This window comes from Bidens hawaiensis, unplaced genomic scaffold (genome assembly GCF_021521415.1).
Source record: "Bidens hawaiensis isolate Kalapana, Puna unplaced genomic scaffold, B.hawaiensis_p1.1 tig00013629_1, whole genome shotgun sequence".
Taxonomy (NCBI): domain Eukaryota; kingdom Viridiplantae; phylum Streptophyta; class Magnoliopsida; order Asterales; family Asteraceae; genus Bidens; species Bidens hawaiensis.
The window spans coordinates 541,537-613,625 of NW_027492158.1; the positions used below are offsets into that span (position 1 = coordinate 541,537).

General features: G+C 36.0%; 3 protein-coding genes and 3 pseudogenes across 4 annotated transcripts; 3 read left to right on the forward strand and 3 right to left on the reverse strand.

Annotated features, from left to right (window-relative positions):
- Positions 1–22,268: 22,268 nt before the first annotated feature.
- Positions 22,269–23,896, forward strand: LOC143544599 (amino acid transporter AVT6E pseudogene; annotated as a pseudogene).
- A 399-nt stretch (positions 23,897–24,295) lies between these two features.
- Positions 24,296–24,895, forward strand: LOC143544570 (uncharacterized). The gene has a single exon (XM_077036649.1). It carries the CDS (start codon positions 24,296–24,298, stop codon positions 24,893–24,895), a length of 600 nt encoding a protein of 199 aa, XP_076892764.1.
- A 1,224-nt stretch (positions 24,896–26,119) lies between these two features.
- LOC143544622 (protein NUCLEAR FUSION DEFECTIVE 4-like) lies at positions 26,120–29,591 on the reverse strand. Its single transcript, XM_077036683.1, has 3 exons — positions 29,264–29,591; positions 27,250–28,118; positions 26,120–26,869 (listed from the first exon to the last, which is right to left on the reverse strand). The coding sequence occupies exons 1-3, from the start codon at positions 29,585–29,587 to the stop codon at positions 26,404–26,406; spliced, it is 1,659 nt and encodes a 552-aa protein (XP_076892798.1). The 5' UTR covers positions 29,588–29,591; the 3' UTR covers positions 26,120–26,403.
- Positions 29,592–37,070: 7,479 nt separating this feature from the next.
- LOC143544571 (uncharacterized) lies at positions 37,071–37,436 on the reverse strand. The gene has a single exon (XM_077036650.1). The coding sequence runs from the start codon at positions 37,434–37,436 to the stop codon at positions 37,071–37,073; it is 366 nt and encodes a 121-aa protein (XP_076892765.1).
- Positions 37,437–42,293: 4,857 nt separating this feature from the next.
- LOC143544600 (uncharacterized) lies at positions 42,294–50,263 on the reverse strand (annotated as a pseudogene). Its single transcript, XR_013137277.1, has 7 exons — positions 50,126–50,263; positions 46,605–46,889; positions 45,915–45,973; positions 45,800–45,836; positions 45,654–45,725; positions 43,490–43,817; positions 42,294–42,736 (listed from the first exon to the last, which is right to left on the reverse strand). The product of XR_013137277.1 is annotated as an uncharacterized LOC143544600 (transcript).
- A 7,470-nt stretch (positions 50,264–57,733) lies between these two features.
- LOC143544572 (protein FAR1-RELATED SEQUENCE 5-like) lies at positions 57,734–61,292 on the forward strand (annotated as a pseudogene).
- Positions 61,293–72,089: the final 10,797 nt, after the last annotated feature.

Genomic DNA, 72,089 nt, shown 5'->3' on the forward strand with positions numbered 1-72,089 from the left:
ATTTAATAAAATAATTATCAGTTGGTAAAAGCAAAGTCATAAAAGTACGGTCCTAAACAATAAACATATACAATGTATATAAAAGTGTGAGAAACAATCGCTGCTTTTAGGCACGGTTGATTCCGTACTTTGAATTCTTTTAATGATTAACGAATAAAGCCCGGTTATTCGGGATAATTTAATGGTAAAAGGCGAACACATATGTCTGTAATTGCAAATAACCCTAGATCCTGGTAGCCCAAACCCACTATCTTCTGTTTCAAATAAAACAGCCCGTTGCAATAAAACTCGGTAATGATAGAATTCAAACTTGAGACCTTACGGTCTCTGACCCAAATCTTCACTTTCCAATAAATATTATTTATTAGTCACAAAAAATAGTTAAGTTTTTCAATCATGCTTATTAATGTTTCTTTAGTTATTAAAAGGAAGACTTTCCGAGAAAAGACATAAATTGATGCAAGGTAGACGTTCTTTTGTCTTTTCCCTTTTGTTGGATGTTACTTTCATTTCTTTTTCTTCTCACTTTCTTTTTTTTCTTTTTGGAACGACCAACTAAGTAACGTCGGGTACTCCGTACGCGATCTCCATTGGCTAAAGGTAGCCCGAGCTGGCTACGAGTCCGGACGGACGGAGCCCCTAGCAGTCCACCTATTGAGGGATTCCCCGGATAAAACCCGACCCCCACGCCCGCCAAACGACACGACAGCGAGGAGCCGGTAAAAACAGGGTGAGATCAGGACTCGAACCCTGGCAAGCGAGGGTCATCCCTCATATCTCCCATATAATTGAGGATAGTGAGGTTTGATCCCCTACCTTTCACTAATAAAGTGAGTGCTCTACTATTAAGCCACAACCAACTTATTCTTTTCACTTTCTATCATAGATAGATAGAGTTAGGATTTCGTCATTTATAATTTAAAAAAACTAATAATAATGATAAAGAAAGAACTATGTCTAAGGTTGTGTTCTATGATAATTATATATTATGCTTCAATTTATGATTTAATGTGAAATCCATGATCTTTAAGTCTTGAGCCAAGATCTTAAAGTTTAGGAATTCTGCTACGTGTAGTGGTTTTAGTATATGGTGTATGTTAAAGTGTCATGTCATAGTTAATAAGGCCTTGACTAGCCGTCATGTTACTTTGCCATAGTGGTTGTAACTAAAAATTAAATTAAACTTTTTTTTTCTTAAAAGAAAATATGTGATTTGTTGATTGGGGATGAACCTAGCTACCTTTCACACCATTCGCCTTTATTAGAGCTTTGGTGTTATGATGTTGGCGCCCCTCCTTGATGCCTGCATACTCGTTTTGGCGCTCCATCTAGAACTGTTCAAAGGGTAAGACCCGACCCTTTAACCTAATACCCTACCCGGACCCTTTACTATTTTAGGAAGAAATGTGGACCAGATACCCTATTCTCTAAGCAATAAAATGGTCGGGTATAAATAAGGGTTTTAAGGGTCCAACCTTTAACCCTTTAAGGCAGTAATCAAATCTCATTTTCTACATTTACTAGTTGCGTGTCTCATACATGACTTTAATATATGAATCCTAGAACAATTATACTTTAATTTAATAACATAGTAAAGTCTAACTTCGAAAGTTTATTAACCCGTAAATAATATTCACATTCACAAATTACATGTAGAGAACAATTCAGTGATTCCCATATATATGTTTCCAATCATTAGTATGGCCATTTATTTTTATTTTTCTTAGTAGTTGGGAAATTTCGTATAAATCATATATGAAATACAAATTTCTCTTAAATTTCAGATTAATCGTGAATCGGATGTATATCTATATAGAACTAGTAAAAAGGGCGGACCCTTGAAACCCTTTTACCCTTTAAGGTGAAATTTAAATACCATTAACCCGATCCATATTATATATTCGAGTCTAATTAAAAGTTTTACGAGTCGGGTAACAGAGTTTTAAGAGTCTAACCCTTATCTTGCTCACCCCTAACTCTATCTGGCTGATGTGGCCACCCGTTGGCCCCACAAATGTTCACCACCCATAGGATTTTATGGGTCGAACCAAGTGGGTGTGAAGGGTCTCCTGATCTCCGATCACTTGAACTTCTGATTTAAAATAAATAAATAAATAAATAAAATTCAATATTTGTTCTTGTAGTTGCACTAATATCCAATAACTATATGTGACGCATTGAAGGCCGGCAATAAATTATGGTTCCCCTAGTAGTTAGCCCTACATTTTAGATCGACAACCGCTCGTCTTTAAAAGTTTTAATTTCGGCATTTAATTGTTTCATAAATAATATTACATATTTATCATCTCAATGTATAAAGTTAAGGGAAAATCACTAAAATAGTCCATCTAGAAAATGAGATTCTAGTTTTGTTCCCTAAACTTAATATTTTTAAAAATGGCTCTCTCTAACTCCTCTTTGACCATGTATTAGAAAATCTAACACGTTTTTGACGACATGTTAGCATAACACGTCGTCAAAGACGCGTTGAATTTCTTATCACATGGTTAAAGACGCTAACACGTCGTCAAATACACGTTAGATTTCCTAACACATGGTTAAAAATGAGTTAGGCTTCCAAACACGTAGTCAAAGATATGTTAGCGTCAAACGCGTAATCGAAGATATGCTAGCTTTTTTGTTTGTTTGTTTTTAATATTATATTTTTATAACTAGTTTAAGTTATATTTGTTTTTCTTTTATAACTTTTAATATATAAAAGTTTTATATTATTTCGAATATACCGATGAAACATACTTACTTTTACCTACTGACCGACATAAACTAACTCAAACTCGAGCCGTGCCAAATCAATATCGAAATATTCAATAAAATTTGACCCCGCTCGGTTTTAAATAAAACTTACGTCGGTCCGTAGATAAAAGTAAACATTTCTCGTCGGTATATTCGAAATAATATAAAATTTTATACATTAAAAGTTATAAAAGAAAAACAAAATAAGTAAAACTAGTTATAAAAATATAATATTAAAAAAACAAACAAAAAAGCTAACATATCTTCGACTACGCGGTTGATGCTAACATATCTTTGACTACGTGTTTGGAGGCCTAACTCATCTTTAACCATGTGTTATAAAATCTAACGCGTCTTTGACGACGTGTTAACGTTTTTAACACTGTATTTTTGAGTTTTTTATTTAAGGGTTTAGAAAGGAAAAGATAAGAAAATTTTTCTTTTTTCATTATTGAGTTTTTTCATTAAAAGAAAAGAAAGAGAATAGAAAGAAAAGTTAGTGTTTTTTTTCTCCAAAACTTTCCAGCCAAATATGACCGGATTCGGAAGGAAAGATTATGGTCATGTATAATATTACTAATTTACCCCATATTTTCCATCATATCTAACTCAATAATAAGGACATGATTGTAAAGTTACAATTTTTTTCCTATATTTTTATTCTTATCTAACTTAAGAATGTAATTAACACTTTCTTTTACATTCTTTAATTTTAACTCAAGAATGTCTTGTAAATATATAATTTCTTTTCTTTTCTTTCCCTATCAAATATTATTATTTCTTTTTCTTGTATTTTAAACTCGAGAATGCAGTGTAACCATGTGTTAGGAAATTCCAACGCGTCTTTAACGACGTGTTATGCTAACATGTCGTCAAAGACGCGTTAGATTTTCTAATACATGGTCAAAAATGAGTTAGAGAGAGACATTTTTGAAAATATTAGATTTAGAGGACAAAATTTAAAACTTATTTTGTAGATGAGCTATTTTGAGGATTTTCCCTAAAATTAATGGTTATCCTTATTAAAATCTCTGCTCCAAATATTTCAACATTGGATGCTTTTACTCATCATTGCAACCCTAGAAGCGGACGAATAAAGCTTAATTGTACTTTCCTTGTGTTTGGACCACAGTTTTTTAACATGAATTTATAGAGTATTTATATACGGAACATTACTTTTCGAACGGCCTTTTATATATGAAAATAGTATTTTACCGGGCGCGTTGCACCGGGCAGATTGGTAAAACTCGGGCGTTGGTAAAACCCAAACATTGTATGTCTCTACTTTGAGGGGGTAAGTCGACACAAATTCGGTCAATTTTGGTTATATGTGTTATGGCATTAGAACTAAAATGAAAATTATTTAAAAATTGAGGTGGACCAATGAGGTGTCATCGGTCAGTAAAGCTCGGGATTTGGTAAAACCCGAGTGTTGTCGATCTCGGGCGATGAGTCTACACAAATTTAGTCGGTCTCTGTCACGTTCGTTACGATACCGAACTAAAAAAACAAAAATAAAAACAAAATTGGTATCGTGTCAGTTTTCGTTACTGTACCGATGCTAAAACAAAATGCAGTGATTGTACACAAACTCGGTCGATTTCACTTAACACAACTATCTGGTCCACGTTAAAGTAAATGTTGAAAGACAAACCATTCTATCATGCACAAAAACATAAATAACACAATAAAAAAAACAAAAAAAAAACGACCTGCTACAACTGGGTTTCGAACTGGCATAAAGTGTTTCACTTACCAACACAACCACCCAGCCAACACCAACATATGTGCTATATTTCAAAACCATTAATACATCTAAAAAAAAAGAACCCACTTTTATGACACCAAAGTTCTCATTTATTCTAATTAGATAATGTGTAGATTTTTATTTTTTTTTAAATAAACTGAATTGAAATATCCTTATAAGTGCATCCCTTGTCTATAATGAGACATAAAAACCTTTTTAAAAAAGTTTGTCTAGTGTTCTATAATTAACATTACTTTGAAAGAGAGGGAGCTTTAAAACGTGTCATGATCTATTAAATGTGCCAAGTGGACATGTTATATTTAAAGGGGTTGGTTACTTGGTTTAATCCGGGCAGTACACATTTAGCTAAGCACGTCCTTAATAACACATTAGCCCATATATGGTCAATAAGGAGGCTGCATGACATAGTCAACAATACGAGCCTATATTATAATGTATGTGCTATATAATATAAATAATCAAACATTTAATATTTTTAATAATGCTAGGGTGTTGCCTAATAATTGGTGAATAAAATCCAACTTAGAGGGCCCGATGAAGAAAGATTTTGGAAGTGGTATGGGTGGTTTAATGAAAGAAGACTGAGATTTTGGTGATCTCCAGTTTGATCCTGATGGCGTATGGGTTTTACCATCAACGGCCATTCGGGCGGGTGTGTTTTCCCGAAACAGAAGATAACTTGGAGGCACCTAAGGGCTCTGTACGACTCTGTTGGGCCAGCTGACGGTGGCTTTTGCCATTGAGTCACCCCGTACGAAAAAAAAGAGGGCCCACAAAAGTGGCTCATTCATAGGTAATGCTTAGACTAACTTTATTCACAACTAAACCTAACTTTTTAATATAAAATTAATTTCTCTTTCTTTCCTTTACACAACCCAACCTAACCCAGTTTTTCACTTTTATTTACAAACAACCCAAACCAATTATTTAAATGCATATATCTTAATAGGTTTTAATTTATTCTATAAAATTTATTAAAACTAATAAAAATGTTATTTTTCTAAACAATATTATTTTAAGTATAAAAAATTATTAAAAAATATAATATCATAATTCTATAAAAAAAACTTTGAATTTTACAAGTATTAACAAAACAAAATTTTACATATACATACTTTTAAAAGTATTATGTTTTTAATAAAATTTGTATCAAAATATTCATAAAAATAAACTAAACAAAACTGTTTTTTTAGACTTTTAAATTATTATAAATAATATAAATTATTAAATAAAAATCAAATTATATAAAAAACAAATTGTTTGAAAGAAAAGAAAAGAAAAAGAATGTTTAATTAAAAGTGTGTTCTGACTTAAGTTGGGTTGCAACCCGAGTTGTAGGGTGCAAAAGAATTAATTTTTTTTTATTTCTTGAATAGTGTCATGACTCTTATGTGATCATAAATAAATTTAGTGTTATAAGTGTTATTTGTTTAAGTGAAATTTTAATCACTAACGGTTCGTCTCACCCAATAAATATGAGGTACGAAGCATCTGTATACGACTTTTATTTTGAAAAATAGATGATGATGGATTTGATATATGAATTCTTCATTTAATAATAAATAATAAATTAGGATATTTTAGATGATTGAGTATGACAAATACTTAAATTGAAATGTCAAAATGCCCTGTGAGGAGCAATCAAACATGAAAAATATGAGAACCTTACATTGCCAACTCAGCAAGTAACAAGGACAGAATCATTTTCATTACTCAAACTTCTCGTATGCGATACGATTCTTTGTTAATTTATCTTCCATGTAATGTAACCCGATACATTCAATTTTCAAAAGTGGTCACCTCAACTAACCCCACTTTTCAATTTTTCAATTTTTCAATTTTTCCATGGTCACAGATGTGGAATATTTCCACCAAGGAATTTTATATACCACACTCTTTGTTCATTACAAAAATCAACGTTTGCTTACTATGAACCGTTGCTATTATATTAAATTTAAAATCATTTATTACGTTCTCTAGTAAACAGTCCGAATCAGTAAAACAACCGGTTCATTGTTCCCAATCATACCACACTTCCCACGTATGAACCTTTTAAATACGAGGCTTCATCAACGTAGAGTTAGCTCACTCAAGTCCCGGTCAATAATCAAATGCAAATTAAACGAATAATTCTCATTTATATTAATCAGAAAAAGAAAAAAAAATGTAACTAAAAAAATGATTGCAATCTCTAAAACCCTAACTCGGTTTGACTCTTGATGAACCCTAATTCGGCTGCATCTCGTGTTCCTAGCATTGTCTAACCATACCTTGGTTCATACTAGCCTAACTTTATAGCCAAAACATTACCTAATATAATTAAAAACAATTATGAAATATATTGTAATTAATAAGCATAACCAACTATGATTGATTTGTCAATGATCCATTAGTTCACCGACTTATGACTTGGAGTCTGAAATTACGTCCAACACTAACTTAGCATAGGCTCTAGATTTTTAATGAAGGTCATGGTTTATATTCCAGGCAGGCAATGTAAACTACTCTTAGCCGTTCATAGGGCTGTAAACGAACCGAACGAACACGAACAAGGCCTTGTTCATGTTCGTTCGTTAAGTAAATAACGCGTTCATGAACGGTTCACGAACATTTACGAACGAGATTTTATGTTCTTGTTCGTTTATTAAGGAAATCAATGTGTTCACGAACACAAACGAACATAAATAAAATCGGCAAAGCCTAGAGATTGAGACCGATGTATTCATCAATTTGAACAATGAAAGCCTGTAAACGAATCGAATGAACACGAACAAGGGCATGTTCGTGTTCGTTCATTTAATTTTAAAAGAACACGGACACTTAATCGAACAAATATTTATGTTCATGTTCGTTTATTTAAAAATGGACATTTGTGTTCGTTTGTTTAAAATCTAAATTAACATAACTGAATAAATATAAACGAACATGTATGAACAAACGTAAATGAACACAAATATAAACGAACTTAACTGAAAACACTTCAATAAACACAAATTAACAAATATAAAACCTTTAAGCATATGACATATCCAGATAATATTTAATTATTTTCTATTAATATTAATACATAAATAAACAGACATAAACGAACGTTCATGAACATAAATGAACGAACGGAACATGTGTTCATGTTCGTTCGTTTAATTAAACGAACACAAATTTTTTGTGCATGTTCGTTCGTTTATTAAATAAACGAACATAAACGAACTTCCCACCGAACGGTTCACGATAGTTCACTGAACTTTCAGTTCGTTTACAGGCCCGTTCAAAATAAAACATGGAGTTTCAGCATGACGGGATAAAAGTTCGGCCCCATCCAATAGTGACTTCTTTTATTTAAAGTTCAAAGAATAATTGCAAGTTCATTTTTCTTTATAAAAAGTTTCCAAAGTTAATAAAATATATCACATTTTGTAAACTATCATTCTCCTTTTGATAACACATAAACTGTAATTAGCTCTCGGTAAATTGGCTATCTGTGTCTAGGGGTATTATGTAGGGCTGATGGCCCAGGTATATCAAGGTTTCTGTTCTAGATCGTCGGGCTGAATTGTGTGGTTGTTGATTGGTATTAATAGGTGGTAGTTGGTCATTATTGGGTGGATTTTGGTTGTTGGGTGGATTTGGATTCGGTTGAAAGGCATTGTTATCGGGTGGTGGGTTTTGGTTCTGATTCTGACCTTCCATATCTGACTCTCTGATCTGAGCTCGGTTCTGTCGGGCTACACGTGCGATTCCTAGCTCGTAAATCAGTGGTGAGTTTCTTCCTGAATAGCGGGTGTGCATAAACCTGTTACCTGCACAAACAACACACCCTGCGTAAAATGGGGAAATAAAACTAAAAATAAAATAACAACTAAATTAAACTAAGAAATCAATTAATCATGAAAACACTAAGCGCACTAACTCCCCGGCAACGGCGCTATTTTGATGCTAGACTGTCGCTATATAATAAAAAACGATAATAATCAGTATCCTAATCACCTTAAACTAGTAAGGGTAAGTAGGGTGTCGAACCACGAGAAGTATGTGGTCAGTGTAATGTGAAACCAATTTCTAACATTATGAAGTAAACTATCAACAGTGCTCATCACACTAGCAATTGATTTGGTTTAATAGTAAACAAGTAATTAAGCAAAGATTCAATCAATAAACAAAACAAATCACACCCGGGAATCCAAGTAAGCAATTAACAGTATTCTCATGCAATCTAACAAGTTAATTATCCTAAGTCAACTAAAGATTGATTAACGAGCTAAACCTTAGGCATCCACAATCGTTAATACACAGCACTGGTTGTCAAACAATCCCTGCCAGTGTGACTCAACTAAGGGCAATCATATGTTTTCTTGCAATTAACTAGTCAACAAACCTATGAGCAATTATTATAGCAACTGACAAACTAATCGTTCTGATCTACAAAAACCTAAACTGACTGAATACATGGACATACTAAACATCAATACTCATAGATTAACAAAAAGATGATGACAATTAGTTGTTATAATACATGAGAAAAATACTGAAAGATTACAAACTATACATCCCGGGTATGACTTGAAGGAACTAGCCGCGTTTCGTCATCTATCGGTCTTCGATTTTGATGATATAGATCATGGATATGGCATAGAGATGAATGGGAATGATGGTTTTCTCCTCTTGCTGCTTTGAAAACTGCTTAATGACGATCAGGTCGTCAAAACGTATTATAATTAATACCCTAGCATTTCCCGTATGTGGGACACGATGGACCAAGAGTCAACGAATTTAATTTATTTTAATGGCATCGCGTATCGCGATGCCATGTCTTTACATCCCATCGTGATACGCGATGAGTGGCTTCACCAGCCGAACCATTTTTCCATCTCGTTTTGCGTGTTGGACATCCCGGGTATTCATCCCATGCTCGTACATGTCCAAATTAATCACTTTAAGCACATGTGATTTGAAATACAATCAACAAGTATGAAGTACCAAAGTTCCTATAATAAACGATTAAAGCAACTAAATTAACCAACTGAACTATATACAAATAGACTGAACATCAAGAGGTGTTTTGGGGTTATTCAACAACGTTGGCATTTTGTTAAAAAAAATCCTAGTCGTCTATGGTCGTTGGAAAGAATCAAAAGTGCTATATATATACGTGTATCATACTGCATAGCATGATCATCGAAGACGAGGGAAGAGCAATATGTCCAAGTTATATACCGGACGATGATCCACCACCAACTCCAACAACTTTGGAGCAGAGACTAGAAAACGCGTATTTCATGTGTTCAAAAGAAATGCATAACGCTCTTATGGCGGATTTGGTCCAACATGCTTGGATGTTTCAGCGCCTTGGGTGAAAATGAAGACGAGGGTAACAATGAAGACGAAAACGACGACGACAGTACTAATGAACACAAAGTCGAGGACAATGACGACCGTGCTAATGAAGACGAGGAGGATGAGGGAGCCGATTAGTTTTTTTTTTAATTTTAATGTAATGTTTATTTATTTAATGAAATATTATTTGTTTAGTTTTAATTAAAAAAAGAAATGCAAAAAAGAAAATGATTGAGAGTTATGACTACATTCTTTTTTTTTTTTGCAAAATGTTAAAATGCTAAATGAAGGGCATATGACTTGAAATACCTGAAAATAAGGTATTATGAGTGTACATGCTCTTATAACCTTCGCCACAGTATGCTTTTTTCAATGTATAATCTAAAGATGATTAGATCAAATGTGTCATAAAGTTTGTCTCCTATGCAATTGGCATTACTGAAGTTTCTATTTCTATGTTTTAATTACTTAACATCTGCATGTTCACATATTCCTGATGAATTTTGTAGAAATGACTCACGGTGATGTAGATGGCTATTTGGCGTATTTATAGATGCATACAATTTTTGATCTTTTAGAACAGACGGGAACCGCTTAAAAGTCGTTTATGCCTCAGTTAGACAGTAACAGGTGGGTCCTAAAGAAGCGTTCAAAACTTTAAATAGACTGCAGTTTAAAACTTACTTAAAGATAGCTCGGAAAACATCGTTTTAAGTTAACTTGTATAATTTTAAGTGAGCTCGCTTGAGTCATGGGAATAAAACAACATGGAAAAAAATTAGATGTAAAAAAAATTGGCTCAAGTAAAGTAGGTCATTTAAGAACCAAACTTTTATTGGAAATAAAAAACCTTTTCATTAATTTTATCTATTCATCCGTGCAAGAAGCATCAGAAAGAAGCACGAAATCATTCAAATCTTTAAAAAATTATGAATTAATTGGCTTGTCGAGCCGTTAGCCGGTTTGAGCTTTATCCAAGCAAGAGTTTGAGCTCAAATTTTACAATTCGTTTAAAAGTTTCGAAACAAACAGAGCCGATTCGTTTAATTTCATATTTGTATTCGAATTGAGTTGCCTTTGCTTGCACATTTCATGTTCATATTCTGATATTCAAATTGAAGCGACCAACAATTCCTTTTTTGTATGTTATATTCAAATATTATTTAGATCGGTAATAAGGTTGGGGTTCGAGTCTTACAAGAATTAAAAAAGAAATTACTTGCTAAAAGAAAAAAGGTCGGTACATTATAAGGATAAAAATGACTAAATTAGTTTTTTTTTTATTTTGAAACGACTAAAATTATATACTTTATAGAATTATCTGAAACTTTATGTTATAACATAACCATCTTACTATTACGTCAAAATGGAAATCAGTCCAAAATAAAACTTGATATGTAATTTATTCAATACTTTTCCTTATCCAATTATTTTAGGCGGTGACGATATTTTCTTTATTTTAAAATTTTGGTTTTGGACGTTGATAATTATGCACACACGTAGGGCTGTTTACGAGTCGAGTTCGAGTCAAGCTAGGGTGGTTTCGAGTTTGGGCACGAAATTAAACGGGGCAACTTAGTTAGGCTCTAGCTTGATTTTGAAGTTAAACGAGCTTAAGATCGAGCCAATGAGCCGAGCCATGACTCGAGCCAAGCTAAGGTCGATTTTGGCTCGGTTACAAAAATGATCCAAATAAGCTTAGGATGTTAAAAATCAACTTTTTATAGCTAGTTTTATTCGAGCTTTTTTCGAACGAGCCACGAGCCCAAGCTTCGAGCTTTTTGAACAGCCCTACACACACGTGTATGTGCGTGCAAGATCAGTTAATAAATATATATTGAGAGAACCTATTATCGAAAACATTTGTGTTGCTTTCCATGGATCTTTCTTAGTTGGTTTCTATAAAACTTTAAATATTATGACACTTATTGATATGTTGTTTTTTCTTTGAACTACCAACAAGCATATAAAGTCTAGGTATTTTATACAGGGTGATCTCAATTACAAAAGATCATCACCAGTTGGCCTAACTCATTCGTACAGAGCCTTTAAGCATCTCAAAGTTGTTATAATTAGATGACTAGTTTTATAATTATTATTATTATTGTTGTTGTAATTCAATCTCTTCAACACATGGTAATTTATCATCATTGTACTCAGTTAATCTTATAAATAACAAAATTATGATATGGTTTAAGGAAGGTCTCCTTTCAATAAGACCACCGGCTCAATAATAGTTTTGCATCAAACTAGAAGTGTCATAATATTCAAACTATACGTATATATAATAACTGAAGTTGAAGAATAAATGATAAATTAAATAGTTGTTATATAAATATCATTTAAATATTATTGGTGAATGGTTTTTGATTCATGACATAATTACTAAAAGCACAATTATATATACATGAAACTAATAAAAAAGTCAATTACATTTATGGAAAGTCAAGTTAAGTATGATTGGGCCAACCAAGTGAAACGCAAACACGTGTTTCTGAGACCATGCAACGTGTCGTCTTTATTTCGGGTAGACAAAACGTGACAGCTTCATTCCGCATTGTAAACACACACATATATATATACACACTAGGTTAGAACCCGTGTACTACACGGGCTGGTTCCTAAAATTGATAAAAATAAACAAAACATATATAATTTTTATGATTGAAAATAAGCAATTTTATATAATAATGAAAAGCTGAAGAAATATATTTTATAACTTACAAATTTGATTCTAACAACACAAATGCAAATGTTATAATCAATTTTTATTAAATGTATAATAACTTAAAGACCAAGTTTAAACCTTTTTAATATGATTCCAACTCATTTTAATCAAAGCCCGTCTTCGCTTGATTGACCAAAATACTTTAAATTTCACATGATATATGGTACTCATGCCATGTCATAGTCCCCAATGACCATAATGTAATCTAAATTCTAAATATATGTAAGTAAACTACTATTATCCAAAAAACACAAAAAGACCAAATAATTCATAAATCTATAATTTCATTTCATCTCATAGAATGAAAGTACATATTACATTACATAGAATTATGAAAATGATCAAAGTTATAACATGTTTTCTCTTTTTCTACAACCTACTTTTGTATTTTCCATGCTCCGTTCACAAAAAAATACCCATTTCTATGTCATCGCATACCGATAGTATTTCCTTCCAATCTCAAAAAAGAGAAGAAAATCAATAACAAATTTAGCATTCTTTCCAGATTATGAATGTAGAGAACAACAATAAAAAGTCAAAAATCTAAACATGGCCGCCTAATTTTGTAATTTTCATCACGAAATATGCCATCTCGTAATGATTTATAATATCTCCACCTTGAATCATGTACCTGGGTATTATACCTGTTTTAACTTGCCACAAAATGAAATAGAGAAACTGAATGAAAATAATAATAATAATAATAATAGAAAAGGCATTTAAAACTATATGAGAGCTAAAAAAGACTGAAATAAATAAGAAGCGTAGGCACCATAAGATAACACTATCACCTGTATAAAATATTAGAAGTTTAGAACTTTAAGCCTTGCTTTGATTTCGTACACATGACCGTGCTTTTTTTACTGGCGGGTAAATTAATAATGGTTATTGGATCAGGTCGCTCCTCTTTTATTCTAAAAAATAGCTCATGTTTCATGAGCATGAAATCTCATTAAAGTATGTGATTCCAAATTTCCAATAACGAAGCTAAATCAAGTTTTTATGTACATGGTTCCAGCAGTATTAAAGCTCGAAAAGTAAAAATTATATACAATTTGACAGTTAATACACATTGACAGTTATATGCTTGATTAGTTATAAGCTCCAAACATATAACACTTTATAAAAATGGTCATATGATCAATTAGTTATAAGCTCTAAACATACTAAATATGAGAAATACCTAATATTGAGCAGCATATTGAAAACCAAGTACCTCCTAAGTACTGGCATGTGTCAACTCCGGCATCAACTGTTGGATGGAAAGATCGTATACCTTGTTCTTTACATGAACTACTCAACTACATATGTGGAGAAATTCTATAAGGTATTACAGAATATTTATAAAATTAGTAGCAAAATTCAAATGTCAAATGGTCAGTCAGCGCAAAAGTTAAGCCTAAACAAATTGATGTATTTTATTAAAATGACCCCTTTTTTACCCAAACCCATTTTAACCGAAACTCAATTTTCTAAGAAACCACATTGACCTGAATATTGCAAGCCCCCGTCTGTTATCTTGATGCACCTACATAGCCAAGTATGCAAGCATTAAAAACTTCAAATTTGAGATATTCAAATATATAATATACGTATATATATATAATTATAACACAATAATAATACTTCAAAATAACATACCGAGTGATATCCAGTGACTCCAAATGTGGATAAATCTCAGAAACCATTTGTAAACTTTTATCTGATATACCCTGTTATCAGCATCATTGCATTTTAGCATATAATATATTAAATTTTTCTCTCTTCAACAATGCACGTTAAACATACCTTGCATCCACTTAAGTTCAAATCAACAATATGCTTGAAATTATTCACTAGATGTGATATACCAACATCTATAACCCTAACCAGGAGTATCTTTTATTTGAATAGTATCAGTTAAAAAAAATGCAAGCAGAAAAAAAACTCGAATAATAATAATAATAACAACAACAACGATTACGATTACCTCAACAGGAGTAGGCTGGAAATAGATGAAGAAATAATATCCCATCAACATTCCAATCGAGACTCCAATTGCAAATCCAAACGTGTGGCGGTAGCGATGACGGAGGGGACGCGGTATCGTAGGTGGCGATGGCGGCAGCGAATTGGAAACCACATGCATCGATGGCGATGGCGATGGAAGAGATGAACGGTTCCGGGAATTAGGGTTGTAGCGATGGCGACGGCGAATTGGAAACCACATGTATCGATGGGGATGGCGATGGAACGGTTCCGGGAAATAAGGTTGTAGTCTTTGGTGTTGAATGAAAAGAATGAACGACGGTTCCGGGAATTAGGGTTAGCATTTGGTGTTAAATGAAAATAATGAAAGAATAACAAAATGGATCCATATAGTATTTTAGGGCGGGTTAACCCGAAAAGAGATATCATTTTATAAAAATGGGTTAAAAATTATGAGAGTTAAGGAGAGATTGACAAGTGGCATATAATAGTATCTATTTATTAGAATAGTAAGATATATACACACACTAGTTTTAGAGCCCGCGTCACACACGGGATAATTCAAATTATAAAATTATAAGTAAAACAAATAATTACATAGCGTATATGAAAAAAAATGTATTACATCTATGCTTGTATCTATACAGTGTGTACATAAATTGATTTTATTTATATCACAAAATTATTTTTTTAAATAAACTTAATAAAAAAATGCTCGTGCAAAATCGTACCCTAGAATATTTATTTCTATTGAAAAATTCATTATCGGTGCCATATATGTATAATTGAAAGACTTTTGGTTATGAACCAATTTCGGAAATAAAACTTCTCATACGATAGTAGTTCTAACCATTCAGTCTAAATACAAAAGGAGCATTACCTTTATTGATATATTTATCAACTTACCACTAATTAAAGAGAAGTAGAACATTAAATTACATTAAATTGTAACAATGGATGTTCTTCAAGAGCTATGTTTTTCTGAGCTACACCATGAAAAAGATTTTGATAAGTTTTAGAAGGCTTCTCGACTTTGTCATAATGACAACATAAAAAATAACATGTTAACCATCCAATTTTGTGAATATTTTGTTTCATTTTAGCATAGTTTTCCATGACATGCTTCCCATACAACGTTCTGATCATCATTGAAGGAAAAATTAATGTTAACATAAATATTTCAAAATTGATAAAAGTTAGAAGCATTAATAGACATAGGGGTGGTATGTCGAAAATGTTCGCAGTCTTTTCTTACATTTTAATAGTTGAGGGAAAAATAGTCAGTTTGCCAAATCCCGAACCTTTTGATTATTTTAAAGAATGCCCTTAAAAATAAATTTTAAACCCGAATCATGTTTAAAATTCTAACTTTCATACTTTTGGCATTTCAAAGTCAACACTTTGAACCCATAACAAATTTAACGATAAATCTATTTTGCATTCTCAAACTTTTAAAAATACTCAAAATTTTTATTTTTGACCTGTAACAAATTTTGACCTAAATGTAGTTAATTTGTATCAAATAATATATTTACCAACTTTTGACCCATAATATCAAATTTAAGTTCCATAAAAAAACCCGAAACAATTTTCATTTGAGGAACATGATTTGTTGTTGATTTTTGAAATTCACTCAAGTATTTTGAAAAATGTAGTAAAATAATATGTTAATATTTATATTTATAAAAATATATAGATATTATATAAATATAGTGTAAAAGGAAAGTGAATAATTATTGATTTATTACATATATTATGGTAAATTAGTTTTGGAGGTAAAAAATTGTGAGAATTAACCAAAACATGACAAGTGTCCATATTTATTTTATTTTATTAGAATAGGTAGATATATATACACACACACATGTATGTATGAATACTGCAAAAGTTATATGGAGTTCAATGGAACCCCGTAAATACGGGGAGATGATTGACGGAGGAAATTTAGGAGAAAGATGGAACTTGGAGATAGGTGGCTTTATCGGTTTGGTTATTCTGTATTAAGTTGTTTCGGTTTAAAACGAACTGTATCAAATTTAGAAAGTTCAAAACTTATGACTTTTTTTTAGCCACCGCACTCTTTAATTTGAAGTGTCCTATCCCTATTCTGACAGACTATGTTTATTTAACCGGACCCACGCTGCTTCAGAGTTTGGCTTGGGCCTGCCGGCTGGCACTTGATAGTCGTTGTGCCGCCACAAAAGCAGAACTTTCTGATGTAACACGTGGCGAGACGAAAACTCAGGTGGGCTCTGAGTTGACAACCTCGCAAAAGGCCTAATTCAAATATTTTATTATCAATATCTATTTAACTTGGTCTCCATTAAATAACCCAAGCCTTTTGAGAGGGTTGCCTAAATAAAATTGAGTTAAAGTTGTAATTAAATTAGCCTAAATGACAAATATTAGTCAATTTGAAACCAAATAATTAACAACCTTCAGTCTTGGAATTGGAACATAATTTGTAAAATAACGTAAAAACCTTTTAATTAAATTACACCACAAAAAAAAAAGAATTATAGTACAATATATGTTATAGTTCGAAGAAATTAACATAAGGATAAATTTGTGGCTGAGAATTTACGTATAACACGGAGCAATTATCTCTTTAGAAAACCCGCATGCCTTGTAGAGTAGAACAACCAAAGCACACCTGAACCGTGCAATGCGAACGAACTCCATATCTATGGAAATCAGTTCGTGTGCTTTGCTCTGAAATTTGGTGTATAAGGGTAAGTGCTTTTATCTTTGACAAAGTATAATATCGATAAAAACTAAGTATTGATTCAAAGACACAACAAATGTCTACTATATATATTATTGTTAGAGCATTCCAACCAGCATCTATATTTCTATCTCTATAATTACATTAAAAATATTATATTTTCTTTCTTATTTTTAATTAAATAATGTTTTTTATACTTTTATTATTACATTTTCCATCTACTCCACTTGCAACCACTTTCAAAAACATCTCCAAATTTACTCATAAGCAAAGTTTCTATATCTCATTCATTCATAACCACTTACAATTACTCTATATAATATAGAGAACTCGCTGACAATAATATGCATGACCTATTGGGAATGCTCTTACTCTTTAGTTAAATCAAAAGTTGAAAGTTTTTTAAAACATTAGACAAGACATTATAATAACTAGAAAATAACCGTATGTGATAATGAGAACCAAAGATCTAATTGATGGTTAGCTAGCATGCATTTCACACAACCTGCTATGCAGACAAAGGATCATAAGCATACCTGACATGATCCATAGAGCTGGGTCTGGTAGAAGTATCTCTTAATACATTTTAAACTACATGAATAATAATAATAATAATAATAATAATAATAATAATAATAATAAAAACGAAAAGAAGATGATAAGACAAAGAATTTAAAATATATAACAAAATAGAGAGGATGCTGTATATTATTTGGTGTTTTATTGACATAACATAACGCAAAAAACCACATGAGGGAACATGATTTAATGGTACAGACCCTAACAGGTCCTTATCTTTAACCGCAGCCGTGAGTGTCCACTGTCCACACCAAAGGTTGTTCTGGTGAGTGTCCACACTAGAGTTATTTTGGGCCGCACAATTTTTCAGACTTCTATCCTTTTCCTACGACACCTTATTATTTATATTAATTAATTAAAATTGCCTATATTTGCTTCTCCTTTCTATTTTGAGTGGAGAAATTGGTTAGAAAGTAAACGTCACTTTTCTTGTTTATTATTCATTATTAGTGAAATAAATGTAAAATAGTCGTTAATAGTAAGATTAATAATGGAGATTTAAAGTTGTTTACTTTGAATGTATTATCTTTTTTTTTTTCAGAAAATATTTTTAAAATCTGAATAAAGCATGCTATATAGGAGTTGAATTCGCACCACTTATCATGAATAAACATCTAATGCCACTAGGCCAAAGGACGAGTGGCTATTACAGTATACTAGCATATTGTTGACCCGATTGTGAGAAATTATTTGTTATTAATTATTAATATCTACAATAATAATATATTTTTGCCAAAGTTCCTGCTATCCATACCGGGACTTTTGTGACGAGAGTTATGCTAAAATATGGATGTGGTCATAAAAGAAATTTATTAACAATGGCAAGTACCTTTATTTAAAAAGAATAATAATAAAAATAACAACTTAATTAATTAATTTATTTATTTATTTAGTGAGTTAGGTTGGCAATCACATTCATCAATGAAGTTGCGAGTTAATGATAAATATATCGTGTTGAATGAATTTATCTTATCGTCTAGAGAGTAGGATATATATAGAGGCAATGATGGACCGTCTTTGAATAATGAGGTTTTTGTCTTCATGTTTTCCTAATTAAATACATGGTCCCCAGTAAGCTGACGTACAAACAAACGGCTTGGCTTGGCTGAGTCGATGTGGACTGCCTTTGACATAACAAGTGACTAGTTGGCGACCCATCATTCAGATAAATAAATAAATATAAATCAACAAATAAATAAATGATGAGCAAAATTCAACACAAACACGGGATAATGTCTTTTATCTGAGCATCTCCATCGGTGTTTGTGTGGGCATTTTTGTTGACATAGAATGATGCAAACAACGTTTATGGGTAGAGACAAATGTTTGTGGAGGTGTTTGTTTGTGTTCTCAAACGTTTGAAATGTGGGTTTGTAGTGGCCCCACTACAACCACTACACACAAATCATATTTATAAACACACACACATATATATATATACATATTTATTATATTTTAATAGAGTTTAGATTGGCTTATGGGTGAAGGAAAAGTGAGTTTTTTTTTGTGAAAAGTTTAGATTATGATGTGGCGATGAGGTGAATGCTTGAATTGGTTTATGGGTGCGTATGCTCTTACTGGAAAAATAATAGATATTTCTAAAAGCAAAAAAGGTTTTCTCTTTTATAAATGTTAATCATATATAAGTAAAGCTTGGTTATTTGCTACAACAAGATAAAGTTTTACTAGAATATTCACTTTTGAAGATCGAATATGCAATAGTGTTTTTAAAACCGGGTCGTCAATGGCCTATTAGTAACTGGTTTTTTGATGGAGCTGGTCTTAGAGCATTCTCGTCCAACCCCTTATTTTGTGTGAGGGGTGTTTTTATAATTTAAAGAGTGATTCAGGGTGTTGTGAGTGAAAGGTTTTTATATTTTAGAAAAAGTAGTGATTTTTTTGTATATTTGAAAATTTACTGCCCATCCCCTATAATTTTTTAATATATTTTGAAAGTGGTTGTGAGTGAAGGAAAATGAAAAGGTAATGATAAAAGGTATAAAAAGTGTTATTTATTTAAAATAGAGAAAGAAAATGTAATGAGTTTAGTGTAATTTTTGATTTAAAGATAGGGAATGGGATAAAAATGCTCTTATGAACCAAAAGATGTAGTAAGTATTTAATAATTAAAAAGTACAAAAGATCGTATTAGAATTAACTTAAACCGTTAGACGTAAATATAATATAGAAAGCTTCAAAGTACGAAATATAGACGGTTCTTTTGCTATTGTGAAGCCAAATAAATTATAAGGGCTATGTGAAAAATAAATAGTTACACAAATATAACAATTAGCATGGTGTATGAGTGATTGGGTAGTACTCATACAATTATAACTTTTAAAACTTGGGGGACTCGTATAATCATATTTAAATTTTAATATAACTTTAGCTTATTCTTGTCTTACATGGCTTGAATAAAAAAACTTTAACAAGATGTTTTTTAAAGGTTTGTATTATAAAACAAAAATAAGGGGCGACCTACGGGAAGCAAAAAGGCCCTTAATTACAAGGAAAAAGAAAGAAAAAATATTATCTAACCAAACTAACACACGAAACGACTTATAATGAAAAATTAACAAAGTTGAATATGCACTTAAACAAAATTCCTATTTGTAGAATCTTTCAGTTGTCCTCTGTTGTTCAAAAGTCTCTATAGAGAATTATGTTTTGTGTGACCTGATCGGGTTCACAATGCCCGAATAATTGTTTGTTGTTTCAACCATTGAGCCTAAAAAACCATTGTTAGTGGTCCAATCTTCCCAAACTAAAATGATGAAAGGCCCTGTCTCATCGAGGGTGAAGGGATAAGAGCTCATAGCCAAACAAAGTACGTAATGTTCATCCAGATACTAAGGAATGTTATTGGAGAATTATATACCGATTTGAAGAATATTATATAAGAGTTGACGAAATATATACTAATCGATGATGAAGACCAATGCGAATAACATGGAATGTTTATCAAAAACTGGCAATTAGTACTATAATTGTACCGATTAATATTTAAAAAATAAAAACCACTTTAAGTATGTTTAATCATTTATTCTTGTTACTTGAATTGGATTCTCCTTTTAATAAAGCAGAATATGTTATCACATTTTATATAAAACTAGAAATGAGAAATGAACCCAAACATTTAGGACGCGTATTTGAGAGTTAATGTGACTTGTGTTATTAGTTTTAAAACTTTTCATGAATTTTGGGAGTATGGTGAAGTGATTGTAAGAATTCGTTTACCCAAATTGAAATAGAATATATTGATATATATGTATTCTAAGAAATATAGTAATTAGTATGATTAAATTATCAAAGGGGCTTTGATATAATGGTATCATGATATTGGATAAGACTATGTTTTTTTTCATGTGAAGAGGGTTTAATAATGTGGATGATAAGAATATTATGAGAATTAAGCTGTTTAAAAGAAAAGGTATGTTCAAGTTAAAAGTTATAGAATTACCAAAAATATAGTAGAATGTTTTATACTACAAGTCGGCTATTTAGACAAGTTTAAAATCGTAATTGTGGTAGGCATCTCAACTAGTAAATCTTTACTACATATAAAATCATAAAGGTATATCCACAAACCCCAATAATACATTTTTGTTAAATTAATAAGTGCAAGAGCCCTTTCGATGTTATAGAATGATTTTTTTAATGACAAATCTAACCCTACTTTTAAGTTATATATTTTTGTACAACAATAAAACATGAACCCTTACTCCTTATAAAAATTAAAGCTTCTGATACAGCAAGAAAAATGTCATGGTTACATACACTCTAAATACATTTTAAACTTTTTTTTGTTAATTGTTTATTACATTTTGTTTAAGATGGTATCTTTCTTTTATTTCCAAACTTTTTATTTAACATAATGTTTATAATTTTTATGTCGTAAATATTTTTTTAATTAATTGTAACTTAACCCGATGTAGAAGTGCACATATTGGTTTCAAACTTTAAGGTTGAAACCCGTTTGGTTTTGTAACTTTGTTAAGAAAAGTTAAAATCGGTTTATATTCGGTTTCGGTTTGTGTTAAAACCGGTTTCTTGACCGGTTTACGACCGGCTTTTGACCGTTTTGCCGGTTTTTGCCACTAGTTCTTGGTTCGGCTAACCAGTTTGAAACTAGTTTTGGTATAGATAATTACAAATTGGTTATGAACCTAAGGTTTCAGTCAGTAACCCAGTCCAGCTTTTACATAATCAATTTCAAATCGGTTCGTTTAACATTTTTTTTTCATATTTAAGATGGGCATGCACCAGGAAACTGATATATGCCACCCAAAATGTTAAATCATCCAAATCTCCCAAACTGCAGAGCAAATAATCCTCATTTTCATACCTCTGTTTTTCCCCAAATGCATCATGATTGACCCCTGAGATCTAGCAATCTCTTACAATCCTTCCATTCATCCAAACAATCCATCAGCATCTTCAATCCAAACCCCCAATTTTCACGTTATTAAACCACCAATCTCGTTACTATTTCCCATACATTCAACCCATCTCAAAGCCGTTAGCTTTTTCATGTTTCCCATTACCCACACGCCGATCTGACGGAAACATGCAAAGCAATTACACCCCTGTGTCCGTAGACTCCGTTGTAGAATTACAATTGCACGATAATCACGATTACGGATACCAAAACCCTAATTGTAACGAGGATGAATTAGGGCTTGTAACGCCCCGAATCGATCATTTGGATACCGATTATCAAAACCCACATTTTGAATTCGACAAATTGGTTACGGATAACTCGAATTCTGGGATTCATGGTGCTGTGTTTAACCTAACCACAACTGTAATTGGGGCTGGGATTATGGCCTTACCTGCTACAATGAAAGTTTTGGGCTTGGTTATTGGGATAATATTGATATTACTCATGGGGGTTTTGTCTGAAATTAGTGTAGAATTGTTAGTTAGGTTTAGTGCTCAATGTAAGGCGGTTTCGTACGGTGAAGTTGTTGAACAAGCGTTAGGTAGACCGGCTAGAGTGTTATCGGAGATTTGTATTGTAGTTAACAACGCGGGTGTGTTGGTGGTGTATTTGATCATAATGGGTGATGTGATGTCGGGTTCGTTGAATCATATTGGTGTGTTTGATCAGTGGTTAGGTAACGGTTTATGGGATCAAAGAAAGTTAGTTATTTTAGTTGTCGTGGTTCTTTTTCTTGTGCCGCTTTGTGCATTGGATAAAATTGATTCTTTGAGTTTAACTTCGGCTGCTTCGGTTGCTCTTGCGGTTTTGTTTGTGGTGGTTGCGTTTGTTGTGACGGTGATTAAACTCGTTAGAGGTGAAATTGAGTCACCGAGAATGACGCCTGATTTTGGATCGAAGAGGGCGGTTCTTGATCTTTTGGTTGTGATTCCAATAATGTCGAATGCGTTTGTGTGTCATTTTAATTTGCAGCCTATTTATAACGAGCTTGAAGGTCGTTCGCCTCAAAAGATGAATAAAGTTAGTCGAATCACTACTGTTTTATGTGTTTTGGTGTATTGTTCAACTGCTATTTCGGGTTATTTGTTATTTGGGAAAGATACAGAGTCGGATGTATTGACCAATTTTGACCAACCACTTGGGATGGAGTTTAGTACGATTTGGAATTACATAGTTCGTGTTGGATATATTCTTCATTTGGTTCTTGTGTTTCCGGTTATCCATTTTTCATTGAGACAAACAGTTGATGCGTTAGCTTTTGAGGGGTCGGTTCCATTGCACGAAAGCAGGACGAGGTGTTTGACTTTGACTTTTATACTCTTGGCCCTTATTTACTTCGGGTCGACCATGATTCCAAGTATTTGGACCGCTTTTAAGTTTACAGGGGCGACTACAGCAGTGTCATTGGGTTATACTTTCCCGGCTCTTATTGCACTCAAATTAGGTGGTCAGGGGTACGGTTTGACCACCCGAGAGAGATTTTTGTCATGGGTAATGTTGTGTTTGGCGATTATGGTTAGTGTTGTTGGAGTTATTAGCAACATTTATAGCTTGGAAATCGAAGTAGAATAGGTCTTTGATGTTACTCCGATATTGGGTCAACTTGTATCGTTTGTACCGTTTATATTAACATCCCTAGAGAAACATAACTTCTCAGCCTACGACCATAAACTAATAAACATAATTACTAGTAATAGCTATAACTAACACAATGGGTCATTGTGCTTACGAGGCATCATGGGTCACGAGCTCACAAGACATGCAGACGTTGCAAGCCCGGGACCCGTGAAAATGATTGATGCTATTTGACATTTTGACCCCTTATAATTTGAAGAAAACACATACTTTGGGTATAATAGCCCACAGGCCCTTTTCTTTTCTTTTTTTTTTTTGGCATTTTATAAAAATAAGAAATGTCATATTTGCCCTCTTCTCCACTTGGACTTCAATCTACATTTAAATAGCTTCCATCTTCTATTCAAATCATCACATTCTCATTCCATGGCTAAAATACACCAGCCCATTGATTGGTTCTCTTGGCTTTCAAAAACCGGGCTTGACCCTTCGCTTATTTACGAATATGGGATGGCTTTCTCTCGAAACGAACTCGAAGAAGATGATATAGCATACTTCAACCATGAGTTACTTCAAAGCATAGGGATTTCTATAGCCAAACACAGGTTAGAGATACTCAAGCTTGCTAGCAAACAAAAAGGGTTAAGTGGTTCACATCCTGTCTCAAGGCTCGCGATCGCCATCAAGAAAACCAAGAGGTCCTTGGCTAGTTACATCCGGACGTTGGTGCACCGGGATGAGTCCGCTCTGGTCCTAGTTCGTAAGGGCTATGGTTCAAGATGGGAAGGTAATATGTTAAGGAGAAACAAGAGATTTGTGACCTATAAACAATCTACACCTACTCTTTTGCTCACTAATGGCAATCATGAGTCCAATATCAATAGTGTTAGACCACACAACTTTTTCAGCCCGTTGGTTTACCGATATGATCAAGAAAAGAAAGGCGATTATGGTGATGAAGACTCCGGTGGTGGTGTTAAAGAGATTAAATGGGACACCATGTTTAAGAATTTGAAACCCACTTGATCTTTTAGCAATAAGCCCTGTTTATCTATTTAGGCCTCTTGTAAATGATAAAAGATCATATTTATGTAATAAAAATTGTATCTTGATCACCTTGTCTAGATTTAATGGAATTGTGCATTTTGGTCAAGTCAACCCATGCCATGCTTTGAAAGTTCAACGTTCGATTGTTTGGTTACAATTCTACCGGGCCGAAGGGGGTGGTAGGCGTACTTATTAGTCATGGGCCCTTTTATTGTCAGCAATCAATTGCTACTTGGATTTTTGTCATAATAACTCATGAACACACAGTTTTTGTATGTTTTAGCGTTTATTGTTTATTACTATCACTAGCTTTGGTCCATCTTTTAATTAGGGCTAGTTTTTTGAAATCCGTTGAAACTTGCTTAAGATATTTTGTTGTGACAAGTTTTGACTAACACAAAACGTTTAGTTATGTTCGCCTACCGATGATGTACAAAATTGTATAAATATTTTGGCGCGGTTATATGTCTGATTGTAAGGATACATCATGAGAACTATACAAATATTTATAAGTACTATAAAATAAAATACTTTAATCTTAAAGATTGTTTCTTTGAAGCATATAACATAGGCCACATTCATGGCTAGAAAGGCAAATTATAAATTAAACATTAAAATATAAGGCAATCATGGTGATAGTAATGCATGGTGATTCCGTACGTTGAGAAAGGACTGTTAAACCAAACTAAAAACATACGCAAAATATTCAAACATGCATATTAACTCGTATAACATAAGTTCAAATATCTACCAAAAAAAGCCTTGATGGGCGTTCAAAAATTGAATACCATGATGAAGAATAAAACATCAAAACGAGCCTGTCTTGCCGTGGCAGTTCAAGTGGCATCATGATTGCTTGTATAACACGCAGTAGAAATTGTAACAAAAAGATAGTAAATATCCCTCACAACACAAAGTTACTAATTATTAATATATATATGTGTGTAATTATGAATTGTTAATTTATACATTATGAATGTATTTAATATTTACGAACGATCTAACTGTGTATAAAAATTTAAATACAAAATCACAATCTAAAAAATATAGAACAATCAAAAACCAAGTTGGAACCAGTTCAAACTATCAAACCAAACCGTTTTAATGGTTCAACTGACCCAATCAACCTATCCAGTTTTTATGTAATCATTTTTTAAACCCATAGTTAACAGTTCGACCCAAAACTTTAATCAAAACTGGCCAAACTAGATGGTGAACATCACTCATAAGTCATAAACACGACTACATATCGAATTACAATCCCTGATGCACAGGGTACTAAACAACAAAAGTTCAAGAAACTCACAAACTGAACACTTAAATTTAAGGTTCATGCTATATGTCAGCACTACCAAATAAAAATAGCTTGATTACACATCATCGCTAGTTCGCTACATATTAGGCTTCAGTTTAGTCAAGCTGCAACTTTCAAAATTGTGCAGCCACTACCACTTTTCTTGATCAAGTCACACACGAGACCCAAATCTTCAATGACCCGAGCTTTGTGGCAAACGAAACGAACCACCCGCATAAAGCATTTGGTAAACGGGCCTGATCCTGATAGTTAATATCAAGCTCAAGACCGCACTCAAACTACACACACCTGCAAGAAAAAAGAAAGTGAGCCTGAAACAATTCGGGCCCATGCACGTTGGCCCGCCTTGCTTAGCTTGCTCTGTATCATACACGTAACCCGCAAGCATCCCAGAGAATAAAAGAGCACCAATCGGGTTTCCGAGGCCCATGAAATTGAAAATTAACCCAAAATTTTTCAACCCAAAAAGCTCAGATGAAGTCGGGATCATAACACCAAACTGAACACCATAACAGATTCCAAGAAACGCGGTTGCAACATATAGTGTCCCGTTAAGGGCAGATGCGTATAAAAGATATGTCATTACCATGATCACTTGTGTTATCGTTGTCAAGAATGTGCGAGGGATCGTATTTAACCTGAAAAGGCATAAACTTTTAAAATCTCTATCTTTAAAAGTCAAACACACATTAACTTTTAGGATATTTATCATTAAAGATCGAAAAAAGAAACATAAACTTTTAGAATCTTTATAATTAAAACTAAAAAAAAAACATAAACTTTTAGGAACTTTATAATCATAACTAAAAAAAACATAACTTTTAGAATCTTTATCATTAAAACTAGAAAAACATAACCTTTTAGGATCTTTATCATGAAAAATAATTAAAAAACAAAAATAACTTCTACAATATTTATCATAAAAAACCGAAAAAAAACTTCTAGCATTTTTATCATTAAAAATCGAAAAAGTAACTGTCTTTTTGATCATATTGATAATAAAGATTCAAGATTTTACCTTACAAAGTATTCTGAGACAACCCCGCCTCCAAGACGACCAAGAAAATTGCAAAAACTGAACAAACTCAACAATGTTGTCGTATCGTTAACCCCTGCCGAAACCCCAATCTGTGCAAGGTTATTAAGAACAGTAACTCCAGACCCGACACCAAGAAAGTTAACCAACCACAAAAGCCAAAAATCGGCTTTCACAATCGCTTCCCGAAAAGTAAAATCTTCACCTCTTCTAGGTCTTCTTTTCTTCTTAATCTTAGCCGCCCCTTCACCAACAGCAAGAAGCACGTCCACATCAGACATATCCTCACCAAGATTCTGTTCTGAAGGCGACTGAGTCAACAACTGGTCAGTTGCAGTCAGATTGTCTGAAGAGCCAGCAGGCCGGTTAAGCTTCTTGCTTGAAGGAAATAAAGTCATTTTAACAGGAATTGCAAGTGGAGCCATTAAAAGAACCACCATTATCACAATAAACGTATACGATAATGTGTTGCTAAAGGTCAAAACGTCTTTTAGTATTGTGGTGGTTAAAAGAAAGACTGCAAGAACCACACTAGCCCCTTGAGTGAAAAGAAAATGGGCAGTTTCCGAGGGGTCCGCCTCAGAAGCAGGAGTACAAGGTCTAACATAGTACATTAAAACCAAACATATGACGGGAATCCCGAGCGTAAACAGGAGTAATAAAGAAGAAGCCGATCCTTTTAGAACCATGGTGTAAACCTCGGTGAAAACTGCAGCACTTAAGCCAACATAACCTTTGAGAATACCAGCAACGGTTCCTCTACTGAGTGGAAAGTTTCTCATGTTGGTAATGAGTACGGCGGTCCCCAACCATGCACTGCTGTTAGTTGCAACAACAAGTGCGAGCCACAGCTGAAAAGAACATGAAAATTGCAAGATATTAAAAAATCTTTGGAGTTATAGTCATGCTAACGTATAGAAAGGTAAGTACTTGATTACTTGTAGTTGAAGAAACTAAAGCTATAAATGGTTATTATGATACATAACGTTGTCAAAAACGAAACCAAGATGGATAAAGAAGTAAAGAACCGTACTTTAAAGAAAAATCAATCAAGATGCTCTGTATGAGAAGATACATATACAGTGTTGTAACATTTGGCCCCTCATAACAAACAACCAATATGGTCTGTATTGCCCTCAAAGAGCTTCCAAATTTTTTTCTGGTTACTCGAGTGGATACTTCCCAGAAGGTCACTCATCTCATCTACTGTTAATGCGCCTAAAACACGTCGATGGTATTTGAGGCGGTCATTTCTTATAACCCGACATCTCCCCTGTCCATGGCCTACATGGGATTTACCTAGGGTTGTTACAAACTTACTAAAAAACTGCTTATTTCATCCCAAGAGTAAGTTTTTAATTTTGAATCCATATCGAAGGGCTACTTATTTAATTGTTTCAGAGTAAAGGTAAGATTTGAATTCAAACTTAAATAAGCACTCTCAAATTGCATACCACAGTTCGAAAACAGCTTATTTCACCCTAACATAGGCATATAAACATCAACACTTTCTTACTCAAAAAGTGCCATCAGCTTCAAATAACACAAACCAATCAAGATTATGCATATTTTCAGCTCATAAATACACTAAAACACATAAAAATGCCTACCCAATTCAAGATTCTGCATATTAATGACTCACAAACCCTAAACCTACAAATACTTCATAGAGATTGCATCTTTAACCTCATGATCACAAAAAGGTTAAATATTTTCCACAAAAACAGTAAATTTAACCAAAATACTTACAACCCTGAACCTATAAACAGTTCAAACAGAGTCAATACACATAAAGATAGCATCTTCAACCTCAAGATTACATAAAGCTTGAATCTTTTCAACCAAAACAGTAAAATTAACCAAAACACTTACAACCCTAAACCTACAAACAGTTCAAACAAAGTCAATTCACATAAAGATATCATCTTCAACCTCAAGATCACATAAAGCTTGAATCTTTTCAACCAAAAACAGTAAAATGAACCAAAAGACTTACAACCCAATACGGCATGCTGCCAACAGTCTCACTAACAGCAAGCCAGATGACACCATAGCCAAAGAAAGACGCAAGCACACCGACCAAAAGCACAACCCAAGGCGGGTACTTATTGGACGCAATTCCAGGCAGAATCCCAACATTCTCACCCAAATCATTAGCCACACCAAGAATCGTGAGCTGCTGCTGGGACAAACCCAGTACGGATTTCAAAGCATGTGAATACAGAGGGAAAGAGTAGGCGTTGCCGGAGGCGATCTGGACCCACACGGCGGCTGCTAGACCCACCCACGGTGGCCGGCTGCCTGCTTTTAGGGCCGGCATCGGTGGTTGAATTCAAGATTGTGGAGTGTGAAGTGGACTTGATAGATGTTTAGACAGAGAGACACTTGGTGGTGTTTGATAACAATAAAAAGGCACTAGATGTGTTTGGTTTTTATTATTATTGTATTAATAAATTTGTACCTACCTCTTACACTTAATCTAGAGAACCAACCACGTTTTCAAATTGGTTACGGTAACTTGAGATATAAAAAAGAAAATAATACTAATAATATTATTAAGTTTCAATTTGGTGTTTTAAATAATCATTGGAACAAAGTAGCGGTTTGTTCCGGGTTGAAACTTGGAAAAGGTCATATAAACCGTTTTAATAATAATAATAATAATAATAATAATTAGTATTATGTCTTTTTTAATTATGCTCAGTTTGATCATAGACGGTGGAAAAGTTAACTCTTAAATTGACATATAAAAAAGTTGAATGGTTTGACAAACCGATCCAGCCAGAGCGGTTAAGCTTGTTTATGTTTCTCTCTCTAGCTACATATGAAATTGGTTAATATTTATAGTTTTTGCGTAAAATTGGTAATTATTAGACAAGGTTTTTATGTTTGTTTGTAATGTTAAATGAGAATATACCAATTGAAAAAATGAAAAATGTTAGTCCTTGTCAAAGGCCCACTTTGTTAGAAAGATTCAGCAAGGAAAGCGACATGTAGAAGTATAGAACATTTTTGGTTCCTTTTCACGCACCTACAAACCGGTTTGTCAAGGATATTTGTTACAACATTTTTATTTGTTCTCACTTAATTTTTTAAAGGGATGAGCAAATTTGGTACTAGCACCGGTACGGATATCGGTATCGATTTAGTACCATTGTTATCGAATTGGTATCAAAGTTTTGAGTTTCGATATCGGTACGGTACACGTATTACTCGAATTTTACCTTAAATACCGGTATTAGTTTCGAACCGATACCGAATCAAAAATTTCGGTACATGTACCATGAATTTGTGATTTTCGGTACCAGTACCGGTCGGCACCCTCATCCCTAATCCTTAGTCCATTTCTTATATTTATTTATATTTATATGAGTGAGTTTTGTAAATTATATGGTATTGTTACGAATGATTGTAAAGAGGACAGAGAAAATGTTATATGCCATTAAGTTAAATATGAGTTTCTATCGTTCACATCATATAATTTTTTAATATTTTTCGAAAATGATTGTGAACAGAGGAGAGAAAAAAGATAATGATTTTTAATGTAACTATATAAATATGGTAGGAAATGGAGTATGAATGCTCGGAGTTAAGTATTTATTTCATCAACATTTAAGAAGATGAGCAAACATATAAAATTGCAAGTATTATTTCAGGAAAAGAAAAAAACGAGTACACAGTATTTAGATTTTAAAATATATAAATTTGGTTTAGATAAAAAAAAAGTTATGACCAAACTGAACTAGAGGTGCATAAAAAATTCAGATCGGGACTTAACCCAGGGTGCTTCAACCGGTTTCAAACCCGACCCTACTTGAGTTGTCGGTATAGACTAGTTCTAGTTCCTTAAAGAAAATGAACTGAAACTGGTTCCACCACTACCAGATCAAAGATCAAAACACTATCAGCCAAAAACCGATCAAAACCTGGACCTACCCGGAACCAGTTCCTGCCCAACCCAGTTTTTGGACTTTGTTGATCAAAACCAGAACCAATTCCTAATAGCTCCGATTTGTGCACCTCTAAAATCGACATGAATTGAAATATTAAAATATGTTCACTTGGATCATGCGTCATGGTTTAATCAAAACATGCATAGCCCTGTCACGTAAGCAGTGGGCTTTAAATAACTCGCCTTTTAACCCAACTTTTTGAAAACAATAAATAATAATTAGCTTTAATAAAAAGTTACACTTATATAGCCAAACATACATTGTGAAGTTTTGTCATGCTTGTTTTTAAGGTTGAGTTATTCTACAAAGGCTAATAAAAATAGGGAGTGTAAGAAGGCAATAATTAAATGACGTGTCAATTGAGGATCAAAGGAAAAAATGGTATAAAGTAATAATACATATTTTCTCTTTCCACATGTAAGTCACATATTAATTCCTCATCATTTTAAATGTTTATAACTTTTTCATATGATATTAGAAAAAATAACCATAATAACAAGCGTTTTTTATCTTTAATATGAGTATGATTTTGTTATATAAAAATTAAACAAAAATTACGTTATTGTGCCTTTATGCTTACCATTGTGTCTTCCTGTTTGTCATTGTGTTTTTTTTCTTCATTGCGTCTTTCAACTCATTATTGTGTTTTTTTTAATACTAATAACACCGTTGTGTAATAAGAATATGAAAATATAATGAAAAATACCAAAAAATTATCTAATACATAAAACACAATGTTGAATACATACCATATTATCCGGAAGCGTAAAACACAATGATGAATACATATGGCATAATGACTTGAAACGTAAGACATAATGTTGAATACATATAACACAATGACTTGAAACGTAAAACACAATGGAAACTACATATTACACAATTACTTGAACGTAATACACAATGAACATAACACTATTTTTCTCAAATTAAGTGAACGCCACATGTCAATTCCGAACAAAAAACAATGAACATGTTCACAATGACTAAAACATAATGACAAGTAGAAAGATAAATGTTGAGCACAAAGACACAATGACGAACAAAAGACACAACAGTGTAATATTTGTTTTAATTTTTATCTTTAATATGAGTATAAATTGACAATAACCAAAATATATAACACAACGCATAGAAAACCTAATTAAAAAACACAATGAACAATCAGATAGATATAAAAAAATCCACTAATTTTTTTTATTTTTATAAAATATGATATTCATATTAAAGAGAAAAAAACACTTTTTATTATGATGAAATTTTTATTTTTTTAAAAACATCGTATGAAAAAGTTATGAACGTTTTAAACTGATGGGAGAATTGATACGTGTCTTGCATGTGAAAAGAAAAAATTATCATGAGTGGCTTGTTACCTTAATGGCTTTCTCATCAATTTTTATTCTTAAATTATTCTTCATCATCCAAATTTAAGATTAACAAATTAAATTTGTTTACACCCTTCTCATTTTTGTTCTAATTTGGATTTTAATGTTATCTTAATTTACTATTCCAACAATGAAGAGGTAGGTCCCAGCAGAGCCCAGTTGGACCCGCAAGACTCACCTTGAAGAGGGACGTTTGCGCAAGGACCAACTGGTTCCGCAGGACCCACCATGCTCAGAGATGATGACCTTACGCGCAGTACGCCAGCTGTTCCCGCAGGGAAAGCCTCCCAATGGTGAAGTACCCCGCCTGTCCCCGCAGCTGCGGATACAAGCCATCAGGGAAGGCTACCCGCACTAATAGCAAGGCTACACGCACAAGGCACTAACTCAATAATTCAGTGTCACCTGAAGGAATGAGCAAGGCGGGAATACTCCCGCCCAAATGAGCCAGTCCGTAAGGGATAAAGTTCAAACCGTATTCAAGTACGATGGGAATCTGTGGCGCATCCGCCACAGCATCCTTCCACACCCTGCTCATACCAAGCATCACCATCCCGGACTCCGGAAAGCGGTAAACCGGAGTCTGGATCCGGGAAATCTTGGAGAACCATTCCGCCTCCTGGTAGTTGGAGGCGTGAAGGCTGGGGAGAGCTCTCCCGTTCTTAAATGTCATCGCTATAGGGACGACACGGGCAGAGATGTAAAAAGAACTCCCGCTTCCAAGACCGAAGACTGCGCTCGGTAGCGCAGATCTTCAAACCCTTGATCCGGGTGACCAGGGTATACCAGCCTTGGATACACCTCCAGGAGTAGAAGGTCATCAGGCGGTCGACGTGGGGATCCACGCCAAGAATGAGGCACACCCACTCAAAATGGCGGATCTTGGCGATCGCCATTGGGTGTACCTCGGTCAGGTGCACACCGTGTCTATCCAGAACACGGTATACAAACTTCGTCAACGGGAACCTAAGATTCCCATAGACGAAGAAAGCGTCATATACCCCTATTTTGCCCTTGGGGGCATCGTACACCGTCTGGTGTGGCTCCGGAAACTCAGGCTCGAACGGCTCGAGCATGAACTTCCGGACGATGTACCGGTAAAGCTCGATGGGAAGAGCACACTGGCATTCGCCAGCAGTGCTCTTATCGTCCTTATCGGACGTAGACGTCGGGTTCTCGACATACAAGTCAGACTCCTCGACGGTAGCTTCTGGATCATGAGTAGACATGTTTTGGAGGTAAAGAACGATTTCAGGATAATGCTCGACAGAAAGTTAGTATTCGCCGGAAATCGCTTAGAAGAAGAATAAAGAAGTGAAAGTGTGGATTACCGTGAACCCTCTCCCCCTTTATATACTCATCGCAATGAATGCGATGAATTTAATGCGGATGAGAGAGAAAAGAGCTGGTGCAATGAAACTATGACACGTGGAAAAAACAAGCTGGCAACAGCTGTTGACGGGACGCGCGCCGTAAAATCCGCACCCACGCGCCCGAAAAATCGTGTCCACGCGCCTGAAAAAGCGTCTGGAATGACCATATACTGTCACGTCGCCATAACTTCTTGCACGTCCTGACACTGTCAGAAGAAACCGTCGGACGACGTTTCAACAGTTTGGACTGTTCTTATCCTTTCACCAACTCTTCGAATTTCAAAAAGATTCAAAAGTAAGCGGGACTATACCCCTTACCTTGGCAACCAAGTAACTATAAGACAGGTGCGAGTACAGTGTTAAGGCAAAACCCTTCGCATACTTAGCACCTGCAGGGAATTGAAGCCAGGAATACCTTGGAAGTAAAGTAACTATAAGACGAGTGCGGGTACAGTGTCAAGGCGAAACCCTTCACATACCTAGCACTCCGCAGGGAATTGAAACCAAGAAGGATCTTCTGGGCCATGCTTGCGGAAACGGGAATAACATCCCCGCATAGCGGGAACGTCGAGAACTAGATTGTTTGAAGCTCCAAGATGGAATTGGTTGTTTTAACATAATTGATCACTATGTTCAAAACTACCAAAACCTCATGGAGAATCTACACAAGTGGAACTCAACGCTCCTGACTTGCGAGGAGGTTACACACCTACCCGCATCATACCCAAAGATCAAGCAGAAAAGTCGGGAATTTCTGCGTGACATTAGGGAAACCGCGGGAAGAATCCCCACGGACAACCTTAAAACTAAATCCTTTTCAAAACCCCTTGATTAAGTCCAAAGTTCACCTCACTTATTAACAATTCATGAGAAGAAGATTGGACTGGGGGGACTTGAAGAGGTAGGTCTCAGCAGAGCCCAGTTGGACCCGCAAGACTCACCTTGAAGAGGGACGTTTGCGCAAGGACCAACTGGTTCCGCAGGACCCACCATGCTCAGAGATGATGACCTTACGCGCAGTACGCCAGCTGTTCCCGCAGGGAAAGCCTCCCAATGGTGAAGTACCCCGCCTGTCCCCGCAGCTGCGGATACAAGCCATCAGGGAAGGCTACCCGCACTAATAGCAAGGCTACACGCACAAGGCACTAACTCAATAATTCAGTGTCACCTGAAGGAATGAGCAAGGCGGGAATACTCCCGCCCAAATGAGCCAGTCCGTATGCTTCTGGAAGATCTTTTGTACTATACCTGCCAAGGTATGGACAAAATAGACAAGATCTGACCAAAGCAGCCCATGAACCAATCACAGGGTGACAGCTCACCGACAACAGTACGAGGAGCATGCTCTAGTACTGTTTGTCACTATTAGCCGCTGCCTACTCACCAACCCTTGTCGTGGCACGCACATAGCCTGCAGTTGGTGGAAAATGAATAGTACACAGCCGGCCTGGTCACTATCAGCCGCTGCCTACCCACCAACCAGCATGGCACGTGCGTAGCCCATAGTTGGTAGAACAGGAATATTATACAGCTGGCTGTACCTGCTTGGAAACCTACCTTCGGCTATAAATACTCCAACACCTTGGAACGGTAGGATCATCTGGTATTTTACCTTCACTAGCTATTTCTCTCAATATACACTTATATTCAGAGCAATCTAGTCTGATTCTCACGCCGGAGGGTGGTCACAAGGAGGAACCCCCCCCCCCCTTCTCAGTGACGAGCTCACGGTGTCTGTTTTGCAGGTTATCTAAAGAACATCCTTCTTTGCCGGACCTAACTCTCGTGGGAAACATTACTTAACCCCCAGATTATCCATAATCTACTCGGGGTCACTTAGTATTTCTTCAAACAACTAACAGTGCCATTGTATTTAGTATTTTAGGTATAGTATTTAATAAATTTAGGTGCTTTGATCTTGTTCTTTTTTGGTTGGGTTCGACAGTTTTGGGCCATTACCAAATATCGATTATTGGGTTTCAAAATCTTGATTCGAGATGCGTTTTTTTTTGCTCACAATAAGTTTTGTGGGGCCACAGTTATTCTTGGGCCTAGTTCTGAGATGATTTTGTGAACGACACAATTCAATAATTGAGCAAATACCTAATTATTAGAGAAACAAATATACGTAAGATTCGAATCATGATTCCATAATTCAAAAAAAAAAAAAAACACGAACACACATAAAAATTCGCAATTGAAAGGGTAAGGGGTGTCTGGTCGAATCTAGGTCGAACTCAACGGGAGCTAACCCGACCAAACTGAACCGCATTTATTCCTAACAATGAGCTCATCCATGTTTTTCTTTAGGCATCAGATGTTAGAAGAGTGATATGGACGGAAAATAAAGAGCGTGACAATGATCATTAAAAATCAGACTTTGTTGAAAACATAAATTACATATTTGGTTGTTCAATACCAAAGGAGCAGTGCTATAGCAGTAACCCGATGACTTTCTCTAGGGTATGCCATCGGTTCGAGTGCCGTTCGTGATAAAATATCATACGCGAGCGAGAGTTGGGCGATGGGCCTTTTTGGTCGTTAAAAAAAACATATTTGATTGTTGACAATGAATGAAATTGTGTGATATATGGAATATTAATTAGTTCAAAAACACAAAGGTCAATTGAAAAACACACATTACGTATATTAAAAACATAGTCGTTTATCCGTACCCTATATACTTAAGTCTGTCCTCTAAGATACATAGAAGGACAAATAAACCATAGACTTTGTTAATTGTTACAGTTTTATATTGCATGACGACTTCAACATTTAAAGTTTTCATAATACGTATAATAAATTTACGTATTTTGTTATCAACACTTAATGAAATTAATAGTGAACAATCATCAATGATCTATTAGATTCCACTAAATCTATAAACCAACACACATTCAAATAGCTATTAACCAGAAATTAATTGTGCTCTATATTCAACTTTTATTCAAATATCTAAAAATAAAAAAGTATTAAACTACTAAAAATATTCAGTAGCGTTTCCACCATGTCTATGAACAACAGAATTTTAAAAGCAGTCTGTTCAAACCTATACAAAAACCGACAATTAACACCAACATGGCTTACGGTGATCAATCGTCGGCTTTGGACATAACCGAAAGCCGACTAGGCCTCGGTTTAAACTCACCACGCCGTCTCAGCTGGTGCGAAGACGGCCGGATCAACCACGCTAACGCACGCTTCAAAAAATCACCTTCCACAGTTCCATTCCTCACAAGCGAATTCGTCATTGCCGATCTACGCGTGTACAATCTATGCGTGAGATACGACGTCGCATTGTTACTTTGATTACTCAACTTCTTGTGCAAACTACACCGGAACGATCCAGGATGCGTCGTGGGAGAACACATGCACGTCTTCTTCTTCTTCGATGGTGATGACGTCACTGAACGCTTAACGGCCGGTATGATCATTCGATTCGGATACGATGATGACATAATTGATTGAAGGTTTGGGTATTAGGGTTTTGATTTTGGTAAAATAAAACCTGAAGAAACAAACGGTTAGTTGAAGACTTGAATCCGTTTATATAGTAATGAGATTAGATGGCAAAAGGGTAATTAAAGTCATGTTTAAGGGGTTTTTATTTATGAAAGTCGGTTTATAAGTGGGGTCCCAGTAGAGGTGCACAAAAAAACCGAACCCGGAACCGAACCCGAAAAAAATACCTGAAACCGGTTTTTTTAATTTCCGGTTTTTAATACCCGTACCCGACCCTACCCATAGGGTACAGATAGGGTATGCATTTCAGTACCAGAACCCGTACCCGGAACCGGACCCGATTTATACCCGGTAATACCCGAAAACCGAAACGATTCTATACCCGGAACCGGGTTTTTCCAATACCCGAAACCGAGTTTTTCCAATACCCGAAACCGAGTTTTTCAAATACCCGATCTATACCTGAAACTACCCGAAAAATACCTGAAAAATACCCCTAAAAATTGTAACCCCTTAAAAAATCCAATCTATACCCGAAAAACCCAAAATTAAGGTTTTTTCAATACCCGAAAATAGGGTATTCAAATACCCGGTTCGATACCCGACCCCAACCCGATGCATAAGGTTTGCTTTTTAGAGAGAATACCGGACCCGAATCCGACCCGGGTATTACAAATACCCGATTTTCCAATACCCGATCATACCCGAATCGGGTTGTATATCCGAACACAAGTATTTTAAAAACCTGATTTGTGCACCTCTGGGTCCCAGTGGGTTAAAATACCGGAAAGTGTGGGATGAGTATTTCGACCTCACGCTCTTTTGGCTGCGTGAACTTCACGTGATGTTGATAGTGTTTGTTTTCTAAGAAATTATCAAATTAGGAATTGATTTATTGTAAAATAAAAAAGTATCCATACTATATATAATATATTAATGATGGGCAAATTAAAACGCATATTTTAAGTAATTTACAAAATTTAATGCAATAGGTATAACATTTAATATGGACAAAAATGTCATTATAAGATTAAATCTAGTGTGCATTTGAAATTCATCAAAATATTTACAGTTTTCATCTCATAAACTTACAATATTGGTCCTTAATCTTTTACTTATATATTCTTTTATTTTCACTTTTAACCTAATTACCCTCACGATTTTTAAACGTTCATAATTTTTTTCATACGTTAATATTTTTTAAAATAAATGGCATCATAAAAACGAGCATTTTATTATCTTTAATTTAAGTATGATATTGCTATAGTTTTTGAAGTAAAAAAAACATTTTATGCATATGTGTTTGCGGTTCGGCTTTTATGGCTTTAAATTAAACCATGAGCCAACTTTACACGTTTTTCTTCGTCATCGAAAACCAAAACTGAACTGTTTAAAATTAAAACCCCACTAGGCCGAACAATTACCAACGATTATGTTCCGATATAGTTTGTACTTTGATAATAAATTGAGTTTAAAATAAGAATTATTAATCTGCCTATATGCATTCACTTCAAACTAAGCACCAACTAATATGTTACTTAAGATAATCGTAGTATGAACAAAGATAACTTTGGTCACGTAAATGATAAACCTTATTAAAATAAATAGAATGTGAATTCATAACAAGAACAAAGATTACAAAAAATCATATTGGAAATTGGGCTAAACTAAAGTTGTAATAGACGAGTTTACTTATATCAAATAAAACTTTGTTTTAACTATATTTTAACTATATCTAATATATATTATAAAACATATATAATACTAAATAAGTAAATAATTAATATTTCAATATGTACGGTCAGCCCTGGTTTTAACCTTGAAACAAAACTGAGGTCTCACAATTTATGGAATAATGAACACCCATGAATTTGTTACATGATTACCAAAATATGTGTTTCCTGCTGTATCGTGCGGGCACTTTTCTAGTGTAATCATTATACGCGGAAATAGAGGGGCATACGAATATTTTTTAAAATTGGAACTTTGGAATATTGATGTTATCTTTTTACAGTTAGTTTCATTTATTGCTTAGTGATAAAGTAGTATGATACATGTTTAAAAAGTTTTGATTCCATTATTAACTATATTAAATTAAACATGTTTTTAGATACGTGTATCATGGGGTGGTATATAAAAAGGGTATGAGTAGGGAAGAAGGTATGGCTTTGTAACTATTTAAGGAAAATATTGTGAATGAGGATGTTATTTTTGTTTAATGAAGATCAAGATAGAAAAATACATTTGCGTGTTTAAGAAAAGTGTGGATAGTAAGAGTATATAAGTCGGTGACTTTTTAATTAAACGATCAATGAACGATCACAAAATAAATCTGATGGTTAACTATACGATAAGACCATCTAAAATTAGTGTTATAATCCCTATTGGTATTGGCCGATAATAATCTATATTCATTTTATCACTGCTGGCGGTCCCAAATTTAAAAAAGTTGGCCCTCAATGGTCCCTCATTAAAAATGACTTAACAGCGTTATACTTTTTTCCGAATTTCAAACTAATGTTTTAGGGTTTTTGATCGGAAGGAGGATACGAGTCGATTTATGTAAAATTTTGTTCGAAACAACGCTCCAAAACAACGAAACAATACTTCAATTCGGTTGTTTAAACTTACAATTAACAAAAATCAATTCGTTTGGATCACCGTTTCGAGCTAAGTTTTACATCAATCGACTCGTATTCTATTTCTGAACAAAAGCCCTAAAATAATAGTTTGAAATTCGGAAAAAAGTATAACGCCGTTAAGTCATTTCTAATAGAGGACTATTGGGGGCCAACTTTTTAAAATTTGGGACCGCCAACGGTGATAAAATGAATAAGGATTATTATCAGCCAATACCAGTCAATAGAGATTATTAAAATCTAATAAACCTTGATTGTTTGAACTCTTTTCAAAATTATGGTTTAATCCATCTTTTAAAATGATAACGATGATTTAATAGTATATAAAACATAAACATATATGCATAATACATAAATCGATAAATAATAAGAGGTAAAAGTTCTAAATTATCAACATACACTAAATTGGCTTTGATCAACCAATTTGTTTAGGCTTAAAATACTCGTTGGTTACTATGGATGAGCGTTTTCGGTATGGGTATAGACTGGTACCGGTACCAAGTTTTGAGTTTTCGGTATCGGTACGGTACTGGTACGGTTCGGTACCGGTATTTCCCGAAATTTAACGAAATACCGGTAACATACCGGTACCGAACCGAACATTTCGATACCGGTACCAACTATTTCTGAATTTCGTGATCGAGATTTTCGGAATCGATATTGTTACCATCCCGAGCTCGTCTATGTTGGTTACACTCTTAAGTTCACTTATGAAATCATAGGTTACTTAATAGATATCTTTTTAATTGGTCTATATTAACTTGAGTTAGAAACTATTTTGTTCACCTAATAGTATCTTTTTAACAAATTAAAATTACTATTGTGTTTTTGAAATCTATATTCATATTGGATTATTATACAAACGAAACACCCCTTACACATTATACCCAAATCTTTATTTTATTAGATCACATTCTTATCACCTTATGTATCATTATTTAAATCAAAACTGACTCTTTAATTATCATTGTTAACTAACTCATCTTGTTTATTAAAAACTAGATAAATAATTTAAATAGTTTTACAAACATTTAATATTTATACTTTATAAACGTCATAATCACATAATATCTTCCTAAATAGATGCTAAGTTCTTTATGTTTGCTAATTTAGTCAATAGATTAAGATAATAATTAGCTCAAAACTCCAAAAAAGTCAAAACATTAGTTGATAATCATCATATATAATTTTATAAATATACAATTTTGATCAAATACTAGTAGATTCATTTACCATTAAAAAATAAAAAGTTCATATTAATATTACAATGCAAAATATACATGAATTCTTTACAAGTAGTCTGATAAAAATTTGAATATTATTTAAAAATATCACATGCAACGTTTGGTTTTGGCCTGACCGTGAGCAACAGTGGTTACCGAAATTTCGTAAAAAAAGCATAAAAACAACTAATTTGAAGTTCTACACAGTTTAAAATGAAATCTTCCATATTTATAAGTAAGAGAGAAAACATTGTATTGGTTTAAATAAAGGAATAGTAAATATATATAATCGGGTTAAGAAGATGATAAAATTATTTATATCAACTACATCACTTTATTATCAAGGTGTTTTGGTTGCGTGATTTGAGGGTTTGATTTCGATAACATACCATATTACTTATGGGTATGCGTTAGAAGTTAAGGGTAGACATGTACATGTCAGAACAATTTCATACACATTGCAATACACAAATGCGTTTTACAATAAGCATTAGTTATTTGGTTGGCTTATTTGTTGCTTTTAAAGTCACTTTTGACATCATGTACGCAAGTTCGAGCCCAGCATTAGTTTTTGCCATCACCACTTTGGTGGGATGGTAAAGGCTTTGGCCTTTGGGTGAGAGGTCCAGGGTTCGATTCCTGGCATTGGCGGTATAATGTAAATAGTAGGAGGAAAGCTTGAACATTCAAAAAAAAAAAAAAAAACTAAACTAATGCGTTTTACAAGATCACGTGTCAACTTTACGCGTGATCATTAACAACTAAAGATTAAAGCACCTTTTAAAGATACACAAATCTGAAGGTCAAATAAGATTCACGTATCACTGAAGTTCACATATAAAAGTCAGATGAGAAATTAATGTTTTCATCCCCAATCAAACACATGAATATTTCACTACATTGTTAGCATAAATGACTCTTTTGGTCTCACATATTAAATGATACTTGAATTGAATTAACAAATCTTTAGAAATACTTTTTTTTTTGGCTTCACATATTAAACGATACATAGGCAAATGTTAGCACAAGATTCGGATTCGTTAACGTATTTTACTTTCATGGTTGATGTATTGCAGCCGGACTTGGTGCATATTCAAGCACAAGTTTGGTGTATAATCTCCGATGCTTCTTCTCACGTGCATACAACACCCATAACACCAACGAAAGCATGACTGCAGCCGAGACCGTGGCTAAACCAATGTACACCCATTCGCTGAACCGGTTCAAGTCAGGACAATGGTCCTTGTGAATTTTAGTAAAAGTCTCTCTAACAAAGCTACAATCCAGTAACCCTGTCAGAAACGGGCTGTATTCGGCTAACCCATCGCTCACATTCACTGCAACCGACATCTGTTGATACATCTTTGGAGTCAACCGCCCCGTGGTTGTACAAGTATCATTTTTAGAAACTTGACAGACATAGTTCCTCCATACCTACACATAATGCATCAAATATAAGTCTTGAGTGACAGATATTATACTTTTAGTGACACCTTTTGATGTGTTACTAAATGACATTTTTCTTGTAATGGGGAGCTATTGGGGCGCCAATCATGTCGGGCTGGCGGGTTGAAATGTTCAACCCAAACACGAGCCATATTTTTATTCGTGTCAAAACATCAACCCTAACCTGCAAGCTTAAATTCGTGTAATGTAACCATACACGAATTATTTAACTTGTTTATCTAAATGTGTCAAACGGGTTGGTAGGTAATAATCAAGTTGAAAGCGTGTTAATTGAGTTGGTGGGGTTTAAAGGCTAAGCGGGTAAGTGGGTCTACCCATTTAACTAAGGGATAAACAGGTGGCACGAACCCCAACATTTTAATTAAACAAGTCAACTCAAACACAACCCGCTTTTAAAAGGGTTAAATATACCATCCCGGACATGAACTGTTTAACCCATTTATCTAAATGAGCCAAATTGGTTGGCGTGCGATAATCAAGATGTAAACGTGTTAATTGATTTTGTGGGTTGTAAAAACACGGGTTAAACGGGCCATAAATGGGTTAGCAGGTCGACATGTTTAACTAAACGGGTTAACCAAAAACAACCTTAATTAAACATGTCAACCAAAGCATGAACTGTTTTTTAAACAGGTTAGATATACAACCCAAAACCTGATTATTTCCGTGCCATGTTCGGGTCGTGCTAGAAATTTCCACCCCTCATAGTTAATTTGTTACCTTAGTGGCATTCTTGAATTGGAGTTCACCGGGTTGACATGCTCGACCTGTTTTGTTAGCGGTTAACATGTTACATAGAGCGGGGACCAATGGGCCGGATTGATTGTAATTAAGAGAACGAGGAAATGATGGTCGTGGATTAATGTTGGAGATGTTGTTAATGATGAAATTAACCATATTCACTAACTGATATTCGACATCTTTGCTTTGAGACATGGTTTCTTGAGCCGTTGCATTGTCGACACATGGAAGTATATCGTCTAATGCTTAATGGGCCGTCGGGTTTTCAACCCACTCGTTCATTGCAACACAAGTGTCTCCCACAACACTACAATGGTCATACCAATTAAGTAACGGGTCAAAACAGGTTCAAGATTTAAGTGAATCATTTTTTAGCATAGGTTGAAAGTTAAAACGGGTCAAGCCAAGTAGTGTTAAATTGACATATTAGTTATGATTAGGATAAAAAATAGACAAAATGGCAAAAGACGTCCTTTACGTTTGACCCGATTTTCATTATACGTCCTTTAATGAAAGAAATAGCAAAAGGCATACATCATGTTTCAAATTCCTTTCACGTTACGTCCTTTGGCACTAACCCAGTTAATTTTTTTCGTTAAATATAGTCTTGCGCAAGGCACACGAGGGTAACTTTGTCTTTCCACCCCTTAAGGGACTGTTTGTGTGGATTCCATAAAGTTTGAGCTATGATGAAAATACTTTAAAAAAAATAAAGATAAATAAATATTTAATACACACACATATCTCCGCCCTCCCTCTCACACTCTCTCCTCCCTAACGCTGGGGACCGTATTTCTGCAAAAGAGGATCAGCTTTTGTTTCATTGTTCGGGTCGATAAAAGACCTAGATCCGAGAAGTAGGTCGGGTGTCTCTTTGTCTACCAAAATCAACTTGGTTTCTGTCTCTGACTAGGGTCAATGGCTCCATCTTCATCTTCTCCATAACTAGCCATCATCTTCAAATCATTCGAGTTCTAGGTTGATTGGAGCAGAGAGAAAGGAAGATGAGAGATAGGAACCTCAAACCCCCGATAAATTAGTCCAAATCTAAGATTTTGGGTTTTCTTTAGAGAGAGAAATACCTGCAATTTGGGGGGTTTTTTAGAGTGAGAGGGAGAGAAGCATCTGTGATTTGTGGTGGTGGTTGCCGCTGGAGGGAGGGGTGGGGATATACTGGAACAATGGTGGTGTCGGGGAATACGAAAACGATGGCGCCGGCGGTACAGTTTCAAAATGGGGTGTAGGCGGTGGTTACGGTGATGTTTCTTTGCTGGCGGTAGGGTATGAAGGGTTTTGATGGATCAGAGATGTGAAGGTGTTAAGGATATGGATCAGAGATGGAGAATTTTAGAGATAGAAGGAGAGAGAGTAGAAAGGGATAGAGATAGAAAGGGACGGTGGTGGCGATGGAGGTGGAGGAGCGTGGCGGTGATGGAAGTGAATGACGGTGGCGGTGATGGAGGTGAAGGACGGTGGCGGCGATGAAGGTGGAGGACCGTGGCTGTGATGGAGGTGAAGGACGGCCGGTCGGTTGTTGGGGTGAGAGAGAGGGAGAGAGTATATATATATATATATATATATTAAATATTTATATTTATATTTTTTTTGGCTCAAACTTTATGGAATCCATACAAACAGTCCCTTAAGGGGTAGAAAGACAAATTTACCCTCGTGTGCCTTGCACATGACTATATTTAACGAAAAAAATTAACTGGGTTAGTGCCAAAGGACGTAACGTGAAAGGAATTTGAAACATGATGTATGCCTTTTGCTATTTCTTTCGTTAAAGGACGTATAATGAAAATCAGGTCAAACGTAAAGGACGCCTTTTGTCATTTTGTCTAAAAAATATTATCGCAGTAATAAACAAAATTTTCTAACAAAAATTTCTTTTCGATCCAAATTTTAGAATGGGTCAAAACAGGCTGGGTCGGGCTTGTGACCCAAAAAACATTTTTTTATCAAATTCTTTATTTTTTTAATTAGAAATTGATTTAGTATGATAATAATAAACTGAATCTTTGAACAATTTACAAGGTTGTGTGAACTAAAATAAGACTGTTTTTTATTTTAACCCGTTTAGATAAACGGGTTGAAATTAACAGTGCTAGATATACTTTAAAGAGATGAGACATTAACATACTTGTGGATTGCAAGAAACATGCCACATAATATCAATGTAGCTGTGACAAGAACCGAACCTAGAATCACCAAGCTGCAATGGAGATTTAATCAAGAAAACAAGATAAAATAAGATCTTGACTAAAGAAACTAATCATGATCACTTACATGTATACAAGAACCTGTAACCCGAGCATGGAGAACACTAAAAGAATTTAAGAAAGTGAGTATTTAAAACAAAATTTTCAACTTTGACAGAAAAAGTGTGGATCTTTATGCTTACAAAAACCAAGAAGAGCTACAAGAAGCATAACCGCAGCAATGATTATAAGAGCAAGCCTTCTGCAAAAGACAAACAACATTGTATTCAGGTGTGTCAAGCGTGTCAGGTGGTGGATTGACGAGTTGGCAGGTTGAAATGTTCAACCCCAAAATGACCCACAGTATTATTTATGTCAAGAACATCAACCCTTACCCGTACACACTTTGTAATCTGAGCACGACCCCTTTAACCCATTTGTCTAAACGTGTCGAATGGGCTGGCGGGTTGATGGGTATGATCAAGTTGTAAACGTGTTAATCGGGTTGATGGGTTGTAAAAATATGGATTAAACAAGTTGATGAGTCGACCTAGGTTAAACCGGTCAACTCAGACACAACCTGCTTAATAAGCAAGTCAACCCGAACACAACCCTTATAAATAAACAAGTCAATCTGACCACGTTTAAATAAACAGTCAACCCGACCAAGATTAAATAAAGAGGTCAACCCAAAGATGACCTGTTTATCTAAACTGGTCAACCCATACATGACCTGTTTAAATAAACAGGTCAACCCGAACACCATGTGCTTAAATAAACAGGTCAACCTGAACTCGACCCATTTTTTAAACATGTTAGATATGCCAACCCAAAATCTGATTATTTTCGTCTGGTGTCTAAAATTGCCACCCCTAAATTTGGTATTCACTTACACATCCTTCAAAACATGTTTGATATCTTTCTCATTCTTTCGGGTCTCAAACTGGAGGTTCGATGCAGCATCATTGATCTTTTTATGAACTCTATCGATGTCGGTTTTGACATTTGAAGGTAAAGAAACTTGATCTATTTCAATATCTTTTGCTGTAGAGAGAATAGAAGACACATTTTTGAGGTTGTAAACCGTATCATTGGATTGACTAACGACATAGTCTAACGTGTCTGTTGTGCTCTTGTGGAACTTCCCTTGACCCGTGTACAACACGACACATCCAACACTGGAATAAAAATCACACCACCAATTAGTGGTGTTCACGAAACCAAAATAACCTAACTGTAACCGAAACAACCAATGCAACCGAACCAAAATAACCAAGCTATATAGAAAACAACATATTGGTTTTATGTTATTTAAAAAACCGATTTTTCAGTTCACTTTCAGTTTTGCTATAAAAAAACCGAAAAACTAATTTTTTTAAGTAATTTATAAAACAACAATATGTGTTGTCCCAAAAAAATTTAGATCCAAAGGTGAAAAAATCAATTAATTAACAGAAAAACTAAGGTCAAAGTTTCAAGCCTGAATTGATTATTTTGAATGTTTTTATTGGGCCCAATATTTCGAGCCCAGATGATAAAGTGAAAACTGAAACCGAAACAAAAACCAAACAGCTTTTAAAAATCTAGAAACCGAATTTTCGGTTTTTGAATCAGTTTGAGTCCAAAACCAAATTTGTAAATGGTATCTCACGTGGCCGAAATGGTGAAAAGGGAAAGAAGACAAAGACAAAGCGCGTATGTGGTTTTGGAATAATGATAATGGTTTCGCCTGCAGCAGCAGTAGCAGCAACATATCAGGAGCAAAGATACACCGGATACAATGAACCAGATCACAGCAATGGCAAACAGGGGGGCCGCAGTAAAGGATACCGACTGTTAAAACCAAAAGTAAGGTAGTTAAATAATCATAAAACTAAAGTAAATATATTCCAAAAAGTCAAACAATCTTGAATGCCCTGCCTATACATGCATAAATTTTGTTTATACAAAGGAAGATACCAAATGACTTGCTTCAACGTGGAGGGATATCATTATTTATCAGAGTCAAAGATCAGAATATATGAATATCAAGCTAAATTTGAAATTTGATATATCTATTTTTATTTTAAAGACAAAATGGCAAAAGACGTCCTTTACGTTTGACCCGATTTTCATTATACGTCCTTTAATGAAAGAAATAGCAAAAGGCATACATCATGTTTCAAATTCCTTTCACGTTACGTCCTTTGGCACTAACCCAGTTAATTTTTTTCGTTAAATATAGTCTTGCGCAAGACACACGAGGGTAACTTTGTCTTTCTACCCCTTAAGGGACTGTTTGTGTGGATTCCATAAAGTTTGAGCTATGATGAAAATACTTTAAAAAAATAAAGATAAATAAATATTTAATACACACACACACACACATATCTCCTCCCTCCCTCTCACACTCCCTCCTCCCTAACGCCGGCGTCCGTATTTCTGCAAAAGAGGATCAGCTGTTGTTCCGTTGTTCGGGTCGATATAAGACCCAGATCAGAGAAGTGGGTCGGGTGTCTCTTTGTCTACCAAAATCAACTTGGTTTCTGTCTCCGACTAGGGTCAATGGCTCCATCTTCATCTTCTCCATAACTAGCCATCATCTTCAAATCATTCGAGTTCTAGGTTGATTGGAGTAGAGAGAAAGGAAGATGAGAGATAGGAACCTCAAACCCCCGATAAATTAGTCTAAATCTAAGATTTTAGGTTCTCTTTAGAGAGAGAAATACCTGCAATTTGGGGGGTTTTTTAGAGTGAGAGGGAGAGAAGCATATGTGATTTGTGGTGGTGGTTGCCGCTGGAGGGAGGGGTGGGGATATACTGGAACAATGGTGGTGTCGGGGAATACGAAAACGATGGCGCCAGCGGTACAGTTTCAAAATGGGGTGTAGGCGGTGGTTACGGTGATGTTTCTTTGCTGGCGGTAGGGTATGAAGGGTTTTGATGGATCAGAGATGTGAAGGTGTTAAGGATATGGATCAGAGATGGAGAATTTTAGAGATAGAGAGAGAGAGTAGAAAGGGATGGAGTTGAAGGACGGTGGTGGCGATGGAGGTGGAGGAGCGTGGCGGTGATGGAAGTGAAGTACGGTGGCGGTGATGGAGGTGAAGGACGGTGGCGGCGATGGAGGTGGAGGACCTTGGCGGTGATGGAGGTGAAGGACGGCCGGCCGGTTGTTGGGGTGAGAGAGAGAGAGAGAGTATATATGATATATATATATATATATATATATATATATATATATATATATATATATATATTAAATATTTATATTTATATTTTTTTTTGGCTCAAACTTTATGGAATCCACACAAACAGTCCCTTAAAGGGTAGAAAGACAAATTTACCCTCGTGTGCCTTGCACATGACCATATTTAACGAAAAAAATTAACTGGGTTAGTGCCAAAGGACGTAACGTGAAAGGAATTTGAAACATGATGTATGCCTTTTGTTATTTCTTTCGTTAAAGGACGTATAATGAAAATCGGGTCAAACATAAAGGACGTCTTTTGTTATTTTGTCTATTTTAAATACTGGATACAAGAGTTTGTAGACTCAATAGTAATTAAACAAGGGAAACAAGGTAGAAAATGCCTAACCTTTAAAGTATTATAACTTGCGCTACAAGTGGAGTTACGGGGCACATAAGGCCATGAGGTACCCTCTTAACTCCACATAAGAACCACATCACTCTTTTTTCTCTCTTTCACTCCATATCTCCCAAAGGAAATGGTTTATTCTCACTCCTATTAATTGTTAATTTAATATATTGTTCTTTGCCTTTTAACCCGTAAAAAGCATAATCCATGACTCTTTTTTAACAAATTTAACACAAGTGGAGAGTGGTTTAATTCATCTTTAAAGTGTCATGCTATTTTAATTTATGTTGGAGTTAGAGTATACCCCATGGCCTAAGTATTAGACGGAAAGGTCTCGGCGAGCCGTGTATCACGTGGCGAATGCCATAAATTTTATCATTTAAGGCTCTGATTTTAGCATTGATCTCTTTCCTTAATTTGAGAAATTTTTTATTCTTTCCTTTCAAGTCTAAAACACGTAAATCATTGATTGACAATTTAAGTGTTTATTTCGGTCTTAAATTTTGGTATTTAATTGCCATTTTGTTATATCAAATATTTGGCAAAGAACCACATGAAATGTTTCAGTCATTGAGTATTCAATCAATTTTCTTGTTATCCCTATTTTATTTTATTTTGCTCTTTCCGGTCATATTAGACTCATCAATACTCTGCTAACAAATAGGATAACAGAAAACATATCAAATGCAATGGTCACCCCCTTAAAAGTCATATTATAAATTTTTAGCGAACTATATTACGGATGCTTTAGTGCATTAATGTAAACAATTTGAAATTTTTTATGACATTAAGGAACCTATTTCAATCTTTAAGCAAAAAATCAAGTTTAGACTTACAAAAATATAATGCTCGTCACTAATATTCCATCCACCGGTGTAGTATTTGAAATCATTGCTCGGGTCTTTCCTTCGTGTTCTCTTCTAGGCCAAAATCATAGACAAATGGTCACCGCTCCCCGCCGTTTCAAGAAGAATCCGTTCAACTCCCCGATGAACATCACCGAACCCGCCATTAATCACCCCTACACAAGTAAAAAGCAAGCCAAGTTACAAACACATTCCCAAAATACGGACAACACGTCAACACATGAACATGAGAAGAACAAAAAAACATTAAGACCTGAGGATTGTTGCACATGGGGATGAAGAACATGTGGAACTCCATGAGTTAACAACGTGAAGAAGATGGGTAGCAGAAGAAACAAAAGTGATTTTGGAGAAAGCATGATGGTGTTTGATTTGAAACAAACAAAAGTTGGCTGGCTGGCTGGCAGGGTGGGTATCTTAATCTTATTATTAATGATTTAATGATGAGGTGGATCAAACAGCGTAGAAATGTTCGCATAGTTTAATGTTTATGGCCGACCCTTGCCATGGTTGACTCGGGTGGAAGGATCAAAACAAGTGCTAAAAAATCAATGTACTATATATAGATGCCGAGTTGCCGACTATGATATGATTCTTGATTTGTATTTAATCAAATCAATGATTACAATATTGCTTAAAGGTAAAAATAGTTCGAACGTCTTAACGTAAGACTGTCCGTAGTGGACCGTTTTGAGGTTGGAAAACGGTTCAAAACTTCCGGCAACCCCCCCCCCCCCCGGCGTTTTGGGTGGTGTGGTGGGAGTGACTTGGTCAAATAATGGCCAGAATTATAAATTACACAGCGGCGCAGTGATTGTAAGAACATGATATTTTGTTGACTAGGATATTGCTGACTAGGTGAAGAAACACTAAGTGACCCGGTACAGATTATAGATAATCTGGGGGTTAAGTAATGTTTCCCACGGATGAGGTCTAACTGAGAAGGCTGTTCTTCAGGAGACCTGCAAAACAAACACCGTAAGCTCGTCACTGAGAAGGGGGGAGTTCCTCCTTGTGACCACCCTCCGGCGTGAGAATCAGACTAGGTTGCTCTGAATATAAGTGTATATTAAGAGATTGCTAGATAACTGGATATCAGATGATCTTACCATTCCAAGATATTGGAGTATTTATAGCCGAAGGTAGGTTTCCTAGAAGGTACAGCCGGCTGAATAGTATTCCTGTTCAACCAACAGTGGACTATGCATAGGCCATACTGGTTGGTGGGTAGGTTACGGCCAACAGTAACAAAGTCGGCTGCACTATTCCACCAACTGTAGATTATGCACGTCCTACTTACTGTGGATTGTACGCAGGCCATGCTGGTTGGTGAATAGGTTACGGCCAACAGTAACACTATTCCACCAACTATAGGCCGCGCATGCTCCTCAGTAAGGGTTTGTGAGTAGGCAGCGGCTAATAGTGACAAACAGTACTAGAGGGTGCTCCTCCTCGCCCTGTTGTCGATGAGCTGTCACCCTGTGATTGGCTCATGGGCTGTTCTGGTCAGATCGTCTGTCCTTTCCATACCTTGGTAGGTATGGTACAAAAGATCTTTCAGAATCAGACTGGCTCATTTAGGCGGGATTGTTCCCGCCTTGCTCATTCCTTCATGTGACTACTGAAGTAGCTAGTGTCTTGTGCGTGTAGCCCTGCTGTCTGCGGGTAGCCTTCCCTGATGGCTTGTATCCGCAACTGCGGGAACAGGCGGGGTACTTCACCATTGGGAGGCTTTCCCTGCGTGTTCAGCTTGTGTACTGCGCGTAAGATCCTATGAGCATGGTGGGTCCTGCGGGAGCAGATGGCCTTTGCGCAGACGTCCCTGTTCAAGGTGAGTCTTGCGGGACCAACTGATCTCTGCTGGGACCTACCTCTTCACTAGGATACCATGTATCATAAGATACCCCATGATGAAGTGTAATGACTAAACGTGGCCTAATACATGATATTTTGTTAGAATTAGGATTGCTCCATGCTAATAGCTATTTAAAAATCACCACATAATGTTGTAATAATAATAGTAATAATAATAAATTCTTTTATATTATACACAATAAAATTCGGTCCTGAAACAACATCAACAAAAGGCACGCAACACCAATGCAAGCAAACCAACCACAAAATACACAACATTGTAAAGAAAACAAACATAAGATGAAAACCGATACTAACCTGAGAGACCAGAAAATAAGCAACACCCACACACAGAACATGCAACATAAGTGAATGAAAGACATATAATACGCACAAACAATGCCACCTGTCCATCAATGCGTCAACATAAAAAAAACCCGCCCACAAACCTGGGCCCACCTAAATATTGATTAAAAAAAACACATAGCGTTTGCATAATGAAAGACTCGAACCTGTGTTGACAGCCGGTAAGCATAGCACAAAGTAACTACATGACCACCCGGCCAAACCAAGTGTTATTGCTAAAACATAACATAATTTTAATATATACAAACTTAGAAAAACAATTTGCGACACCAAACTCTTCTTTTATACTAATTAGATAATTAGAGGTGTGAAAAGTATCAATACATTATTCTTTATTTACGTCTTATATATGGAAAAATGTATTGTATATGTTGACTATTTAATATATATATGCAAATGACTCAACGGTGTCCAAGTTTGCATATCGTGTTACGTACAGAACATGCAACATAGTTTTTCCAATACCGCAGTACAAGCATACTATCGTCGGGTTACGTGCGTATTATTGTGAAGTCGCGCACGTACAGAAACGGTAACACCAGTTAGTAGAAATACAAAAGTAGATTTTTGAGTTTGTACTTCGTAGGTAGGCTGTAGAAGAAGATACTCTCAACTGGGCTTGAGCTAGCAGTTTAGGTCCAATCCCGGTTTGTCCACTAGAGTTGACTTGACCATATCATTCTCTATAAAAAAGAGGCCCGATGGAAGATACTCTCAATTGGGCTTGAGCTAGCGGTTTACGTCCAATACAGTTATACAGGTTTGTGTCCACTAGAATTGACTTGACCCTGTCACTCTATACAAAAAAGCCCAATTGATTTTTGTCTACTCCCACTCTATAGTCTATACTCTATAGGGTGCATTAGCATATTGGTTTTGTCAACCAAACCGAAAGTCCGAAACTGATTTTGAAACGAACCCAATTAAACAAACGAGCATTGATTCCAATGACGTACGTAACTTTTTTTTTTCTTTTAATCCAAGTGGAAATAAATTGAATCAGGTTGTGTTGTGATGCAATCATAATTTTGAGTAATTTAAATTTATTTATAAAAACAACCATTTAAAAAAATATAATTTAATTATATTTATAATAGTAATAAATTTATTTTAACTTAATAAAACAAATATTGCCATTTGTTGATCGGAACATTTTGGCCATATGGCTAACGGCTAAACTAGCTTTCCTTCGAAGTATTCAGCTTTAAAATGAGCTAACATATAACATAATGATCACTAAGTTGAATAAGTATTTAAGATTGATGTGAGATCCAAGCGATCTAGTAAATTTACAACATGGATACAACTTTTATTTTGATAAAAGTCATGTATCTAATGTTGAACTTATAAATTGAAAATACGCAAAAAAAAATATTGTATTGAATGGACATGTATTCTATACGAATTCTGTAATTAGGTTTATAGACTAATAATTTAATTTCAAACTACTGATTTCTAAGTATTTAGATTTAATCTACAATGATTAAAATTTAAAAATGAGACTTAACAATGTACTTGAACAAAGTAAAACATATTAGGATTTTGGGAACGAGGTACTAAATTACTTGAAAAATTCAATGAAATTACGTGACAAGTTTCAACATTAGAAAAATATATCGACGCAAATTTGATAATTAAAATAAATATATTTTGGTGCTTCTCTGGTTTTAACGGCGGAGAAACACCAAAGTGTTACAAACTGTGAGACAATGGTGAATTTTTTTGCAATGTGTTTCACGATGCAAATGAGTAGAATGAATAAAGAATTTATTACCTGTGAACAACACTCTAGTATTTTTATATGTTAAAGTAAGTTTACAAATGAAAATAGAGATGATTATACATTTGAAAACATAAAGTAGCATTAAAAAGGTGGATACACGATGACATCTTGTCATAAAAACATTTTTTTTTTAATTTCCAATTTCGTCTATCTAAAGTGAAAACGAAACCTCACCCTATTGAATAAAGTATAGAGAAAATCCCTAAAATAATACCTTTTAGAGAGAAGATTCTTAAAATAACTCTTTTTTTTTTAAAAACAATTTAAGATCTGGACTGATAAGACGTATTGGGAAAAGATAAAAATAATGAGGGAGCAGTCCAAATTTTGAAGGAAAGTTAGGTAGGAGACGGGATTTGGAAAAATAATGAAGGTAAAGTCCAAATTATTTTGTAATCTTGGAGCAAAAGTCCAAAATTTTCCAAAACTTTTTCTTTCAAAAAACTGTCTTTAGAGACTGTTTTTTTATGTTTCCTATCTTTCCCGTCCATATTTTCAAATTCTTGGAAAAATATATTTTTTACAATTATACCCCTGAACCACCACCACCATCTGGAACCACCATCACCGACGCCGTCGGCCCCATCCCATCATCACCACCACCGTCACTATCACCATTGCCACCTCCACCGTCAATTTCCGTCGCCGGAGAAAACCACCACCACCATACCCGTCACTAGTATAAACCACCACCACCATACCCGTCAATTTTTGTCACTATCACCGTCACTAGTATAGTGGTACTGTACAAGATTTAATAATAAACAACTAGGCAATTTTAGAGAACTCAAATGCATTATTTAGGTTATGAGAACCAGAGTACTGCCTGTGATGGTCATGCAAATGGAAATATGGAATCTTATGGTCGGGCCAAATTTCATAGACAGAAACATACTTTGCATTATTTAGGTTATGGAATCTTATGGTGGGGGCAAATGTATTAGGACTTCGTCAGCCACTTTGATGGGTATGGTGGTGGTGGTTTTCTCCGGCGACGGAAATTGACGGTGGAGGCGGCAATGGTGATAGTGACGGTGGTGGTGATGGGGTGGGGCCGACGGCATCGGTGATGGTGGTGGTTCAAGGTGGTGGTGGTTTAAAGAAAAATGAGTAAAATCATTGAAGTATAACAGTTATGAGACAGATATACCTTAGATCTCCATTGTCTCTGAAACTTTGTGACGAGTGACCAATCCAATCATTACCTTCCTATGGCCTCCTACCTTGATGGAAATAAAAATGACTCTAGGACTCCAGGTTTCATAACAAGACTCAGAGATGTTGATAAAAAGGAATATTTTATTTTATAACTGTTCTTCCAGAAGGAAGAACTTCTAGATATTTACATAACTGTTCTTCTAGATATTTTATTTCATAGTGACGGTGGTGGTGATGGGGTGGGGCCGACGGCGTCGGTGATGGTGGTGGTGGTGGTTCAGAGGTATAATTGTAAAAAATATATTTTTCTAAGAATTTGAAAATATGGTCGGGAAAGATAGGAAACATAAAAAAACAGTCTCTCAAGACGGTTTTTTGAAAGAAAAAATTTTGAAAAAATTTGGACTTTTGCTTCAAGATTACAAAATAATTTGGACTTTAACTTCATTATTTCCTCAAATCCCGTCTCCTACCTTACTTTCCTTCAAAATTTGGACTTCTCCCTCATTATTTTTATCTTTTCTCAATACGTCTTGCCAGTTCAAATCTTAAATTGTTTTGAGGAAAAAAGGACTATTTTGAGAATTTTCTATTTTAGGAATTTTCCAATAAAGTATATGCAAGACGTATGCTTTAGATGTGGACACACTACGGCTTTTGTGGCCACACTATTGACTTTTTAGTTTCCTCATTTTAACTTTAGTTCTACTAAGTTTAAACACATAATTATTTGTCATGTGGGACAATATGTCACATATACATACTACCTTTGATTAACTTGGCTTCACATGTTGCTAACACGCCGGACGATACACGACGTACACGTGTTCAGACTATATATAACATGTCCATACTTATATGTATTAAAATAACAAACAACCTTTTTATCTGAAAATTAAAATAATAGTTTTTAACTTTTTATAACGCTATTATTATGTTGGGCCCGAACCAAAAATTAACAACATAAAGAATTATGTTGCTTCCTTACCTATTAAGAATGGGGGTTTGGGGTTGTATTCGGCAGTAGAGGCTTCCTCTTATGCGTTTGTGGCCTCGAGAGCCCAATCGTGGGTGCTTCGGGATCACATTTTGCGAGACAGTGGTATATGTGGGATGGATTCTGATTATTCTTGTGCTTTGGCTTGTCTTCGTGATATGATTCCAAGCTTCGATTTTAGCAGTTTCTCTAACAAAGAGACCGCCCCCTTTAAAGCCCAGCATGCATTGGCGAGCACTATTTTTAGTAAAGTTGTTCACGACATGGAGTCACACTTTAACATGACAAGCAGACAAAAAACCATTTTTGAATGTCTACAAGCACCACATGCTCAAGATTTTCTTCTTTCTATCCCTATAGATGGGTTGAGCCAGCATATGTCTCCAGTGGAGTATCGTAGTATCCTTAAGTATCGCCTTATGATTCTTCTATTTCCGGTTGATGAGATATGTCCTGTTTGTCGTAAAGCGTGTTTAGACTCATATGGGGAGCACGCGGTGCACTGTAAAGAGCCCCCAGGGTTCAAGTACCGACATGATCTGGTTAGGGATGTGCTCTTTGATATATTCAGGCGAGCTGGAATTTCTGTTAAGAAAGAAGCACCTGTGAATTTCCTGACTGACCCGTCGGAGGGAAGATCATCTCTTCGACTGGCTGACATTTTGGTGTTTGAATGGATAGGAGGGAAACACGTGTGTGTGGATTTAACAGGGTTTCTCCTTTGGTGGGCTTAGGGAGTAGTGGTTTCGCGGTCGGTTAAGCCGCATTAAAAGCTGCTTCAGGTAAGGTGGCAAAACATGAAAAGGCGTGTCTTGACAACCAACATGTATTTTTCCTTTTGCTTTTGACATTTTTGGTTTCCTCGCGCCTGAAGCTGTGGAGCTACTTACCCGTGTTCAGCGGGTCATGCATAGTAATGTTATGACTCCAAGATCAGCAAATATAGTTTTTAAAAGATTGGGTTTTGCGATTCAAAAAGGGGTAGCGGCGCAACTTGTTGCCCGCTTGCCTTCTGTTTCGATGTAATCCAATAAACAATTAACACAATGATATCTTTATAGGCCTAAAATTATAACTTTGAAATTAATACGTATCATCTCAAGTTATGTATTCACAAACATATCTTCGATGTTTTCAAACACATTTTCATCACATAAATATATGTGAAATATAGCACCTTCATGTGATGTGTATATTTTTTACTCATTACAACCTCAAAACGATTTTTTTATAACATCTACACATCCGCATCAGTGCCTTCTGTAAGATATACGATCACATCACTATGTCACTTGACAATTCTAAATCCATCCAAATATCCCATATGAGTAATCAAACAATTAATGAAAATGTATCATAAATTAACCACTCAATCATCAAGACATCACTTGGCAATTCAAAACCCATCCAAATATCAATAATGACTAATCAAGGTTAGTTTTCCTAATTTTTCCTAATTCTAATGTACTTTATTATATCAATTATATGTTTATATGTAAAGAGGAAGGATCATATAGAAAGTGTTTTTTTGGTGAGAAATAATTAAAATATCCAGGGCAATCAAAATTGAGTAATTAAAAATTAATAATTAAAATATCCAGGGCAATATTGTAAAATCTTATATTTCTAATTCCTGTAATCATGCTCTGTTACGTTACATATTTTCTCGATCTCTTAAGCTATCAATCAGGTGGTTTGAAAATAAGTGTATTTTGTTATCAATATTTCAAGATCGATTATGCTCTCTATCATGCGCCGGAGATCAGGGTATTTTTTCAGAGTTCGATTATAATAAAGGACTTCAATTCCTTCGCCTTCGACATTCAAGTTTTTTCACAATTGGGATGGACAATCCAGTTGAACTAGATACGTATCTCTGTTTTTCAGTTTTTATTGTTCAATTGCTTTGCTGTGTTTAAAGGTTGTAATGCACAAATAACAAATTGTTGTCGATTGATAAAACCTTTGTGTTGTCACAAGAACCAAGCCCTTTATTGCACCAGGCACTAGCCATTCACATGTTTTGTTTTTGCGGTTGTCATGTGTGTTGTTAAGACACACACAATCAATAAGCTGAACATTCAAGTTTGTTAAAACTTGTGTTGTTTTTAAATGTTTTAAACCTAACCTGCAGTTGTGTGTTGGTTACTTGATTCGCATATGCTCCTTGTTGTAATGCACATACGTGCTAACTAAAAACATTAAGGGTTGTGGGTTGTTTAGCCATCATGTGTTGTTATTTACAGATTCATCCTAAATGTAGACTACCACATATTAGGGAGGCCCCGATATTAAGTGCGTGTTATGTTAGAACCATACCTGTAAGATTAATAATATAGATGTTTCTTTTCAAATTTTGTTGTTTTAATTAAATTAGTTTCACTTGTTACATAATGTGGTTTATTTTAATCATCACCTAGTGCTGTTTTATGTTTTCATATGTTACATAATGTGTTTTTTCAGAGCCATTTGTTGAGCAAGATGCTAATGAGAACTATGGTGTTGGTATAGTTCGAACATCACCTAGGTCGGGTATGAAGTATTATACTCCAGATGTCCCACTTTCAAAAAGGCCACAGATCGATATGATATTTCAAACCCTTGATCAAGCTCTTGCATTCTACCTTAACTACGCCAAACTCGATGGATTCACAGTTCGAAAGACCACACAAATAACCAAGCGTGGTTTGATAACACTAAAATATTTTGTTTGTTCGAAAGAAGGTTATAAAACTTTTACTAAAGTTGATACTTTGAACGATCCGGAGGCTTCGGATCCTACAAAAAAACGTCGTAATAGGCCCTCTATTCGAATCGGATGTCACACACATTTGAAGCTTTCCCTTTCTGAAAACAACACATACAAGGTTTATGCCTTTTTGGAAGAACACAACCATCCACTAATCGAGGCTTCAAATTATCAGTTTACGCGTGCAGCCAGACAACTCACATATGTAAAACAGGAAATGATAATGAGTTTGTCAAAAATGAATATAGGACCTGTAAAGGCCTTCAATTTCATGAGAACACATTATGGTGGGTTGAGGAAGTTGGCGTTACTGCTAATGATTGTAAGAACTTCAAAAGGAATATTATTCAGTACATTGGTAAGAATGATGCCCAAATGGTTGTTCAGAGATTGATGGATAAAAAGGAGTATCTGCCTAATTTTTCATGTGAGTACACTATTGGTGATGAGGGAAAGCTTGCTGGTCTTTTTTGGGTTGACGAAGAAATGAAACATAATTACCTTACGTTTGGGGATGTAGTGTCCTTTGACTCAACATTTCGTTCAAATAAGTATGTTTTCCTTACTTATATTTTCAATTATTACGCTTAATTATATTTTCACTTGTGCTGGTATTAGCTTACACTTTTCTATAGGTATGACATGGTGTTTGTCTCGTTCACTGGCATTGACAACCACCATCGCAATATAACTTTTGGCGCGGCATTGTTAGCATCCGAGACTACCGAGTCCTATAAGTGGTTGTTAAAAGTCTTTAAGAAATCGATGGGCAGTGACCCTCGTGTTGTTGTCACCGACCAAGATGCGGCTATGAAAAATGCCATCCAACATGTCTTTACTAATTCGCGACACCGGTTGTGCATGTGGCACATTATGCGAAAACTTGCAGAAAAGGTTATTAATTATATTCAATTATATTAAACACTTTTGTGATACACATGCTTGTAAAACTAACTAAATATGTTTTTTTATCAGGTTAGGAGTAGTTTAACAAAAGATAAAACCTTCAAGCGAAGGATTTGTGACATTATATGGACTGATTAATTGAACCTGCTCAGTTCGAAACTGAATGGATGAAGATCATGCTGGATTTTAATTTAACAGGGCACAAATGGTTGACTGATATGTACTCTATGAGGAGTGATTGGATTCCCGCTTATTACCGGCACGAACCTATGTCGGGCCTCATGCGAACAACATCACAGTCCGAGAGTGAGAACCATTTTTTTGGTCAAGTGTCTAATAGTAGCCTAACGCTGGTTGAGTTCCTAAGTCATTTTGAAACTGCATTGGAATATCAAAGATACAAACACCAAAAGAATAGCCACGACACCTGTGACACAAATCTCGATTTTATCAGTGGTTTTGAAATCGAGAGACAAGCGAACATGATAGACACACGAAACATTTTCAATGATGTACAAGAAGAAATTTATTGTTCTATTCATAGATGTGCGTCTATGGCCGTCTCTCTAGTTGGCGATTTTAGAAAGTTTTCCATTAAGGACAAAGAAGTTGTTGGCAATGTCTTGTTTGAGGTACACGTCATCTTAACTTATGTACATTTGTTAGATATCATATTTGTTTCAACTACATTAAATTTGTATTGTTATCATACTGATATTTTCCTTTTTTTTAGGTGCACCTTAGAGAGGTTGATATGGTTCTCAAGTGTAGTTGCCATAGGTTTGAGCAATATGGGTTGTTATGCAGACATATATTTTACGTGCTCAACTTTTGCGAAGTTAAGGTCTTTCCAAAACACTATGTACTAAGGCGATGGACAAGACAAGCTGTTCCTAGATCATCCTTACGATCACACAATACGAACGAAAAACTAAAAAATGTTCAAGGTGCTCAAGGTGTTGTCCGTGACATCATGGTAGGTGTTGAATGTGTTGTTCAGCGTTTGATAGGCAAAATGGATGAGCTTTCTCTGTTTAGTAAATTTATACAACGATATATGGGTCAGGCAGATGAGTCTACATCCGCATCCCAACCTGAACCCAACAATGACCGGATTGCTAACTTACTTGGAATTAACCAACCTTCTGAAGACATCGTTCGTGTTCAAGTTGGAATTAGAACTAAAGGTTGTGGGTCTAAGAAACGTTTCAGGTCCATTTGTGAGCAGATTACAACCAAACCACCACGGAAACCGAGGACATGCCAAATATGTGGGTCTGAAGAGCACGACAGGCGTACATGCGACAAGCGTCCAAAAAATTAGCCCCTGCCCTACATTATTTACTTTCGTTGTTTCTTTTACTTCCGTTGTTTCATACAACTTTATTGTTTATCTGCATTGATCTTATGTTTTCTGGAATAATATTATTACTTGGTGTTACGACACGTGTTAATTTTAAATCAGTTTCTTCTTCAAATCAAATGTGTTTGCATATTATATATTAAACGTATATGTCGTTTACCCCTTTGAATCAATGTCTAATGATATGTGCCAGTTTAATCTTAGCTCATACTCTATTTTTGTCAGCTTAATTTTTTCGTAACAGTTGATTTTTTTTGTGTTTTTGGACCAAAACTATCAACAACCGGGTCAACCACCAGTTGCATTTTACACAACAACCTTGCAGCTGCATTTTCATCAACTAGTTTATTCGATATCGATCTACGGTTTCCTATGTCATTTTCGCTTACACGCTATCATGTGGACACATTATTCATAGTGCTGAATGGTACTTGTGTGCTGCAAGGTCTATTGGATTATTCATATTAATGAAACTCATATTTTGCACGGAAATAATATGAATGGAACTCATATTTTGCACCACACTTTTACTTTCTGTTACAAAACTTATGAGTACAACAAAAACAATTAATAGTTGCATCATCTATTCTCAGCTTAACTCGGCCAATACTTTGTATTTGTGAATCGTCACATAAACATACTTGTTTTAAACTAATAGCATTATTAATAAACCCCAAAACATAACATTCCAGTTATTCAAAAGATGCGAAAACAGACCAAATTTAAAAAACACTTTTTAATACTTGCATGAATCCGCCATTCTAGTCACAGCGCCCTTTCAACCCTATGATATATCCTTTCAAACACGCCTTTATCCAGCTTCTTTTTAACACTATCGTCCATCCTAGCATACTCACGAACTTCTTTAATCACTTCATCCCTCAAAATGTTAACATCAGCAAGCAACATTTTTGACATATACTTCAATCTCAAATCGTTAAGCTGATTTTTTTGCATCTCAGACTCAGCCGCCAGACCAGTATACCAATCCTTCAATTGCTTACCCTTATACGTTTCCATGCGATGCATTGCAAACACACCGCAGTCGACATTATTATTCAGCGTCCTCCAACCCATCTTTAGACGTGCTTGTTTACTACATCTAAGCCTTTGCGCAATAGGATGACGTATCTCCGCCAAGTAATCACAGAAAGTGTGTTGCTGTTTATAAAAAAAACACTATTAACAACGTATTTACTTCTATTTTTAACTACCACGCGTCCACGAATGTGTAACAAACATGCCATGATTGGCGGTTGTTTTGAATCAAACGTTTCATTACCACCAAGGTTGTCTAGCACGTCCACCTTCGCGTTTTCATACCGAAACACATAACATAGAAGTGTTTCAAATGCAGAACAGGAATAAACACCAAATCGTATTCTTTTATACTATCCCGGCCTACTTCCTTCAAGTTATTTTGCATGTTGGTTCTGAATACGTCGAGTCTTTGGTTGTTTGAAACGCTTTCATCAAGCTCTGCCACACTCTGTGCATGTGTAACATATTCGTTATTTATAACAAACATTAACATGATAATACAAGGTTTATTTTTCAAAATATCAAAGACAGCAACATATAGATGTTTTGTGAAACTCATACCAGCATGTTTGGAGAACAAAACAATCTTGATGGATCATATCTCATCCGAAACTTGTCATCATTGTTTAGTACCGACGCCCAAGACCTTACCACACTCACATGAATAGATATACCCGGATACAAGCTCTCAAACGACACTCTTGGAACAACGGCACTTTCTTTAGTCTGAAACACAAAGTTCCTGCACAAAAGATAAAACCATGTTACCATTTTCCAAGTACACAACCAACAACAAACCAATTAAATTATACCACTCGTCCTTGTTTGAAGCAAATATGGTGCGAGCAACATTCTCCTCCGAGCTTGTCCGTTTCACCACCAGCATAACTTTCTTGTTAGCAAAAGGCGACCTCATATTGTCTGGCAGATTTATCGGACGTGATGGTCGTTTACCATCCACTTGATTAGGTAATTCATTTTGGAAATTGTATGGAATAGGACAAACAGGCGTTCTCTGTGTTGCTTTCCCCTACCCCTGGTACATTTTTATTACGTTTACACACATCGCACTATACCACAAATTACCCTACCTAAACAGCTAACGTACCTGGTCAGCATCAGGTGTCTGTTGCGACACCATAAGGTCGAACGACGGCCTGTCAGTCGCTGGTGTTGTCTTTAAATTGCTACCACATATTACCGCATTAACTTCTACTTCGCCAACATGATCCATAGGCGCAGTTGGTGTTGTTTTTCCCTGCACCAGCAACACAATTTACTACGTTCAAACCAAATGCAATAAAATGCACATTGCTATATATAAACAGTAACATCACCTGGTCATCAGCAGCTGTGCGTTTTGACATCATCAGGTCAAATGTCGTCCGATCAGTCGATGGTATTTCATTGAAATTCTTATCTCCTGTTACTACATTTTTTTCAACCTCATCAAATCGATCAAGCAAAGAACAACTAATTTGTGTAGTCTCAAACATTAAATTTGTTTTAGCCTCCTTTACGGTCTCCTCTTCTTCTCTACATAATTTTTTTCCATCCTTACTGTCCCCGCTTCCGGTGTTAACCATATCCTTTTGGTTGTACCTGGTCAACCTAGATTCCCACTTAAGTGTGGCATTTCTTATACCTTCATCACTCTTATACTTACTTCTTGCTTCTCTTATTATTTCCTCGACATACCCCACTAAATCATCAAGTTGAACAACCTTTGCTTCAATTAAGCATTCCCATTCCTATAAAGACAATTAGTTTTACAATCAGTGCATCAATGTAAGGCCCCGAACCCGGTGGCCCTACTTTAGCGTTGGATTTACTCATAAACGCAGTTCTAAATATCAGAGTTAATTAAAACATTCGCGGAATATAAAAGCTTTCATAAAACATTTCGTAACAAAACACGTCTTGTCTTAAAACATCATTTTGTCTTTCAAAATTAACGAACATTAACTTAAACGTCTTGAGTCTTCCGATGCCAGCCTCTTATTCAGTGCCACGTGTCTCCTCAAGCGAGCTGCCTCATCCTACTCACCTGCGTGCATACTAAAAGTCAGCTACGCTGAGTGAGTTCTAGTTAATCGTACGCCATACAATACAACACATACATACATATCCGAAGATACATATCCATACTTCACTAGTTACCCTTCTGTTCTACATACATACTTGCTACCATACATACATACATATCTACAATCACTAACCTCAGTCTACCGAGAGTACGTTCATAGTCCGCCGTCTATACCTGTACTCACGATCGTGAACACGTAAAAGGTCCGCAGTCCTTACCTATGTTCACCATTCATGGTACGTACAAGGTCCGCGATCCTTCCCTATACCATCATACATCCACAACACGTACAAGGTCCACGGTCCTTCCCTATGTTGCAACCTAATTCATAGCACGTACGAGGTCCGCAGTCCTTCCCCATGCTAAAGCACGTATAAGGTCCACAGTCCTTTCCTGTGCTGACGCCTATCTATATTACGTATAAGGTCCGCAGTCCTTATCTACGTTACGTATAAGGTCCGCAGTCCTTATCTACGTTGGCGTCTATCTCCTATAACACGTATAAGGCCCACCGTCCCTATCTACGTTTACATCTATCATCTACATCACGTATAAGGCTCGCAGTCCTTAACTACGCCATCACCTGCCAAGTCTATGTCCAACAGAAGTTAGAGGGATTTGCCATCCTAACTTACTATGTCGAACGTAGAACTCACATACCATTCGTGTACCTGTATACACATACTTCACATATACAATAATTACATTATAGCATAAGAACACTCTAGGCGTTCTCTACATCCTTCATTTAACAACCATACCCCTTGTCGTTACGTGCAATATCCGAAGATCGTTCACGCCCCGACAAGTATTCATTTGTAATATTCATACATCTTCGATATATAATATTCGTACCTTTATTTTTAACCTGACAGTACGCGCAATATCCGAAGATCGTTCGCGTACCGACAAGCAATCATTCATATCCATCACATATATCACATATGGCATACACTTATTACTTAGGATAAATGTATTAACAACACATCGAGTATGCACACAGCCCCGAAAACATAACAAGGAATGGGGCTAGAAACTCACCTGAACTCTGCTTCTTCCTCTGATAGTTGTAAATCCCTTTTTTAACTGTGCTCGGCTGACTGTATAAGTTACACGTATCAATACTCGCCTGATCTAATCTGGTGGCCTAGTATTAGCTTACTTTTACTTATCGTTTTAATCTATTCTCTAATCGAACTTGACTTTAGGCGAAGTTAAACCTTAGGCGAACTTAGCTTTAGGCGAAGTTAAACCTTAGGCGAACTTAGCTTTAGGCGAAGTTAAACCTTAGGCGAACTTAGCTTTAGGCGAAGTTGTCATCAGGCGAACTTGGCTTTAGGCGAAGTTGTCATCAGGCGAACTTGGCTTTAGGCGAAGTTGTCTTAGGCGAACTTGGCTTTAGGCGAAGTTGTCATCAGGCGAACTTAGCTTTAGGCGAAGTTGTCATCAGGCGAACTTAGCTTGCAGGCGAAGTTCATCAGGCGAACTTAGCTTGCAGGCGAAATTGTCATCAGGCGAACTTAGCTTGCAGGCGAAGTTCATCAGGCGAACTTAGCTTGAAGGCGAAGTTGTCGTCTGCAGCTACTGTTCGTTCTTAAATCCCTTAATCACCTTCGTTTCTTAACCAAATAACTCGATTTAGGTACCCACGGGATCGTCTGACCAGCGCCTACAAACCCCAACCATCAAATCGACCTAACATCGATGTTTAAAGGGTGCGATTTAGGCATATAGGTTACGGGTTCTTTTTATCAATCGATTAACCCATCAAATCATAACCATTTTCAGTAAGATTAGCTTTGTTGGATTTGTTTTTACCATACAAACTCAGATCTATCATTTCTCAAATCAACCCGAACCTACACGAACGATTTCTAACTATAAACGTACATTGAACGAGTTGAACTACGAACACGGAAGCCTTGATGTTGTTTTGGTCCGTCACAACGTTCCAGCACCAACAAGCTCGGGTTTTCGCCTTCGGATCTTGGTTCGGGTCGTGTGTGTTTTGGGTGTGTGTGTGTATGGAATATGTGAGAATGAGGATTAAATGGTGATTAATGGTATTTATATTTAAGGATCATGGGCTTAAGCCCATGGACTCTCCTTCCTTCTTTCATAACCCAAGTCCATAACCCATATCCATTACCCAACACTAGCCCGATCCATACCAACTCCTACTCTATTTATTTATTTCCCGATAACCCGAGTAAACTTTCCCTCTATTATTAAGTAATACAATTAATATTATTTTGGAAATTTCAGGATGTTACAAGTCTTCCCCCCCTTAAAGAGGTTTCGTCTCCGAAACCAAACTTATTCCCTATAAAAGGAAAACTTCTTATATTTACACACTTTATCGAATCGCCTTTGCCTTCTGGGTTATCCTCCTTACTCCTGACTTTGCAGCCATCTAATGGTGGTCATGTGTTTTAGTTATTTAAGGTAGCTCGTCCATGAGACCCTCGATGTACCAAGACTCATCTCATCCTTCCAAGGCTTCGATTAGTACTTTTAACACTATTATTTAAAACAACCTTTCATCATAGCATAATAATCATTCATAACCAACCTCAACATATTACACGTCACTGATAAACATAAGTTTTAAACCTTAATACAAAACAAGTCCTTAAGCAAAAGTAACTTAATAAAACCATTGCATGAGCAATTATTCCTTCATCAAGTGTTCCTCTCTGCAGTTTCCCCAAGTCTTTACCCTTTCACACCTCCCGCCCCTGATTCCTTGCAATCCCTAGCCATGTGGTCAGCTTTTCCGCATTTGAAGCACTTTGGACGATCAGGGCATTCTCGAGAATAATGTCCACTCTTTCCACACCGATAGCACCTGTCTGTCCCAGTCTTGCATTCTCCCCGGTGCACTCGCCCACACGTCTTACATGCATCCTTGTTCCCAACCTTGGCCTTCCTCTCATCAGTTGTTGTCACCATCTCGCCAGCCCGCTTAGCAGAGGTAGCCCATTTCTTCTCCTTCTTTTCCTCCACCACCACATCGTCCTCAGCCAGGTCAGCGTAAACCACTTCTGCAAGTTCAATAGCAGAGTCAAAAGTAGCAGGTTTATTTGCCCTGACTAACATGCGGACTTTTTGTGGCAATCCCCTCACATAACATTTGATTCTCTGGACCTCGGTGCCAACCATATCAGGCACCAACCTAGATAGTCGGTTGAATTCAGTAGTATACTCACGATGCGTCATCATACCGGCCTTTAAATTCAGGAACTTCATCTCCGTCCTTTCAACCTCGGCATCTGCACAAAACTTCTTCATCACCAACTCTTTCAGATCGTCCCATCTCAACGCCTTGATCTCATCCCTAGTCTTTCTCTGCTCCACACTTTCCCACCAATACATAGCTTCTTCATCAAATGACTGAGTAGCATAACCCACAGCTTGGTCGGGACGCATTCGCTAATGCTGATAATCTTGTCCATAGTGGTTATCCATTGGAGAGTAGCGATTGCGTCTCCCAACCCAGTCAGCTTTGGCGGGTCGCATCCTTTGAAGGACTTATAGTTGCACCCATCTTGGCCTCTTTTCCTGTCATGGACCTTCACAGACTTATCCTCACTCGAGGCCTCTCTTTCTCCTTCCCCATCCTTCCTACCATCACCACCTGCCCCTTCAGCAGTTCGTTCACGGCTTCCAGCAGATCTTTCGGGATTCAGGTTCTTCACAGCAGCAACTACCGCTTGAACAATGGCTGCTTGAAATGCAGGGCTAAGTTGAACCTCTTCGTTGTTGTTCTGGTCTCCTCCAGCTGCGCTTCCTTCATCTTCGGTGTGGGAAGCTTCTTCTACCGAGGGTTGCCGGACAAGACGAGGCCTGCCACGACGTCCAGTGCAACCCCCAGTTCCAACAAATTCTCCAGCTCCAGCCATTAGTATTCTAAAAGGGAAAACACAAACATCATCACTCAAGGAACTATTTAGTACAAGGATAGCAAGGCTAACAGGTAATAACAGTGGCCAGCTGTGACTAGCTGATCACGTTGCTTTCCGTGTCCTATACACTTCCCTTTATGAGTCTATTTGTGCTGGTTCTACTTAAGCAGTTAGTCAAATCAAACAATCAATTATTCCTATCCCTATCGTTCACGTATCTTTTCTTTCTCATTAACATATATCATTTAATCATACACTTTACCTTTACTGATCTTGCTTGAGCGACACATGGCATTCTTGAACTGGCATCTTCTTTCTTTTCTTACTTAAACCCCATTCTCTGTTCGAGTCTAAGCATGTAGGATGCTTAAATCTCTCGAACTTTGCTCTGATACCAACTTGTAAGGCCCCGAACCCGGTGGCCCTACTTTAGCGTTGGATTTACTCATAAACGCAGTTCTAAATATCAGAGTTAATTAAAACATTCGCGGAATATAAAAGCTTTCATAAAACATTTCGTAACAAAACACGTCTTGTCTTAAAACATCATTTTGTCTTTCAAAATTAACGAACATTAACTTAAACGTCTTGAGTCTTCCGATGCCAGCCTCTTATTCAGTGCCACGTGTCTCCTCAAGCGAGCTGCCTCATCCTACTCACCTGCGTGCATACTAAAAGTCAGCTACGCTGAGTGAGTTCTAGTTAATCGTACGCCATACAATACAACACATACATACATATCCGAAGATACATATCCATACTTCACTAGTTACCCTTCTGTTCTACATACATACTTGCTACCATACATACATACATATCTACAATCACTAACCTCAGTCTACCGAGAGTACGTTCATAGTCCGCCGTCTATACCTGTACTCACGATCGTGAACACGTAAAAGGTCCGCAGTCCTTACCTATGTTCACCATTCATGGTACGTACAAGGTCCGCGATCCTTCCCTATACCATCATACATCCACAACACGTACAAGGTCCACGGTCCTTCCCTATGTTGCAACCTAATTCATAGCACGTACGAGGTCCGCAGTCCTCCCCCATGCTAAAGCACGTATAAGGTCCACAGTCATTTCCTGTGCTGACGCCTATCTATATTACGTATAAGGTCCGCAGTCCTTATCTACGTTACGTATAAGGTCCGCAGTCCTTATCTACGTTGGCGTCTATCTCCTATAACACGTATAAGGCCCACCGTCCCTATCTACGTTTACATCTATCATCTACATCACGTATAAGGCTCGCAGTCCTTAACTACGCCATCACCTGCCAAGTCTATGTCCAACAGAAGTTAGAGGGATTTGCCATCCTAACTTACTATGTCGAACGTAGAACTCACATACCATTCGTGTACCTGTATACACATACTTCACATATACAATAATTACATTATAGTATAAGAACACTCTAGGCGTTCTCTACATCCTTCATTTAACAACCATACCCCTTGTCGTTACGTGCAATATCCGAAGATCGTTCACGCCCCGACAAGTATTCATTTGTAATATTCATACATCTTCGATATATAATATTCGTACCTTTATTTTTAACCTGACAGTACGCGCAATATCCGAAGATCGTTCGCGTACCGACAAGCAATCATTCATATCCATCACATATATCACATATGGCATACACTTATCACTTAGGATAAATGTATTAACAACACATCGAGTATGCACACAGCCCCGAAAACATAACAAGGAATGGGGCTAGAAACTCACCTGAACTCTGCTTCTTCCTCTGATAGTTGTAAATCCCTTTTTTAACTGTGCTCGGCTGACTGTATAAGTTACACGTATCAATACTCGCCTGATCTAATCTGGTGGCCTAGTATTAGCTTACTTTTACTTATCGTTTTAATCTATTCTCTAATCGAACTTGACTTTAGGCGAAGTTAAACCTTAGGCGAACTTAGCTTTAGGCGAAGTTGTCATCAGGCGAACTTAGCTTTAGGCGAAGTTAAACCTTAGGCGAACTTAGCTTTAGGCGAAATTGTCATCAGGCGAACTTGGCTTTAGGCGAAGTTGTCATCAGGCGAACTTGGCTTTAGGCGAAGTTGTCATCAGGCGAACTTAGCGTGCAGGCGAAGTTCATCAGGCGAACTTAGCTTGCAGGCGAAGTTGTCATCAGACGAACTTAGCTTGCAGGCGAAGTTCATCAGGCGAACTTAGCTTGCAGGCGAAGTTGTCATCAGGCGAACTTAGCTTGCAGGCGAAGTTCATCAGGCGAACTTAGCTTGCAGGCGAAGTTGTCGTCTGCAGCTACTGTTCGTTCTTAAATCCCTTAATCACCTTCGTTTCTTAACCAAATAACTCGATTTAGGTACCCACGGGATCGTCTGACCAGCGCCTACAAACCCCACCATCAAATCGACCTAACATCGATGTTTAAAGGGTGCGATTTAGGCATATAGGTTACGGGTTCTTTTTATCAATCGATTAACCCATCAAATCATAACCATTTTCAGTAAGATTAGCTTTGTTGGATTCGTTTTTACCATACAAACTCAGATCTATCATTTCTCAAATCAACCTGAACCTACACGAACGATTTCTAACTATAAACGTACCTTGAATGAGTCGAACTACGAACACGGAAGCCTTGATGTTGTTTTGTTCCGTCATAACGTTCCAGCACCAACAAGCTCGGGTTTTCGCCTTCGGATATTGGTTCGGGTCGTGTGTGTTTTGGGTGTGTGTGTGTATGGAATATGTGAGAATGAGGATTAAATGGTGATTAATGGTATTTATATTTAGGGATCATGGGCTTAAGCCCATGGACTCTCCTTCCTTCTTTCATAACCCAAGTCCATAACCCATATCCATTACCCAACACTAGCCCGACCCATACCAACTCCTACTCTATTTATTTATTTCCCGATAACCCGAGTAAACTTTCCCTCTATTATTAAGTAATACAATTAATATTATTTTGGAAATTTCGGGATGTTACAATCAATCCATCACTTCACAACATATTTCTAATTCACATACCCATATAACAAATTTACCTTTTCGTTTTGTGGTTTGATCAATTTGGGAACACATGGAGGCGTGTTCTCAGTGTACCCAAGATCTATCAGCTGCTTTATCACATTCTCTACGTCTTGTGTTGTTATGTTGTTCCCATCATCCATGCTCATTGAGACAAACCCGTCATTAGCATCTCGAGCAGTTATGTCAATGTTATCTTCTTCTTCGTTACCGTCTTTCAATACAGCTTCACTTCCCTCTGCTCCTCTCTTTGCCAGAATATCCGGTTCTTGATTTTCGATACCCACAATATTTTCCCACTTACTCGGGTTGCGGTTTGTTTTTTCACCCAACTACTAAAACGTGTACCATCGTTCTCCATATCACTTTGTAGTTTTTGGAAAGCCACAACATCATAGTGTTGCAGCACCGGTAAACTTGAATGTATTTCCTTACCTTTATCGTGCGCGTACACCAGCTGCCAAAAGCAACAACACATTAGACACACGTAATATTAATTAGAAATACAACATACTGCCTTAACTTACCGCTAGTAGTGTCAAAGGCCCATGGTAATGCTCTCTCCCATTCCAGCCTTTTCTCATTCTATTCAAACATGTTATCAAATGCTACACCAATCAAACCCCGATATGTCCACATTAGTGTGCATCCATTTCACAAACTTCAAGTTCACCTTTGACTCTTTGGTACACACTCCCATCACGGTATTAAGTG

Bases quoted from the DNA above. Each gene is read 5' to 3' on its own strand.
- LOC143544622 (XM_077036683.1), bottom strand. From the start codon at position 29,587: ATGCCGGCCCTAAAAGCAGGCAGCCGGCCACCGTGGGTGGGTCTAGCA. The intron at 28,119-29,263 runs GTAAGTCTTTTG...TGTTCTTTTCAG, and splicing joins GCAGCATGCCGTATTGGGTT to CTGTGGCTCGCACTTGTTGT. The intron at 26,870-27,249 runs GTAAAATCTTGA...ATGCCTTTTCAG, and splicing joins GTCTCAGAATACTTTGTAAG to GTTAAATACGATCCCTCGCA.
- LOC143544570 (XM_077036649.1), top strand. From the start codon at position 24,296: ATGGCTAAAATACACCAGCCCATTGATTGGTTCTCTTGGCTTTCAAAA.
- LOC143544571 (XM_077036650.1), bottom strand. From the start codon at position 37,436: ATGTCATCATCGTATCCGAATCGAATGATCATACCGGCCGTTAAGCGT.